At 44.0% G+C, this 72089-nt stretch overlaps 1 protein-coding gene across 2 annotated transcripts; it reads left to right on the top strand.

Moving 5' to 3' along the window:
• The first annotated feature begins 20806 nt into the window (after positions 1-20806).
• On the top strand, positions 20807-57438 carry LOC115463334 (thioredoxin-like). 2 transcript variants are annotated; one of them, XM_030193741.1, is made up of 5 exons: positions 20864-21022; positions 39055-39159; positions 49013-49072; positions 53280-53345; positions 57221-57438. In XM_030193741.1, exons 1-5 carry the CDS (start codon positions 20999-21001, stop codon positions 57284-57286), a joined length of 321 nt encoding a protein of 106 aa, XP_030049601.1. In that variant the 5' UTR covers positions 20864-20998; the 3' UTR covers positions 57287-57438. The 2 variants fall into 2 exon arrangements, with proteins under 2 accessions (XP_030049602.1, XP_030049601.1); XM_030193742.1 differs by lacking the exon at positions 49013-49072 and having other exon boundaries at positions 20807-21022.
• Positions 57439-72089: the final 14651 nt, after the last annotated feature.

Below are 72089 nucleotides of genomic sequence, written 5' to 3'. Positions count from 1 at the left end.
TTATTTCAATAACCACGTTTACTCATTCTCGGAGACTTCAACATACACGTTGATGACCTGTCCAACTCTCACGCTTCTAAGTTCCTCACTCTAACATCCTCCTTCAACCTCCAGCTATGTTCCACCACCCCTACTCACCGTGATGGCCATTGCCTTGACCTCGTCCTCTCCTCTTCCGGCTCACCCTCCAATTTCCACAGCTCAGCTCTTCCTGTCTCTGATCATCACCTGATCACCTTCACACTTCTTCACCCTCCCCCTCAGCCCCGCCCAACATTAACCACTACTTCCAGGAATCTCCAGATTATTGACCCTCCCACCTTATCATCTAGTATTTCTAATCTCCTCCCCTCCATCATGTCCTCCGAGTCTGTTGACGAGGCTGTCTCCGCTTACAATGCCACTCTCTCCTCTGCTCTGGACACCCTTGCACCATCCACCTCCCGTCCCACAAGGCGTACTAATCCCCAGCCCTGGCTGACCCCTTGCATCCGTTACCTTCGCTCCTGCGCCCGATCTGCTGAACGCCTCTGGAGGAAATCTCGCACCCATTCAGATTTCCTTCACTACAAATTCATGCTATCCTCCTTCCAGTCCTCACTATTCCTTGCCAAACAGGACTATTACACCCAATTGACTAATTCTCTCAGCTCTAACCCTCGTCGTCTCTTCGCCACCCTTAACTCCCTCCTCAAAGTGCCCTCCGCTCCCACCCCCCCGTCACTCTCTCCTCAATCACTGGCTGACTACTTCCGCGACAAGGTGCAAAAGATCAACCTTGAGTTCACTACCAAGCCACCTCCTCCTCTTCACCCTTCAACCCTCTCCCTCAACCAACCAACCCAGACCTCCTTCTCCTCCTTTCCTGATATCTCCGAGGAGGAAACCGCCTGCCTTCTTTCCTCCTCAAAATGCACCACTTGTTCCTCTGATCCCATCCCCACCAACTTACTTAACACCATCTCTCCTACTATCACCCCCTCCATCTGTCATATCCTCAACCTCTCTCTCTCCACTGCAACTGTCCCCGACACCTTCAAGCATGCTGTAGTCACGCCACTCCTCAAAAAACCATCACTAGACCCTACCTGTCCCTCCAACTACCGCCCCATCTCCCTCCTACCCTTCCTCTCCAAGACACTTGAGCGCGCAGTCCACAGCCGCTGCCTTGATTTTCTCTCCTCTCATGCCATCCTTGATCCGCTTCAATCCGGTTTTCGCCCTCTTCACTCGACAGAAACAGCACTTTCTAAAGTCTGTAATGACCTGTTCCTTGCCAAATCCAGAGGCCACTACTCCATCCTCATCCTCCTGGATCTATCCGCCGCTTTTGACACTGTCAATCATGACTTACTTCTTGCCATACTGTCCTCATTTGGGTTCCAGGGCTCTGTCCTCTCCTGGTTCTCCTCCTATCTCTCCCACCGCACCTTCAAAGTTCACTCTCATGGATCTTCCTCCACCCCCATCCCCTTATCTGTTGGTGTTCCCCAGGGATCGGTCCTTGGACCCCTTCTCTTCTCAATCTACACCTCTTCCCTGGGCTCCCTGATCTCATCTCATGGTTTCCAGTATCATCTCTATGCTGATGACACCCAACTGTATCTCTCCACACCAGACATCACCGCGGAGACCCAGGCAAAGGTATCGGCCTGCTTATCCGACATTGCTGCCTGGATGTCCAACCGCCACCTGAAACTGAACATGTCCAAGACCGAGCTTATCGTCTTTCCACCAAAACCCACTTCTCCTCTTCCTCCACTTTCTATCTCAGTTGATAACACCCTCATACTCCCCGTCTCATCTGCCCGCAACCTCGGAGTCATCTTTGACTCCTCTCTCTCCTTCTCTGCGCATATCCAGCAGATAGCCAAGACCTGTCGCTTCTTCCTCTTTAACATCAGCAAAATTCGCCCTTTCCTCTCTGAACACACCACCCGAACTCTCGTCCACGCTCTCATTACCTCTCGCCTGGACTACTGCAACTTACTCCTCACCAGCCTCCCACTTAGCCATCTATCCCCCCTTCAGTCTGTTCAGAACTCTGCTGCACGTCTCATATTCCGCCAGAACCGATATACTCATATCACCCCTCTCCTCAGGTCACTTCACTGGCTTCCGATCGGATACCGCATTCAATTCAAGTTTCTCCTTCTTACCTACAAATGCACTCAGTCTGCTGCCCCTCACTACCTCTCTACCCTCATTTCCCCTTACGTTCCCGCCCGTAACCTCCGTTCACAGGATAAATCCCTCCTCTCAGTACCCTTCTCCACCACCGCCAACTCCAGGCTCCGCTCATTCTGCCTCGCCTCACCCTATGCTTGGAACAACCTTCCTGAACCCTTACGCCAAGCCCCCTCCCTGCCCGTCTTCAAGTCTTTGCTTAAAGCCCACCTCTTCAATGCTGCGTTCAGCACCTAACCCTTACCGTTCAGTGAATCCAGACTGCCCCAATTTGACTGCCCCTATCGGACCGACCGTTCACTTGTCTATTAGATTGTAAGCTCTTTGAGCAGGGACTGTCTCTCTTTGTTAAATTGTACAGCGCTGCGTGACCCTAGTAGCGCTCTAGAAATGTTAAGTAGTAGTAGTAGTACTCACAGTTAACTGCAGATCAGAGGTTGTGCCCCACTGGCAACGAGTCTCCATGGTACTAAGATTAGCAGTAGCTCAGAGCTGGCAGAATGGTGTACAATCCCCTCGTTCAGCAACATTCAAGGTAAGAACTAAGTTCTGTAACGTGGCTAACACACGAAAGGGATCTAAAACGGACTTACAAAAATGGCCACTACCTCGTGGACTACTGGAAACAAAACAGGGCACACTCTGACCCAGTAAGCGGAGGGAAAAGCACCATGGGAGAAGAGCCTACCAACATCGTGAGACTGTAACACAAGCTAGTGAAATCACAGAGCCCAATACCCTACACCCACCACAATGCAATGCTGATGTGACCCTGTAGTGCACCCGAGAGCCACATCTGACCCAGGGAAAGGCTGTGAGAGGATCAAACACATTCTGCTGTCATGGAGGTGGGTACGGAATTTGAGGGTGGCATACAGGCTGGGAAATAAGGTTTTTGCAAGTGGGTTTTTTTTGGTGGGAGGGGGTTAGTGACTACTTGGGGAGTCGGGAGGTGATTCCCGATTCCCTCCGGTGGTCATCTGGTCATTTAGGGCACTTTTTTTTGGGACCTGTTCGTGAGAAAAAAGGGTCCAAAAAAAGTATCCTAAATTCTCGCTAAAAACGCCTTTCTTTTTTCCATTATCGGCCGAGCGCGCCCATCTCTGCTTGGCCGATAACCACGCCCCAGTCCCGCCTTCACCACGCCTCCGACACGCCCCAGTCAACTTTATTCGTTCCCACAACGGAATGCAGTTGAAGACAACCAAAATCGGCTTTCGATTATACCGATTTGGCCACACACGGGACACGGACGCCCATCTCCCGAACATGGGCATTTTTCTCCTTTCGAAAATAAGCAGGATAGTAACATAGTAAATGATGGCAGATAAAGACCTGTATGGTCCATCCAGTCTGCCCAACAAGATAAATTCATTACATATGGTATGCGATACTTTATATGTATACCTAAGTTTGATTTGTCCTTGCCATTTTCAGGGCACAGACTGTAGAAGTCTGCCCAGCACTGGTTTTGCTTCCCAATCCTATATAATAAAATACACCTCCAACATTCTGAAGCTGACTGCATGGCTGAGACATTCCTGCTCTCTGTATCCATCTCCTGAATTGACATCACGTACTTCTGGGTTCGTCACAAGTAGAAGTGACCAACCACACGAGGTTTCTCTGCTTCAGAATGTTGGAGGTGCATTCTATTAAATAGGATTGGTCAGTTCCTTGAAGCACAGCCAGAGCTCAACATCCTGCACAGTAACGCTCAGACAGCAGAGAGGGGGGGGGGGGGCTGACACCAGAGAGGGGGGGGGGGGGGGCTGACACCAGAGAGGGGTTGGGGAGGTATCTCTGTCACACACACTCTCTCTCTCACAGTCAATGTCTTTCTCACTCTCACACACTCTATGTCTCACACTGTATCACATTCACTCTCTATGTGTCACACAGTCACTCACACTCTCTTGGTCTCATACACTCAGTCTCACAGAGAGTCTGTGTCTCACACACTGTATCTGTGTGAAACACACTCTCACACTTTGTCTCACATACGCACTTGCACACACTCTCATTCTCACACACACACTCGCACCCAGACTCACTCACTCTCTCACACACACACACTCGCACATTCACTCTCTCTCTCTCACACATAGTCACTCTCACATACACTCTCTCAAACATACACACTCTGAGGAAAACCTTGCTAGCGCCTGTTTCATTTGTGTCAGAAACGGGCCTTTTTTACTAGTAACTAATAAAGATATGAGTCCCAAGCAATAATTCTGTGAATTGTGGAGAGGGAGAGAAAATCCTCCTCTACTAACAAATGCAGTCAGAGATGAAAAAAATGTGCCAGAAGGATATAGAAATATTTCCCATTGTTTTGGGTGCTGCAGATTGCTTAAAAATAATTTCTATGCACACCTGGATAAGTTGCCTGTGCATGTTACTTCTTATGAATGCCAGAGGGAAGCTCTCTTTGGCACAATGGAAGTATTATATGAGCATTGGCAGTACATTAAAAAAACTCTTTTACTAAAGCTTAGCTCGAGTTATCTGCAGCAGGGCCCATACGAATAAAATGGGCCCTGCTGCAGATAACTGGAGCTAAGCTTTAGTAAAAGACACCCTGAGATGATAATCCACATTCCACATGTTCCTGGAAGCTCCTGGCATCTGAATTGTTCTCCTCCCACAAATTGTAAGGGGACAACACTTTAATTCCATCTTCCAGGGACATAGAGAACAAGCATTTGGGAATCTGTGCGATTGTTTGTGCTGAATAGCAAAATGTCACCTCTTTGCCAATGTAGAAGAAAACTTTCATGTGATAAAGAAGCAGGATTTGCTCTGTAAGCAACCACTTTAGCAGGGAAGAATATCCTGGACTAAATAATCCTTGAGTTATATCGTAGCTGGGCTCTGCTGCTCAGGGTCTGCATTCTTCAAGAATTAAGCAAGTCTAACCCTGAGGAGACTCCAGCAGCCATCCTCTCTGCCAAATATATGGTTCACTGCTCTGGCACCCTCATTGTAGACACTTTGGGGGAGGGCGAGAGACCAAGGAGGGTGTGTGCTACCACTAAGATGTGTTATTTTACTGTTAACCTCAGTTATTAGTAATGAGGTCTCATTGCATAAAATGGGACCTGTGCTAAAACAGCATGAGTTAGTGGTAAACTAACATGTTTTAACAGTAGCCTGTGTTAAAAACTTCCCCCTTCTCCATGTATATTCTTACAAGCATTTGCCCAGGTGTGTTGGCTTTACCTAATATCTTTTTTGGTCCCTCCAATGCCTAATAGCCAAGGTTTCAATAAACAGGAAAAACAACTGGAATAGACAAACTACTACTAACAGGGTGAATAAAAATCAGTGTTTGCTTAATGACAGTCTAGCAAAATAATGATCCAGAGACTCATATAATTTTTGGAGTCAGATTTTCAAACACCAACTCGTCCTCTTCTTTGGTGGTCAATGGGAACTGGGGAAGGTCATCCCAGTCCACTGTCTCCATCTGTATTCTTCTTTCGACTGCCACCTTTTCCTGTATGTGGCACTCAAAAGCAGACTGTGTGGGGGGTAATTCTATAACTGTGTGGAAATGTGGCTTTTGTAAAGGAGTACTAGCATAACTGGATATCTATGTGCTTATGCAGTTAGGCATGAGTGCTTATGCACCTAAATGCTGGTGATATACACAGATCTTATAGTATTCTATTAGCTAATGCAAGTGAATATGCTCTCTGGCTATGTCCTGTCCAAAGTCAACCTATATGCACACTAGCCTTTACACTAGGTAAGGTATGCACGTATTTATAGAATCGCACACAGGGCACATATCCAGCATACAACGTACTCTGTGTACATACATGTGGCATGTCAGATAGACTGCAGAGGTGGTTTTTTTCGTCATTCGTTTTTCTACGATTTTCTTAGGGATTTGCTGGACAGTATATCAGTCTTTTTAAAGGCCTTTTGGTAATATATGTAACTGTTTTTGTTTCACTGACTGGACTATTTTGTCCTTCGCTATGTCTCCGTCCCTGCGACAGCAGTTGAGGATGTCCAAAATGAGGATGTTTCTGTGAGAAGGACATCCATGCCTGTGCTATGCCTCTGACACCCTCTTTATTTAGATTTTGGATCACAAGGAGCAGCAGTGGGATTTGAACCGGCCGCCTCTTTGAGCGGGCCGCCTCTGGATTGCAAGACCAGTGCTCTAACCACTAGGCCAATCTTCCACTCCACTCCCTTGAAATTTGGTCATCCCTGTGGTGGGGGGGCAGTATGCAGGTCCCTGGGGGGGGGAGGTATGTGTGTGTCAGCGGAGGCATAACGAAGGCGTGGACGCCCTTCTTTCAAACATTTTGGACGTCCTCAACTGCTCCCCCCCCCCCACAGGGACGGCCAAATTTCAAGGGAGTGGAATAGCGTGGAGGAGTGGCTTAATGGTTAGAGCACTGGTCTTGCAATCTAGAGGTGGCTGGGTGGCCGGTTCAAATCCCATTACTGCTGCTACTTGTGAACCAAAATCCAAATAAATAAATAAAGAGGGTGTCAGAGGCATAGCAAAGGCATGGATGTCCTTCTCACAGAAACATCTACATTTTGGACGTCCTCAACTACCATCGCTTCCCCTGCTTGGGAAGGAAATTGTGTTCAAATGAGCTAACAGCAAGCAGCTCATTTGCATGCAATTTCCTTCATGCATGCTTGTTCCCTTCCGGATTGGTAAGGGAAAGGCTTTTTCCATTCAGTTAGTGGGACCAGTGCACTACGAATGCTGGCTCCTCCCACGACGGCCTTGGATTTGGCCGTTTTTGAGATGGCCAGCCTCGGTTTCCATTATCAGCGAAAACCGGGGCTGCCCATCTCTAAGGCTGGCGATCTCAACATTTAGGTCAACCTAAATGTTGAGATTTGGCCAGCCCCGACCGTATTATCAAAACAAAAGATGGCCATCCATCTTTTTCGATAATACGGGAAGCCCCGCCCCTTCAAGGCACCGTCCTCAGAGATGGCTACCCTTATAGATGGGTGGCCCCGTTCGATTATGCCCCTCCATGTTACTATGTATTGATTACTGTGGAAGAATTCCATACTCTACATATAGGCAGTGGGCATGCGTGGCATTCATTGCCTGCAATAACATGAAGTTCTGTATCAACACACAGAAGACTGCTTAGTAAGTATTATGACAAATTTAGGGGCCCTTTTACAATGGCGCATTAGGGTCTACATTTGTGCAGTGCACGCCAAAACGAGACTACCGCACCCCCTTTGTGGTAATTTCAGATTTGCTGTGCATCCGTAATGCCTGGATGATTTATTTATTTTCTCCTACATGCGGTGTTTTCTGTGGTAATTGGCAGTTGTTGATTTATTGTATGATATTTAACATTATGAACATGTGCTTACCCATTCATTGTTCATTAGTTTTGGCTCTCTTGTATTGTTTATTCCTTTTCTTTCTGATATTTTATGATGTATTTTTACTAATGCTGGCTGTGTCTTTTGTTTTTGTCTTTAAAGTGGTTTCAATGACATCTGCAGGACCATAGAGTATGACCTCAGTGGTGAATAAACTAATGGAAATGCTTCTAAAATGGAGGAGTGAGAGGTTTCTAGAACTGATTGGACTGCAGGACCTGAGGCGGCATGGTTTTCACTACAGGCAGGTTTTGTCAGATTTCTTTGACTGGGTAACCAAATAATTGGATATGGGAGAGGTGTTAGATGTGGTGTATTTGGATTTTAGCAAAGCCTTTGACATGGTTCTGCATAAGTGACTGATAAATAAATTGAGTGCCCTCTGTGTGGTCCTTAAAGAGACTGACTGGGTTAAAAACTGGTTAAGTGAAAGGAGACAGAGTAGTGGTAAATGGAGTTTGCTCCAAGGAAAAGGATGTTATCAGTGGTATACCACAGGGATCAGTCCTTGGGCCGGTTCGTTTTAACATCTTTTGAGTGATGTTGTGGAAGGACTGTCTGATAAGATTTGTCTCTTTGTGGATAATACTAAATTGTAATAGGGTAGATGCCCCAGAGGGTGTTGATAACATAAGGAGGAATCTAGAGAAGCTTGAAGAATGGTCCAGAAATTGGCCACTAATTGTAAACTACATAGTCGCCTCAGGGATCATTTGAGGTATATCAAGTGCTGTAGAGTAAATAAGTAAATAATGCTAAAAAATGCAGAATCATGCACTTGGGTTGCAAATTTCCAAGGGAATAGTGTAATATAGGGGGTAAAGTACAGCAAGAAAGCAGAGCAGACCAACGTAGTAAGGTAAGACAAAAAGTATTCAATACAGATGTATTAAAATATAAATGCTGTATTTTAATATGCCTGCATTGAATACATTTTGTTTTACCTTACTAATGTTGGTCTGCTCTGCATTTTTGTTGTTTTGGATCTTGCAGACTGCCTGTGTGCTTTCTAGGGAGTGAAGTACTTCTAGGTATAAAAGAAGAGCAGGACTTGGGGATGATCATATCTGATGACCTTAAGGTGGCCAAACAAGTAAAAAATGTGACGGTCAAAGCCAGAATTATGCTCAGGTGCTTAGGGAGAGGAATGGCCTGCAGGAAAAAAAGAGGTGATAGTGCCCTTGTATAAATCTCAGGCCCCATTTAGAATACTGTGTGCAATTCTGGAGACCGCACCAGGGCGTAGCCAGACTTCGGCGGGAGGGGGGTCCAGAGCCTGAGGTGAGGGGGCACATTTTAGCCCCCCCCCCTGCACCGCCGACCCCCCCCCCCCCCCCACCGTCACCTCTCCTCATCCCTTTCGACCCCCGCCACTGCTAACCCTCCCCTGCCAGGTACCTTTTGCTGGCAGGGGTCCCCAACCCCCGCTAGCCGAAGTCCCCTTCAGCACCGGTCTCCGAGTCCAGTGCGTTCACTGATCTGGATTCTGTTTCTGTGAGTCCTGACGTCCTGCACGTTTCTACTCACAGAAACAGAATCCAGATCAGCAACGCACCGGAGACCGGATGGCAGCAGCAGGAGGGGGGGGGGTTGAATGTGACTGGGGAGGGTTGGCGCCAGCGGCGGGAGGGGGGGGGTCGAATGTGGCAGTGGAAGGTCGTGGCGGGGTGGGATAAAAGCAGGGGCCAGACTAAATCTGCGGGGGCCCATGCCCCCGTGGCCCCGCCTAGCTACGCCCCTGCTGCACCTACAAAAAGATATAAACAGAATGGAGTCAGTCCAGAGGGCGGCTACAGAGTTGGTCAGTGGTCTGTGTCATAAAGCTTAAGGGGACAGACTTATAGACCTTAATATGTATACTCTAGAAGAAAGGTGGGAGAGAGGGGGGATATGATAGAGACATATAAGTAACTCCGTGGCATTAATGTACAGGAGGTGAGTCTTTTTCAAATCAAGGAAACTCTGGAATGAGAGGGCATTGGATGAAGTTGAGAGGTAATGGAGTAAGGCTCAGGAGTAATCTAAAGAAATACTTTTTAATAGAAAGGGTAGTGGACGCGTGGAATAGCCTCCCAGTGGAGGTCGTTTAGACAAGGACTGTGTCTGAAATTAAGAAAGTGTAGTACAGGCACATTGGATCTCTTAGGGAGCGGAGGGAATAGTGGATGGTGAGGATGGGTAGACTGGATGGGCTATTTGGCCCTTATCTGCCTTCATGTTTCTAAATAGGCTATTATACTGATCACTGTCCACCTTATAGTAATAAAAATGTGCATGCTAGCAGGCCCTCCCATTCCCCCCAATGCAGCAGCAGACCTCCCCCCCCCCCCCGCAGGAACCCCGACCTGACCCCCCAGCAGCATGGGGGCTGGTGGTCCAGTGGACCTCCGGTCCCCCTGACCCCCCTGGCTGGAGCCCTCCCTAGCATCCCCGCAAATGTCACTGGGAGCCCAATGGGCCATGGGTCAATCCCCCCCACCACACCTAGTGGTCTAGCGGCCCTTTCCCCCCCCCCCCCCCCCCCATCTTGGTTGGAGGAGGGAGGTGGCCTCCCTCCTCTTCCATCAGCACCGTCTCGAAAATGGCAGTGCCCAGCCCTGCCCAGTGCATCCTAGGATGCGCTGGACAGGGCTTCACACAATATAAGGGAGGGAATGCTGGGGGAGCTGAAGACCCACTGGATCTCCAGCCCCCTGAACCTGTAGGGGGGTCGGGGGGACTCGAGGTCCAGCGGACCTCCAGTCCCCATTTCGCTTGGCTTGGGGTGGGGGTACTTGGGGTCTGGTGGTCCCATGGACCTCCAACCCCTGTGTTTGACAGGTCTGGGCTTTTGATAGCCCAGACCTGTCAAACAAGTGCGGGAGAATTTTGCCTGAGCTGCGCATGCTGAGGCTCAATCCTCCCGCACCTCTACCCTATGATCGGAGAGAATAGTGTGCTTAAATTTGCATGCTATTATCTCTGATCGTAGGGGCAGTAAAATCCCGCACTGTTCTAGCGCTGTTTTTAAAGCGCTGTTTGGAACAGTGTGGGGCTTTCGATCATCTGCCCATCTGTGCTTCAGGAAGCTGCTGTAGTGTGGGAACCTGCAGGAATCTGAAATTAATGTCTGACTGTAACTGAGGTAACATCCTTTTGAGACAGAGCAGCCTCCCGGGATGCTGCATCTGCTCTTGCCTTTCCCTTAGCTTTTGAGGTATTAGATTTATTATGTCATTTACATTTCATTACAGCAAGCTGGCTAGGTAACTCAACACATTCCAACAATGCATGTACACATTCAACATTTGCTATTGCCTTATCTGCAAATAGCTCCAAAATCACACACAATTTCCAAGATCTGACGAAGAAGGACTACCTTTGAAAGTTAATCAAAAATGTATTAAGTTAGTCCAATAAAAAAGGTATCATCTTATTTTATTTTCCATGTTTTATTTTATTCTATTTCTATTGGTTACCTTTAAAAGTGGACTAACACAGCTACCACATCTCTCTACTCAAAATCGCCCCAAAATCCCATACAATTCCGTACCCATATCTTGAATCAGTATACATGTTTACAGAATGACCTTTGGCTAAAGTACAAGCCCGAATAAGGGCAACAAGTTCAACTACCTGGGCACTTTTAACATGTGGCAAATACTGTGCCTCAATAACATTGTGTACTGTATATATCGCATATCTAGCTACCAATTCCCCATTCTGGTCTCTGAGGCAGGATCCATCTACAAAAAATTCAAAGTCAGCATTATTTAGAGGGACAGCACTTAGGTCTTGCTGTGCCTGGGCTTGAGATTCTGCTGTCAGTACACAGTCGTGTGGCTTCCTGTCATCTAGTGTGGTTAGCCAAGGTGGCAGGGTTTAGGACAGGAAAGGGTCCAGGGAGTAGGGTAGATAAACTCTTCCAAAAAACCAAGGGAGATGTAAGTTCAAATGGTGATCTTTATTGGAACTGTACTGTTTACTCATATGCTGACCTCCGCTCCAGGTTCATGTCTTTGTCAAGATTGTTTTCCGGTGACTACGTTGCATTATATGTCTTCCAGTGATTTTGAACACAGGATCTGCTTTGTCCAAATTTGCATGTTATTTTGGAACTGTTGTCTACCTTTGTGTAACATACATCACAAGACTCCTGAGGCAGGCGTGTTTTATGTCGAAACACAGCAGCTATGTTGAGTCTATTGTGATTGTTCCAATAAAGATCACTGTTTGAATTTACGTGTCCCTTGGTTTTAGAAGAGCTTATCTACCCTACTCCCTGGATCCTCTCTTGCTGACACATGTAGGGAAAGTGTGTTCCTCCACCTTGTAGGGTTTAGAACAGAACACCGCTTGACATGGATGTGACTTTCAGATAACAAGGCCAGTTCATAGCAAGCATTCCTTTGGACTGTGAAATGCTGTGCTGCGGTAGAGTTCATGGGATCGGAGGTAGGGTATTATTATGGATTAAGAACTGATTGAAAGATAGGAAGCAGAGAGTAGGACTGAATGGCCAGTATTCTCAGTGGAGAAGGGTAGTTAGTGGGGTCCCACAGGGGTCTGTGCTGGGACCGCTGCTTTTTAACATATTTATAAATGACCTAGAGATGGGAGTAACTAGTGAGGTAATTAAATTCGCAGATGACACAAAATTATTCAGGATCGTCAAGTCGTAGGAGGAGTGTGAAAGATTACAGGAGGACCTCGCGAGACTAGGAGATTGGGCGTGCAAGTGGCAGATGAAGTTCAATGTTGACAAGTGCAAAGTGATGCATGTGGGTAAATTACAGCTATGTCATGCAAGGTTCCGTGTTAGGAGTCACGGACCTAGAAAGGGATCTGGGAGTCATCGTTGATAAGACGTTAAAAACTTCTGCTCAGTGTTCTGCGGCGGCTAAAATAGTGCACAGAATGTTGAGTATTAGGAAAGGGATGGAAAACAAACACAATGATGTTATAATGCTGTTGTATCACTCCATGGTGCGACCGCACCTAAAATATTGTGTCCAATTCTGGTCGCCGCATCTCAAAAAAGATATAAAGGAATTAGAGAAGGTGCAGAGAAGGGCGATGAAAATGGTAAAGGGAATGGAACGACTTCCCTATGAGGAAAGGCTGAGAAGGTTAGGGCTCTTCAGCTTGGAGAAAAGGTGGCTGAGGGGTGATATGATAGAAGTCTAGACTACTGCAATGCCATTTATGCCGGATGCAAAGAACAAATCATTAAGAAGCTTCAAACCGCTCAAAACACAGCAGCCAGACTCATATTTGGGAAAGCGCCAAACCCCTAAGAGAAACACTACACTGGCTCCCACTAAAAGAACGAATTGCATTCAAAGTTTGTACCCTGGTCCACAAAATCGTCCACTGGGAAGCCCCGACCTATATGTCTGACCTTATAGACTTGCCTACTAGGAACGCAAAAAGATCAGCACGCACATTCCTCAATCTCCACTACCCTAACTGCAAAGGGCTAAAATATAAATCCACATACGCGACCAGTTTCTCATACATTTGTACCCAGCTATGGAATGCACTACCGAAGGCCATAAAAACAACGCAAAACCTAACCATCTTCCGAAGGCTACTGAAAACAGATATGTTCAAAAAGGCATACCATAAACATCCATCTTAAATACTAAATAATAAGACTATACACGACCTAGACACAACTGAAATCGCATCATTTGACTGATTAACCTCTTTACTACTAGTGAGCAAACACTATCACTTCAATCCATATGTCGAACATGGTCTCTCCATAGTTGATAACCTAATGAATGTTATAATCCAATTGTCACTCAGGAACCTTCATGCAATACCATAATGTATTCTTCTCTACCATGTATGTCTGCACATGGTGTATATATATATATATATATATATATTCTTCTCTACCATGTATGTCTGCACATGGTGTATATATATATATATATATATATATATATATATATAATATACCATGAACTGTTCCATGTATGTTATGTTCCATCTATGCAGTGGCGATCCTAGCCGGCGTGACACCCGGGGCGGAGTGACGATGCGCCCCCCCCCGGGAGCAGCGCCCCCCCCCCCCCTGGTGAAATGACACCCTCCCGGGTGCACGCTGCTGGGGAGGGGGGTGCCGCAGCGCGGGCCTGTCAGCTGAGTTCACTGACTTCGCTAACTTCGCTGCAGCTCCCTCTGCCCTGGCCGGAACAGGAAGTAACCTGTTCCGGGGCAGAGGGAGCTGCAGTGAAGTTAGTGAAGTCAGCGAACTCAGCTGACAGGCGTGTGCCGTGGCACCCCCCCCAGCGGCGTGCACCCGGGGCGGACCGCCCCCCCCCCCCTTGGTACGCCACTGCATCTATGTTACCATGTATGTATGCACCTTAACACAACACCATTGTAATTCTGTCACCCGGAAATGGCAACTGCCATTACGGCAAATGTAAGCCACATTGAGCCTGCAAATTGGTGGGAAAATGTGGGATACAAATGCTACAAAAAAAAAATTAATGAGCGGAATAGAGCGGACAGATGTGAAGCATTTGTTTACACTTTCAAACAACAACAAAACCAGGGGACACAAGATGAAGCTAGAATAGAAGAAAGTTTTTCTTTACTCAGCGTGTAGTCAGACTCTGGAACTCGTTGCCGGAAAATGTAGTGACAGCAGCTGGCCTTACGAAATTTAAAGGGGGTTTGGACAGATTCCTGAGGGAAAAGTCCATTGATTATTATTAAGAATTAAGTTTTTTTGGTGGTGGGGGGGGGGGGGGGGGGGTTGCCAGGTTCTTGAAGCCTGGATTGGCCACTGTCGGAGACAGGATGCTGGGCTTGATGGACCCTTGGTCCTTTCCCGGTATGGCAATGCTTATGTTCTAAAAGAATCTCAACAGCATAGAGCACAAATACAGTGAGAATGTGCTGTAATACCAGAGCAGTAAAACGTTTTACCATTGTAGCAGCAGTGGCAGCACTTTTGAGACAAGCAGGCATGGCAGCTGCAGTGGAGTCAAATTTGGAGCTGTAGTAAGCTATGAGACGCTGTTTATCTTCTGGCGGCTGAGTAAGGACCCCTGTGGCCGCTTCTTGATTCTCATGTCAGTAGAGCAGTGGCGTAGCCAAGGGTGGGCCTGGATGGGCCCAGGCCCACCCACTTTGGGCTCAGGCCCACCCAGTAGAAGCACACCTATGATGTGGCTGGCAGGGATCCCTAAGCCTCACCAGCCAAAAACTCCCAACAACTGTCCCTCCTGCATACCTTGTAAATAGCAGATCTTCGCCTGCAGCGAGCAGCGACTGATACATACTATTCGCCCCAGCCCCACAGCCTTCCCTCTGATGTATTCCCACCTATGCGGAAACAGGAAGTTGCATCAGAGGGAAGGCTGTAGGGCCAACATGAGCAGTGTGTATTAGTTGCTGCATGCGAGGGAGGGAGGATGTTTGAGAGACCAAATGGCATGCAGGCGAGAGAGGGAGAAACCAAATCACTTGTGGGACAGGGCAAAGTTATTCTGCCCACCCATCCTGGGCCCAGGCCCACCCAAAATTGGGTGTCTGGCTACGCCCCTGCAGTAGAGGTGAAAAGGCAGCATGTAGTTTGGAAGTCCAAGACCTGGAGCACTAAAAAGAGCTAGTTTAAGGGATATAAAAGCAGTCTCCCCAAGGCAAGGGTTTCTCAGAACCTCCTCCCTCAACAACATTTGCAGAGGCATGCTTATCAGAGTATAATCTAAAATCCATTGTGGGAAGTAATTACAAATTGCCAGGAACTTTCTTAATTGTTTCTTAGTGATAGGGACAGGGATAGGAGAATACTACTTGCTTTCTTTGTGGCAGAAGTTCTCTGGAGCCCTGTATCAATACACAACCCCCCAAATTACCTTTTTCTGATAGAACTGGAGTTTCCTATGGTTCACCTTCAGACCTACAGTAAACAGGAACCTCAACAGTGTGAGGAAACCCTCCAGACCATATCTTTCCCTGTAGAGCACATTAGCAAATCCTCACTCAACATACCGTAAGATGGACAGACAAGGGAAAGAAAATTCTGACAATACGGCACAGGAAAAAAAAAAGATTTAAAATTCTCCCAGGTTTCAAAAAAGATTTTTAAAATTCTCCAAGGTTTCAACCTATTTAAAGTTTAAAACAACTTTTTCAGTTAAAAATAAAAACTGTGAATGTTGAGCTCCTGATTCTCAGAACATGATGTTGGCCCTTTACTAGGTGAAAAAATCTCAGCACTAATACAATGCATGCTAGGGTGTCCTTATGACCAGCCCCTCAAATTGACACACTGATTATGATTTTAAACTGAATACTACTCTAACCTCTGTGTACATTGTACTCTGCATAAGCCGGCGTGTTTCTAACTATAGTTGAGATTAAATAATGACAATGTAGATACAGCAGCTGATTGTTTTGTTCTGACCAATATGACGGCTGCGCGAGGGGTCGGCTTCAGCCTTTTGATGTCATGCTGGCTTCTGTCTTATTAAACCTCCTTGGTCTGCTGCTTGGAGGAGGGGGGATGTTACTCCCTCTGTGGTCACTTCCTCCTATGCAGTTGGGCTTGGGGACTGATGGGAACCTTCCCTTTTCCTGCTTCTTGTGCCTGTGGACTGCTCAATCCTTACTTTCTCTTGATGTGGCCACAGGTGTCTCTCGTTCTTGAACCTTGCAGCCACTTTCTGCTGCAGCCCTGGCCTTTGGCTGTATTCTTCTTGCAGCCAGGCACTATTGCTCCTGGCTGTCCCCCTCTTTCTTACTGCTGGCACAGTGCTGGGGCTCGGGGGGGGGGGGGGGATGCTGTTCTTCACCTCAGGAGTTAAATTTTACTTGTTTACATTAGTTTTACTGGTGAACAGCTAATACATGTTATTCTATTGTGCCAGTTTAGGCTTTTTATGTTTGTTTGATTATTTATTTATTTTTTACATTTTTTTATGATTTAATATTTTGTGCTTTTTGTATTGTATTGAATGGTTTAATATTGTAGCCCACTGAGAACAAGATTTCTGGACTAGTGGAAGTAGATACACTTTGAAATACTGGGTCTCTTTTCTCTGTTTCATTTTTTCTCATATATCTGTCTCTGACATTGATCTTTCCTTTTTTTTTTCCTCCATTTATTTCTTCTTTGACTCTTATCCATTTGCAGATACTTTTTCACTCTCCTTCTTTCCTTCTCTTCCCTTCTTTATATCTCTGTACAAAAAACCTAATCTCCTTAGTTCTTCCTCTATTGGCCTTTTAGGGTTGCCAGCATTTTTGGTCATTACATGCATAGACTTGTACTCTTGATCTTCTTAGAAAATACAATTAGGAAATCAGAATTACAAGTCTTCACATGCATTGGGTAAACCCTGCCTAGTCCCCTTCTCTCTTGTCAGTTACCCACTCTCTGGCCTTTTTTTGCCACTCTCTAACACTCCCACACTGATTTTGCTTCCTCCAACCATTCCTTAGTACTTTAACCCTATCAAAACATTTCATTTCACTCACCCCATCTTGGATTTCCCATTCCCTACAATCATACACCCTCACTCCATCATCTTTTTAAATTCAGCCTCGCACTCAGTCCTCTCCCCTTGCATTAACTCATTCCTTCCAATACCTGCTCTGGGTCTCTTTCATGTACTCTCTTCCATAATCCTTTTGGGCTTTCATACATCCCTGTTATGTGTGTGCCTCTCTAACACTTCTCCCTTCCTCTGTCAGGCAGCCCAACTTTGTACTGCTGACTTTAGGGATTTGGGGGAGGAAATATAATTCACCCTCTATTGTTCCTCAGCTTTCAACTTTTTCTTCACTTCCCCCGACGTTCACTCCTTTCATGCCACTGTCCCAAGTATTCACTTCTCTTCACCTTTCCTAGCATTCACCAAGTTCTCAACATGGACTAAATTAGAAAGCATGATAGCTATTCTTTCTGTGTACCAACTCATCCTCTCCTATCATGACCTTACCTGAAGAGGGGTGTTAGCGCTTGAATGCTAGGCAAGAAATGTATTAACTGTGGTCTCATTAAAAAGTATCTCCTTATTGTTTGTTGTTTTTCTTTGTTAACATGGGCAGGCTGCACTCGCTCACGCCCCCTCCCTCATCTTAACCCGTAGTGCCCACATACCAAGCGTGAAACAGGATTTTCTTTGGGAATAAATGGCCACAGCTTTATTGTACACACATCCAAACACATAACAATCCCTAGGAAGCACCCGAGCCCTGACCCCTGAATTGCCGATGTACCGGCTCTCCGCCATGCCTTCCAGCTAGAGAGCCTGCTTCTCAATCCGGCGCTGCGGCCAACCATGCTCCACCCCCAGCATGGCCGTGCGTCCATCGGATTCGGAACTGCGCTCCTAGACCAGAGCTCCACCTGCCATGCCACCAGCGAGGTGTTTGGTCTGCTAGCGATGAGCGCCCCAGCTCCTCGGCAGAAGTGCCGATCTTCCTTCTGCCTGTCGCTCTAGCACATCCCAGGTTCTCAGGCTCGGGTGCCTCCGCAGCTGTGACAGCGTACAAGAATTGATCTGGACAGTCATAGTGGAATACAACAGCAATACTGGACGGCCCCCCGTTGGACCTCCCGCATTCCCCCAGCCATACTACCATCGCAGACATTAATGATGCATAAAAGTGGCTAATAAACGTATAATGAACGTATAGTTGTATGCTTACAACTTAACATGGTAAAGCTCGCTAACAATGTGCACCTTAGCGAAATAGCATACTGTTATTACCTACAGCCCTATCACAAGCATTAATACATTGGCGAGGCTAATCATCGTACTACTGGATACTTAAAACTTGACTTGGTCAGGCTCGCTAACAGTCCATACCCTGGGGTATAACATAACAAATTAACATTTTAATTCCGTCACAGTTAACTGAACCGGACAGTCACGTTATCCCGTTGACCCCAAGTCCGCTTAGAGAAGATTCTTGGGGGGGGGAGGGTGGGAAACCAGTGCGCTGCCTGTCCGCCGCCGAGAGACTATCTCCATCTCGTCGGCGAACTTTTAAACAGCGCACGGTGCCCGCCCGCAAAGGTCCCGCCCACTTCCGGTCTCCCCGCCAATGATGCTGCGGGTCTTCCCCCGGCGTCACCTGAAGGAGCGGGGAAGCCGGAAGCGGGCAGGATTCAAGCCGGGAGCGAACACGAGGCAGCCGCCATGTTAGGTTCGGCTGCTCGTAACTACATCGCCGGCCTCCTTTAACCGTTATTTCCATCCATTCAAGTGGACTAATGTGGCAGCCACGCTCCTTTATATAGTACAGGAGAAGGGAAATGACAGGAAAGGGGTGGCTGAGGGACTAGAATTATTATTAACATTTGTATAGCGCTACCAGACGCACGCAGCGCTGAACATCCAACATACATAAGTACATAAGTACATAAGTAGTGCCATACTGGGAAAGACCAAAGGTCCATCTAGCCCAGCATCCTGTCACCGACAGTGGCCAATCCAGGTCAAGGGCACCTGGCACGCTCCCCAAACGTAAAAACATTCCAGACAAGTTATACCTAAAAATGCGGAATTTTTCCAAGTCCATTTAATAGCGGTCTATGGACTTGTCCTTTAGGAATCTATCTAACCCCTTTTTAAACTCCGTCAAGCTAACCGCCCGTACCACGTTCTCCGGCAACGAATTCCAGAGTTTAATTACACGTTGGGTGAAGAAAAATTTTCTCCGATTCGTTTTAAATTTACCACACTGTAGCTTCAACTCATGCCCTCTAGTCCTAGTATTTTTGGATAGCGTGAACAGTCGCTTCACATCCACCCGATCCATTCCACTCATTATTTTATACACTTCTATCATATCTCCCCTCAGCCGTCTCTTCTCCAAGCTGAAAAGCCCTAGCCTTCTCAGCCTCTCTTCATAGGAAAGTCGTCCCATCCCCACTATCATTTTCGTTGCCCTTCGCTGTACCTTTAACTCTTCACCTTTGTGCTTTGTCCAATCCAGAATCACCCCTTCCCCTCCTGTACCCTATTGGCTGCCTGGGAGGGTAGGGGTTGGATGGGTAAGTAGAACTGGCTTCCCTTGGATCAGTTTGGCTGATATAATTTTCTCTGGTCTCCATGCACTCATTTTGTCATCATCATTGTCACTTCATCTGGCCCCCACAAGTCAATAGTCTTCCTTCTTCCAGCCCCATTGGTAGGCTCAGGTTGGGATGACTTCACATCATGGAGGGCAGTGCCCCCAATATCAACACACCAAAATATGTAGTAGTCTAATGGGTCCTTCTCCCTTCCCCTACCTTGATCCACCCTCCAAACTGGTGTCTGGTGGCACCCTGATCACTTTTTCAAGTCCCCAGACCCCCTGTTCCTGAAGGCAGGAGTGAGGCTCACTCGTTCCTGCCTCCAGCGCTGTCATCTTCAAAATGGTGTGCGCCTGCCTCATACAATGCATCCTGGGATACACAGGGCAGGGGCCAATTTACCAGATAAGGATGCACTTCGCTCCTGCCATTAGGTACAGAGAGAGGGGGGGTCTGGGGGTGGCTCAAAAAAGGTTTCAGGAACTTAGGGGTGCCACTAGATACCTGAGAGATTTTTTTTTAACAATCTGGGCGAGTGGGTTGGGATGGAGAAAGAGAGGGGGCTCACTAGATTCCCCCAGAGATTTTTGTGTTGATGGGAGGAGGAGGAGGGAGGCTGGCTGGCAGACTTGGGGCCAGTGCAAAAAGCAATCTTGGCAGGATGGTGAGGCTGAAGTAAGAGAGGCAGCACTGCTAGAAACCCAATCCTCTTAATCAACCCTTCTGTGCTGCTGTCCCGGACCTGGTGCAAAGTATCCTGTGCAAGACATGCAGGAAAAACTTTTCTTCCCCCCTCCCCCCGCATGGCTGTGGGATAAGTTAATGACTGTATTAAAACACATTTTAATATTTTAATGCAGTTTCCATGTGAGCTAACACCCACTCTGAAACGCATTCTGCATTGCTATCCTGTGGTAAAACCGTGCTAAACCTGTAATAACTGTGCTGGAAGTGTTCTGCATTAGCCTCTGAGTCCGGAAGCCTTAAACAAAGTCAGTCTACGTCACCCTAGTCACTGAAAACGTTTACGTACCTGCCTGCCAGCCAGCGCCCTTTAGGTTTATTTACATCTGTCTACAGGTAAGGAGGGAAACTCTCAGGAGGAACTCTCTGCATTTCCTACATTTCTTCCTGGAATATAATTGTGGCATGGGTAGTAAAATTCCTTGTCCTTGCTAAGTCATTCCAATTACAGGAAAGAAACTGCTCTCAGAGTGGGAGTAGGAGGGAAGGGTGTGGTGTGTGTTGTTGGTTGTATCAGAGTGGGAGGGGCTGGGTGTGATGAGCCTGATTTTTGCTTATATCAGGGTGACAGAGCTGATTTGGGCATGTATTGCCTCGGTGTGATCCTTGAGAAGTCTTCGCTCTTGCTGACTTAAGGAAACTTTCAAGATGGTGAAGCACATCCAGTCAAAGGTAAGGCTTCTTTCTCTAGAAAGGTTGTTGAGATTCATTTGCCTGAATTCTTCAGCACATTCCTCAGAGTGTGTAAGGATGAAAGAGAATTCAGTCTCCCAATCTAGGTTTGTTAATCTTTGTTTATTTCAAATTGTAATATCACCCTTTATAAATAGATATCAAAGAAGTTTATAATCCAATGAGTGCAAAAAGAAGAACTCCATCAAATTATTTCAGGAGTGCATCTAGTTATTGATTACTAACTACCTTCCCTAAAAAGTAATTTTATGCTTATTATGTGCATCAGCAGCTAGAAAGGGTCAAATCTTTTCAGAACTGGAAACAAACAAAAAAAAAAAAGAACCCTAACATCACAGGGTATGTCTCCCAAAACCTACTTTGCGTGAATGTAACAGTTGAAAAGAAGGCAAGAGTTAAATCCAAAATCCTTTCCTTCCCTCCCCTCTCCAGTACTGGGAAAGAAACATTAGGCGTTAAGGTGTCAATCCAGGTGGCAGTGATGTGAGTTATTACAAAGAATCCCTTTATTAACCTTCTTCTCACTGGGTTTCTGCAATCCTGAAGAATCTAATTCAATTCCATTCTCCAACGTCAAGATTTAAGAAAGAGAAAGATGAGCTAAAAACATTTGGTTACAGAAGAGCCACATTTTGTAAACCAAATATAATAACGTATTCAAATGCTTTTAGACTAAGGCAATATGGCTGCCATGTTAGCTTGAAAGTGCAGAATTGAAGGTCAATACATAATGAAAAAGGATACAGTTTAATAGGAAAAAGGTATACCCTTATATTTTTTTGACACTGAATTTATCAATCATTTCAGAAGAGTCATTCATTTTTTAGGATTGAATGGAATACAAGTATACGTGTGTGCCTATCAGGCTTATTTTCGAAAGAGATCGCCGGCGATCTTCCGACATAAATCGGGAGATGGCCGGCGATCTCGCAAAAGCGGCGAAATCGGTATAATTGAAAGCTGCTTTTTTGACACCATCGCCGCTTTCCCATTTCCAAGCCAGCGAAAGTTCAAGGGGGCGTGTCGGCGGCAAAGCGAAGGCGGGACATGGGCGGGCATGGGCGTGGCTACCAGATGGCTGGCTTTTGCAGATAATGGAAAAAAAAAGCGGTGTTAATCAGTATTTCGCCGCTTTTACTTGGTCCTTTTATTTTCACGACCAAGCCTCAAAAAGGTGCCCAAACTGACCAGATGACCACCGGAGGGAATGGGGATGACCTCCCCGTACTCCCCCAGTGGTCACCAACCCCCTCCCACACTAAAACAATAAAACTAAAAACCTTTTTTGCCAGCCTGTATGCCAGCCTCAAATGTCATACCCAGCTCCCTGACAGCAGTATGCAAGTCCCTGGAACAGTTTATGTTGGTTGCAGTGGACTTCAGGCAGGTGGACCCACACCCATCCCCCCTACCAGTTACACTTGTGGCGGTAAGTGTTGAGCCCTCCAAACCCCCCAAAACCCACTGTACCCACATGTAGGTGCCCCCCTTCACCCATAAGGACTATGGTAGTGGTGTAGAGTTGTGGGGAGTGGGTTTTGGGGGGGATTTGGGGGGGCTCAGCACCCAATGTAAGGGAGCTATGCACCTGGGAGGTATTTGTATATATTTTTTAAAATTTTTAGAAGTGCCCCCTAGGGTGCCCGGTTGGTGTCCTGGCATGTCAGGGGGACCAGTGCACTACAAATGCTGGCTCCTCCCACGACCAAATGCCTTGGATGTCGCTGGGTTGGAGATCGCCAGCAATTTTTTCCATTATCGCTGAAAAACAAAACCGGCCATCTCAAACCCGGCAAACTCTGGCATTTGGCCAGGCTAAACCGTATTATCGAAAAAAAAAGATGGCCGGCCCTCTTTTTCGATAATACAGTTCTGGCCAGCTGTAGTGCCGCCGCCAAAATAGATCGCCGGCGACGTTCGATTATGCCCCTCTATGTGTTCTATCTATTTTTGTATGTGTATGTATGTATCTATCTCTATAAAGAGGGAGATAGATACTGATCCCCCTCCTTCCCCTCTGATATTCAAAACTATTTAACTGGCCAGAAACAGCTCATTTACATGCCTAAATGTGGATTTTCAGTGGAAGATAACCAGTTATCGCCTGCTGAATATCCCAGTTAACAGCTATATCACATGACATAGCCAGTTAGACCTGGATATTCAGCACCAAACCAGCTATGTTGAGTGATCAAAATAGGCCACTTAAATAGCAGGTCTATCTTTGACTGCTAAAACGTTAACTGGTTAGCAGTGAAATCAGTGTAGCAGTCTTTAATATGATAGAGGTCTGCAAAATAATGAGTGGTGTAGAATGGGAAAAAATTCATTGATTTTTTTTGTACTCTCAAAAAGTACAAAGACTAGGGGACACTCAAGGAAGTTACATAGATGGTACTATTTTTAAAACAAACAGAAGGAAATATTTTTTTTATTCAATGAATAATTTAAGCAGTGGAACTTGTTGTCAGAGGATGCATTATCAGCAGTTTGTGTATCTGGGTTTAAGAAAGGTTTGGACAAGTTCCTGGAGGAAAAGTCTATAGTATGCATAAGTACATAAGTACTGCCACACTGGGACAGACGAAAGGTCCATGAAGCCCAGCATCCTGTTTCCAACAGTGGCCAATCTAGGTCACAAATACCTGCCTGGCAAGATCCTGAAATAGTTCAATACATTTTATGCTGCTTATCCCAGAAATAAGCAGAGGATTTTCCCCCAAGTCATTTTAATAATGGTCTATGGACTTTTCCTTCAGGAAGCCGCCAAGACCTTTTTAAAACCCTGCTAAAATAACTGCCTTTACCACGTTCTCTGGCAATGAATTCCAGAGTTTAATTACATGTTGAGTGAAGAAAAGTTTTCTCCAATTCGTTTTAAATTTACTAGTTTGTAGCTTCATTGCATGCCCCTAGTCCTAGTATTTTTGGAAAGCGTAAACAAACAATTCACATCAACCCATTCCACTCCACTCATTATTTTATAGACCTCTATCATATCTCCCTTCAGCCGTCTTTTCTCCAAGCTGAAGAACTCTAGCTGTTTTAGCCTTTCCTCATAGGGAAGTCATCCCATCCCCTTTATCATTTTCTTTGCCCTTCTCTGTACCTTTTCTAATTCCACTGTATCTTTTTTGAGATGCAGCGACCAGAATTGCATACAATATTCGAGGTGAGGTCGCACCATGGAGCGATACAAAGGCATTATATCGTTCTCATTTTTGTTTTCCATTCCTTTCCTATTAATACCTAACATTCTATTTGCTTTCTTAACCGCCGCAGCACACTGAGCAGAAGGTTTCAACATATCGTCAACACCAATGCCGAGATCCCTTTCTTGGCCAGTGACTCCTAATGTGGAACCTTGCATTACATAGCTATAGTTTGGGTTCCTTTTTCCCACATGCATCACTTTGCACTTGCTCACATTAAATATCATCTGCCATTTAGACGCCCAGTCTCATAAGGTCCTCTTGTAATATTTCACAATCCTCTTGAGATTTAACAACTTTGAATACTACTACTACTACTTATCATTACTATAGCGCTACTGTACATACGCAGCGCTGTACACTTGAACATGAAGAGACAGTTCGTGCTCGACAGAGCTTACAATCTAATTAGGTTGTGTCGTCAGCAAATTTAATTAACTCACTAGTTACTCCCGTCTCTAGATCATTTATAAATATGTTAAAAAGCAGCGGTCCCAGCAGAGACCCCTGGGGAACCCCACTATTTACTCTTCTCCATTGAGAATACTGACCATTTAACCCTACTCTCTGTTTTCTCTCATTTAACCAGTTTTTAATCCATAATAAGACACTACCTCCTAACCCATGACTCTCCAATTTCTTTTTTTTTTTAGTTTCAAAGAAGTGTTTATTGAGAAAGCAAAAATTACAGATACACCAACATGCAATGATACATAAAAGCTAGAGTATACAGAACTGGACAATAGTAAAATTCACAGAGAAACATCCCAATTCATCATGAAATCACTTCTGGAGTCTTGCATGAGGTACTTTCAACCATAGGAGCCGACTCTGTGGGTGCTGTGGGTGCTTGAGCACCCCGCAATATAGAGAATATTCATTGAATGTGTCCAGGGAGGGGTTATTTCCACTGGGTTTAGCACCCCCAATAATTTTGAAATGTTGGCTCCTATGCTTTCAACTGCCTTTTAAAAATTCAGATGCACAATATCAACCGGCTCACCATTATCCACATGTTTGTTCACCCCTTCAAAGAAATTTAATAGATTGGTGAGGCAAGATTTCTCTTCACTAAATCCATGTTGGCTTTGTCTCATTAATCCATGCTTTTGAATATGCTCTTTATAATAGTCTCTACCATTTTGCCCGGCACTGATGTCAGGCTCACCAGACTATAATTTCCCATATCCTCTCTGGAACCTTTTTTAAATAGCGGTGTTACCACAACATCACCCTGTATTTGTTCACACCGGAGCCTGCGAAGGCCTCTCCGGTACTATGTAAGCCACATTGAGCCTACAAATAGGTGGGAAAATGTGGGATACAAATGTAACAAATAAATAAATACCCTCCAATCTTCCTGTAACGTGTTCAATTTTAAGGATAAATTATATATTACTAACAATAGTTCCACAAGTTCATTTTTCAATTCTATCAGTACTCTGGGATGAATACCATCTGGTCCAGGAGATTTTCTACTCTTCAATTTGTCAAATCGTCCCATTACATTCTCTAGGTTTATAGAGATTTCATTCAGTTTCTTCGACTCGTCAGGTTTGAATACCATTTCTGGCACCGGTATCTCTCCCAAATCTTCCTCGGTGAAGACCAAAGCAAAGAATTCATTTAATCTCTCCGATATGGCTTTGTCTTTCCTGATTGCCCCTTTTACCCCTCGGTCATCTACCGGTCCAACCAATTCTTTTGCCTGCTTCTTGCTTTTATATACCTAAAAAAAAAAAAAATTACTGTGTGTTTTCACCTCCAACGCAATCTTTTTTTCAAAGTCTCTCTTTGTCTTCCTAATCAGTGCTTTCCATTTGACTTGACATTCCTTTTGCTGTTTCTTATTATTTTCAGTCGGTTCCTTCTTTCATTTTCTGAAGGATTTTCTTTTAGCTGTAATGGCTTCCTTCACCTCACTTTTTAACCATGCCGACTGTTGTTTGGTTTTCCTCCTTCCTTTTTTAATACATGGAATATATTTGGCCTGGGCTTCCAGGATGGTATTTTTGAACAGCATCCACACCTGATTTTAATGTTTGACCCTCACAGCTGCTTCTCTAAGTTTTTTTTTTCACCATTCTTCTCATTTTATCATAGTCGCCTTTTTGAAAGTTAAACACTAACGTATTGGATTTCCTGTGTATACTTACTCCAAAGCTAATATCAAATCTGATCATATTATGATCACTGTTATCAAGCGGCCCCATCACCATTACCTCCCGCACCAGATCATGCGCTCCACTAAGGACTAGGTCTAGAATTTTTCCTTCTCTTGTCAGCTCCATAAAGCAGTCCTTGATTTCGTTGAGGAATTTTACCTCTTTAGCACTCCCTTATGTTAGAGTTACCCAGTCAATATGGGGGTAATTGAAATCACCCATTATTATTGTATTTCCCAGTTTGTTAGCGTCCCCAATTTCCAAAAACATTTCTACATCTGTCTGTTCATCCTGGCCAGCCAGATGGTAGTACACTCCTATCACTATCCTTTTCCCCTTTACACATGGAATTTGAATCCATAGGGATTCCAATTCCAAGATGTGTTTCGTTTCCTGCAGAATTTTCAATCTATTTGATTCAAGGCCCTCCTTAACATACAATGCTACCCCTCCACCAATTCAATCCACCCTATCACTATGATATAATTTGTACCCTGGTATGACTGTGTCCACCTGGTTATTCTCCTTCCGCCAGGTCTCAGAGATGCCTATTATATCTAATTTTTCATTTAGTGCAATTTAGTCTAACTCTCCCATCTTATTTCTTATGCTTCTGGCATTCTTATATAGACATTTCAAACTGTTTGCTGTTCCTATTTACATCGTGCTCAGTACTTGACAGTATCAATTTGTAATCTTTGTCTGATTTTTATTTTTGTTTAAGGTCACTTGCCTGCTTATAATCAAATGAGAAAAACGCCCAAGTTCCGACCTAAATCGGGAGATGGACGTTTATCTCATAAAAACGAATAACACGGTATAATCGAAAGCCGAACTTGGACATTTTCAAATGCACTCCATCGCGGAAGTGTACAAAGTTGACGGGGGCGTGTCGGAGGCGTGGTGAAGGCGGGACTGGGGCATGGTTATCACCCGAACAGAGATGGGCGCCTTTCGCCGATAATGGAAAAAAAGTATGCGTTTGTAGCTAGAATTTAGGGCACTTTTCCTGGACCCTATTTTTTCACGAATAAGGCCCCAAAAAGTGCCCTAAATGACCAGATTACCACCAGAGGGAATCTGGGTCACTAACCCCCTCCCACCACAAAAAATGATGTTTCACAACTTTTTATTTTCACCCTCAAATGTCATACCCACCTCCCTGGCAGCAGTATGCAGGTCCCTGGAGCAGTTGTTAGGGGGTGCAGTGGACTTCAGGCAGGTGGATCCAGGCCCATCCCCCCTACCTGTTACAATTGTGCTGCTTAATGCTTAGTCGTCCAACCCCCCCAAACCCATTGTACCCACATGTAGGTGCCCCCTTCACCCCTTAGGGCTATGTAATGGTGTAGACTTGTGGGCAGTGGGTTTTGAGGGGGATTTGGGGGGCTCAACACACAAGGGAAGGGTGCTATGCACCTGGGAGCTCTTTTACCTTTTTTTCCTGTTTTTGTAAAAGTGCCCCCTAGGGTTCCCGGTTGGTGTCCTGGCATGTGAGGGGGACCAGTGCACTACGAATCCTGGCCCCTCCCACAAACAAATGCCTTGGATTTATTCATTTTTGAGCTGGGCGCTTTCATTTTCCATTATCGCTGAAAAGCAAAAACGCCCAGCTCACAAATTGTCGAATAAAACATGGACGTCTATTTTTTTCGAAAATACGGTTCGGTCCGCCCCTTCACGGACCCGTTCTCGGAGATAAATGCCCATGGAGATAGACGTTTTCGTTCGATTATGCCCCTCTTGATCTACTACGGTCTTTTTGTCAGCCTCACTATTGGGATACCCTATCTTTCCTGTTTTGGTGATATCTTTAAAAGATACCTTATTCTGAATCAAGCGCTTTTGAGCGACTGTCGGCCTTTCCCCCCAGTTTCTAGTTTTAAAGCTGCTCTTTCTCCTTTTTAAATGCCGATGCCAGCAGCCTGGTCCCACCCTGGTTAAGGTGGAGCCCATCCTTTCAGAATAGGCTCCCCCTTCCCTAGAATGTTGCCCAGTTCCTAACAAATCTAAAAACCTCCTCCCTGCACCATAGTCTCATCCATGCATTGAGACTCTGGAGCTTTGCCTGTCTCTTGGGCCCTGCACGTAGAACGGGTAGCACTTCAGAAAATGTAACCCTAAAGGTTCTGGATTTGAACGTTCTACCTATGAGCCTAAATTTGGTTTCTAGAACCTCTCTCCCACATTTTCCTATGTCATTGATACCCACATGTACCAAGACAGCCGGCTCCTTCCCAGCACTCTCTAAAATCCTATCTAGGTGACTCCTGAGGTCTGCCACCTTTGCACCAGGCAGGCAAGTGACCAGGTGATCCTTACATCCACCGGCCACCCAGATACGTACATGCCTAATAATCGAATCACCAAGTACAACAGCCGTCCTAACCCTTCCCACCTGGGCTGTAGCTCCTGGAGACACATCCTCGGTGTGAGAGGATATTGCATTCCCTGGTGTGCTGGTCCTGTCTACAGGATTACTTCCAGCTGCACCAGAGTGATGCTCTCATTTTCGAAGGCTTCCTTCCTTCAAGGCAGCTCAGGCGCTGCCAGATTGGAGGTGGGACTTCTCTACAATGTCCCTGTAGGCCTCCTCTATATACCTCTCTATCTCCCTCAGCTTCTCCAAGTCTGCTACTCTATCTTCAAGAGAGCGGACTCGTTCTCTTAGAGATAGGAGCTCTTTGCATCGAGCATACACATGACATCTCACCAGATGGGAGATAATTATACATGTGGCACTCAATGCAAAAGACTGGCTAGCACCCCTCTCACTGCTGGACTACAGTCTGCATCTTAACATTATAAAGATGTTTAATTAAAACTTGTTAAGGTACTAGGCATATCAAATGAATATAATGATCCTTTTGACCATTGTAATTTGTAATTTATTTAGGGTTTGCTTCTTAGAAACTAATTAAATGTAATTCAGACTGTAATGAAAATTGAAAATTCCCCTCTTGTCATAACTATAAATAAAGAGTTTAGCTAGGGGTGGGTGGGAATGAGGACTGAACTGGGCCCTTCTGTGACTTGTAGAGACTATCTGTTAATGCTGTGGCAGAAACTTCAAGTTTTAAAACAATGGGGAAAAGGTATGGAGACTAGCTAATAAAGGTTGCTTGCTTTTTTTTTTAATTTTTATTCTAACTGTGTTTATCAATACCTTACAATTTCTCTTTTAAACCCTAATCTTGAGATAGACATGGGGAAAGCCACTGCTTGTCCTCAGTAGGATGAATCGTGCTACTATTTGGGATCTGAATTGGCCTCTGTTGGGATGCTGGGTTAGATGGACCATTGGTCTGACCCAGTATGTCTGTTCTTATTTTCTTATGGAAGAGATGTCCATAAGAAATTTTGGAAGAACCATAGCCTATCGCTTAACACCCTATTAGGCCAGCGAATATCACTATCCTTGCAGCAGCCATCTTTTCAACCTGCCTAGTGTTGAGTGTGACCGTGATCCCTCCCTGCCAGTTCCATGGAATAGCAGACTCCAGCTCAAACCAGCTGCAGCCTGGTCTGGGCCACAAAACTGCCATTCACAGCAGTGCCAGCATTGAAGTTATGTACAATGACTTTAGTTAGTAGTAACCAAACATGACAGAACTAGGCACTCAATTCAGTCTGTCCTTGGATTACTTTAAAGCTACTATATTACCAGAAATCCTATTTGAAACAGCTTCTGATGGCTGCTGTAGCTGTGCTACTGCTGGAGGGCAGGGCAGGTCCAGGAAGAGGTGAGAGCCTGCCGGAGGTGAGACAGGGCACTTAAGGAACAGGATCTGCTATGATTTTTGTAGCTGTGTAGCTACATGTCAGAACAGTTTATTTTTTTTTGAAAAGGGGAGAGACAGGGAGAGGGAGCAGGCAGCTAGTACTATGGCTAACAGACGACATACACAGTGCTGTATAGTTACAGATAGGAAAAGGAATGGGACTTGACAAACTACCTTTCTGTGGTTTTTGTCACTACACATTCAAAGCGGTTTACATGGTATATTCAGGTACTTATTTGTACCTGGGGCAATGGAGGGTTAAGTGGCTTGCCCAGAGTCATAAGGAACTGCAGTGGGAATCGAACCTTAGTTCCCCTCAAAGTCCGCTGCACCAACTGCTAGGCTACTCTCTGCAAAGAAGAGATTGCAGGAAATGCATTTATTAGAGGAAGCATGGTTAACACCTGAGGTTGCTATTTAGCCAGCGGCGATGAGTGTTTTCTTAAGCCACCAGAGGCATTATTCCCAGATATTCAGTGCCAGGCTATGTCCGGCGGTGATATCCAGGCTCCTGCATCTGGCTATCTCTTAAGTGGATAAGTGTGATATTCAGTGCTGATCCGCATAAGTGACACTGCATAAAGATAGGTCTAAGTTTTATGTGGTCCGATTTGCACGCTTAACTTATGCGGTTAAGTGCTGAAATCGGCACTTAATTGCATAAGTGTCAACTCCACTTCTGGACCACCCATAAAATAGCCAGCTTTGAGTTTAGCGGTCTGTGGTGATATCCATTGGCACTAACCAGTTAATTAGTTCCCTTATTTCTAAATCCTCTTACTCTCTTACCTATCTATGTGTTCAATCTTTGCTTATACCCTACGCTGTCTATTAAAATGTTCTGTTACGTATTGTGTTGATATTGTAATTTGTATACTATGCCATACTTTCTATTGTTATTTGAATATTTTTACTGCTGTAATTGTCTATTGCTCACGTTTGATTTATTCTTACTGGACACCACCTTGAGTGAATTCCTTCAAAAAGATGGTAAATAAATCCTAATAAATAAAATAAATGTGTCGCTGAATAGCACTGGATAACACCATACAAGCAATTTTTAACTGGCCAGCAGCTGTCTTTGACTGGTTAAATTGTTTTAAATTTTGACCCCAATAATGCTATGATTGGGGAAACCTGGTGTTTAACATTTAAAAGCAGCCTGAGTTAAGTAGGTTTTTAGGAAGGAGTTGAATATGGGCAAAGCAGGGGAGATACAGTGGTAGGATAGGGTGCATTAACTTGAGAAGGCTATTCTACATTTAGCAGAATACTCTCATTGAGTTCCAGTGGATGGGGGAGGCAAAATTCCCCAAGAACCTTACAAAAATGAAACAGAATTAAAGAATTTTAAAAATAAAACCACTATGGAGCAGGGACGTTGCCAGACCTCAGCGGGAGAGGGAGCCAGAGCCTGAGGGGGGCACTGTTTAGCCACCTCCCCCACCACCTCCCCCCCCCCCCTTGCTGCTGCTGACCCCCCCACCACTTTGGACTGCAACCGCAACACCCCCTCGCCAATTTGGACTGCCGCCACAACCGCAAACCCCCTCCCACCGCCTGCCCCGCCGCCGCATCAGGTACCTTGTTTGCTGACAGGGGTCCCCAATCCCCGCCAGCCGAAGAGTTTTTTTCAGCGCCGGTCGACTCCGGCGCCTTCCTTGTGGGATCATCTGTTTCTGACGCCTTACATCCTGCATCATGCATGTAGCCCAGTGCAGGATGTAAGGCGTCAGAAACAGATGATCCCACAAGGAAGGCACCGGAGTCGACCGGCGCTGAAGAAAACTCTTCAGCTGGCGGGGATTGGGGACCCCTGCCAGCAAACAAGTACCTGATGCGGCGGCGGTGCGGGTGGCGATGGCGGGGGGGGGGGTCAAATGTAGAGGGGGCCAGGGCGTAATCTGTGGGGGCCCACGCCCCCGTGGCCCCACGTAGCTACGCCCCTGCTATGGAGTCAATTCTGTAAGTGGGCGCCTCCATTTAGGCTCCCCGAAGCCATACTGTAATGGAATCGGGTGCCTGGTTCTCTTATAAGTACAGGTATCGGTACGTGTAACAATTTTGCCATCTGCAGTAATACCAGCTGGAAGAGGTCCTCTGGTGCATCGGCGTAGCCAGACTTGACATTTTGGGTGGGCCCAGAGGTAATATGAGTGGGGACCATACATATAAGTATGGATAGCGTTTCTCGAGATACTAGAAAATAATGCCTTAGAAGGCACTTGATGATGGATTTCTAATTAGTCTACCCAGCAGCTGCCCTGCATCAACGTAAACCACTGAACTGAAGGCTGATCTCTCAGAGACATAAAGGGGCTCATTTCTATTCTCTCTTTCCTCAGGGGTTTCTGACCCACCTTGTGGGTCACACATGCAATGCCATACTCTGATAACTAAAGTGAGTTCAATTTTTTTTTTTAAGTAGGCAGAGGGTGTAATTATGAATATCTGCCCCTGAGTGAAATCTCCAGAAGTGAAACTAAAACACTGAAAAGGTTCTGTGACCAAAGACTGGACTGTGCCCCAAACAAAAAAAGTGAAAGTGATATGTATAAATCATAACTATACCCAATTTATGGTTTAATGATGTAAACGAAAAGTGAAACATTTTGCTCTGGCAATAACATCACAGTGTCCAACTGTGAAGCGCTGCGTACGACTGGTAGCACTATAGAAATGATTTGTAGTAGTAGTAGTGCATATAAAATACAGAAAAAGGAAAAGCAGCGTTCCCCTGCCTAAAATTAAAACGCACTCACTGACTCCATAGTTACATCCTTAGAAAACCCACTAGATTGTGAAAAGATTAAACAGTGGAAAATTAAAGTTAAAAAACTTCTCATGAAAACACCAATAGATTTGTGGGAAAATCTACTCACTGCTGATTTCTTAAACCACTCTTAGCCAAAGCCGGACCTCGCCGAAGAACAAGTTATAAATGAAAACACAGTCGAGAAAGCTCTTAAAAAAAGAAACACTGAGCACAGTGTGTGTGTGTGTGGGGGGGGGGGGGGGGGGTGCAAGGCAAGATAGGCACCATGAGACCCGGTGAGAGCAGACTTGGAGCACTGCAGCAGCACTGATAAGGTAACTGCCCACACAGCAGCTGAGATTAAAAGTTAAATCGCACTCCTGACTTCCCGACCTAGCACTGCACTAAAAAAATTAAGCAAGAGAAGGAGGAATCGAGTTGCTGTGTTTGCTGCCAGCTGCCTGCATACACATGCTGAGACTCGGCTGAACTGAAAGGCTGTGCAGTGCAGCCTAACCGGCACCTAGAAGTCCGGCTATGATTGAAGGATCAGGACAAATTGGGTGGGCCTGAGCCAAGATTGGGTGGGCCTGGGCATCTCACATTAGACCATTTTTGCTGGGTTAGGTGCCCATTAGTACCTAATGCAGCTTCAGGCACAGGCAGCTCCTTGTGACTCTGGGCAAGTCACTTAACCCTCCATTGCCCCAGGTACAAATAAGTACCTGTATACAATATGTAAGCCGAATTGAGCCTGCTATGAGTGGGAAAGCGCGGGGTACAAATGTAACAAAAATAAATAAATAAAAATAAAATAAATAATAAAATGGCCCCTTTGAGTACTGTGTACAATTCTGGACACTGCACCTTCATAAAGAAATAAACAGGATGGAGGTGGTCTAGATGGTTGGTACTAAATTGGTCAGTGGTTTCATCATAAAGCATATGGGGATAGATTTAAAGATCTCAATATGTATACCTTTGAAGAAAAGCGGGAGGGAAAGAGATAAAGAGATATTTAAATATCTTCATGGCATAAATGCACAGGACATAGGTCTCTTTCAATTGAAAGGAAGCTCTGGAATGAGGGGGCACAGAATGAAGATGAAAGGGGATAAACTCAGGCATAATCTAAAGAAATATGTCTTCACAAAAACGGTGGTGGATGCATGGAACTGCCTTCCAGTGGAGGTGGTAGAGACGAGGGCTGTACCTGAATTCAAGAAAGCATGGGACAAGCACAGAGGATCTCTAAATGAGAGGAAGGGTTGTAGAGATCAGTAGATGGGATGGATAGGCAGACTAATGAGGCCATATGGTCTTTATCTGCCATCATTTTCCATGGCGAGACTCCGACCTACATGGCAGACATAGTAGATCTACCAACCAGAAACTCAAAAAATTCAGCACGCACATACCTAAACCTCCACTACCCAAGCTGCAAAGGACTAAAATACAAATCAACATACTCAACCAGCTTCTCCTATATAAGCACACAACTATGGAATGCATTACCAAACATCTTGAAATCAATGCATGACATAACAACCTTTCAGAAATAATTAAAGACCAATTTATTCAAGAAGGCATACCATAACGATCCAACCTAAATACCCGAATCAAGCAATACAACGAAACTTCTACCAAACTAGGACACTTAATTTCTCCTTTTAATCACTTAATTCATTCTGTAACTCATGTTCTTTAAAACAACTACCTCTGTATTTCTCATACCGGAATTGGCGCTCGCCATCACGGTACTATGTAAGCCACATTGAGCCTGCAAATAGGTGGGAAAATGTGGGATACAAATGCAATAAATAATAATAATGAATCTATATATCTATATAAACATGCCTAACTAATAAATCACACATTACTTGCAGCACTCATTTATGTTCAAGCCTTCGGATGCCAAATTAATCTCTGAAGTCACATATGCCAAGGAAAAGCATTGGTAAGGGGATCTTTCTCAGTCCCCATTACAAGCAAATAGTAGTAAAAAAAAAAAGTGCTACATTTCAGTTCAGTTTCTTTACTACCACAGTAAAAAAAATCATGTCTGCTCTTGATGCAGTAAATTAATGGTATGCACTTGCATCAGAATTTAGGAATTCTAAGTAAAAAGGCATGTTCAGATGGGAGTATATAAGGTGTGGCAAGCTTCTGAACACACCACATTTCCTTATCATGCTTGAATCTCTCGAAGGGCCAGATGCACTAAACCTTAACGACCCTTTACTGACCCTTAACGAAGAAATTTTCAACTGTAGCATGCATCAAAGGCCATTTTCCGATGAAGCTAGCAGCTAACGAAACCGGAATGCAAACGAGAAACTACCATTGAAATGTTGACAATTCGGAATGCACTAACCATACCGACGATAGCAACAAATCACTTACTGTCAGAAATTTAACGTGAGCTCAGACCTGTCATTAAGGCCTGAGCTGTCATCTCCCCGCTGGCCCCTGCACCATAAAAATCATGTTTAAAAAGAAAAATGAGCTCCCCGCTTCCCTCTGCCTAAAATAAAAATTAAACTAACAACAAAAAAGGATCGGGAGGGGGCAAAGGCGCTCATCAGGAGCGTCCTTCATGGACGGCCTTGCCCCCACCCCGCCCAAATTCGCCGCTGCTCCCCGCTTCCCCCCCACGTCAGATGGGGACGGGCCCAGGAGGAGAGAGACGCGAACGAGAAGACTGGGCGAAGGCATCAGCTGAGCTGTTCTTCTTGCCCGTGCAGCGCCTTCACACAGAGGCAGAGGCGCTGCACGGGCCCGGTGGAGGGGGGGAATGGTGGCGACGACCCCAGGAGGGGCCAGAGGGGGCGGGGCACAGGGCGGAGGATATCGGGAGGCGGGGCTGGGAAAGAGAAAGGAAGGGAGAGGGGCTGGGGCAGCCTTAAAAGTTAGTTTGATTTTTATTTTGGTTTTGAAGTGGGCGGGGGGCAAGCGGGGAGTAGCGGCGAATTCGGGCGGGGTGGGGGCAAGGCCGTCCGTGAAGGATGCTCCTGATGAGCGCCTTTGCCCCCTCCCGATCCATGCAACCTGTTTGTTTGGGGTTTTTTTTTGGTAGTTTTGACATTTGTGGCATGCGCAGAGCAGCCAGCATAACGCTTGGCTGCTCTGCGCATGCGTTAGGGGCCGATTACCGACGGGGATTACACAGGTTTGATGCATTGTACTTTGACTTTTTTTTTTTGGTGCATCCTTCGTTTTTTTAAATTCGTTAGGGACTTTAATGTTTTAGATTTTTTATCGTTTGGTTGATGCATCTGGCCCTAAATCTTTTAATACTCTTTGTTGAAAGGTGTGTATCAATGGATCAAAAGGGCTTGGAGGGACCTATCACGAGTTACTTCTGACTATGGAATTATCACAATATTTAGCTGTTCCTTGGAAACACAGTGTTAGATTTGCAGCTTTCTTCCAAATTTAAAAAGGGCAGTTTTTGTCAGTAAGGCATTGTATTTATAGGTCAGAACCAGTGGCTCAGCTAGGACTGAGTGGGCCCTGGGTGAAGACTTTTAAGATGAGCTCTGATAATGCCATATTAGCCAGGATAGTGGGGGCAGGGGTCCCTCTCAGGCTCCAGTTGGAGTAGGAGATGGGGTGTGGGTATGAAAACTGAGGAGTGTCTGCTGCAGGGTATGTGAGTGGATGGTGAATATTGAGGGTAGGGGTGTCTGGAGTAGGAGCATGTATGTGAGGGGCAGCAGTATGGTGTGTAGGGCACAAAGTGTGTGTGGGATGTATAGAGGGTATCTGAGACAGTAAAGGAGGCAATTTTTAGAAGCAATTTATAAAGCTGCCTGTTGCATGTGTATAACCTCTGGATGCAGATATTTCAAGGGGATGTGCCTCAGCAATAGTCATGTACGTACCATTTTTTACAATGGTAAGTGTAACCCCCTGTTATATTGGTGTCCTGTGTGGGAGGAACCCAGAATGAAAATAATCATGAGTCCATCTCACATTGGAGGATGTCCTGATTCGTGGAGTCTGTGTGGGGTGGAGCTGATGAATTACTATTTAAGGAAGGGCAGTGCTGTGAAACCTGTTCTTGGTAGCCTGTGTCTAAGAAGTCTATAACCCCCCACCAAGAGTGTTGCCAGATGGGTGGGTTTCCCACCCAATTGGGCTGGTTTTTAAGCCAGGATGTGGGAAATTTTCGAAGGCTGCAGGAAATTGGGCTTCTTTTTCGTTGCAGCTGTGCGTGGTTTGGGCTCTTTTCCGGGGCTTCTATTGGTCCAATTTGGTCCAATAGAAGCTTTTCCGGGGCGGGGTTGACATCAGGGGCGGGGTTAATGACATCAGAGGTGACGTCGGGGGTGGGGTTAACGACATCAGAGGTGACGTCAGGGGGCGGGGTCGATGATGTTGGAGGCGGGGTTTGACTTTGGGTGGGTTTTGGGCTGGTTTAGGGCCGATTTTGGGTGGGGAAAATTTTTCCATCTGGGCAAAACCTTGAGAGAGGAGCAAGATTGAAGCTATTGCTGTTAATCTCCTGAGCCGAATAGAGAAGCTGACCTGCAGGCTGGGGAGTCTCGTCACAAAGCAGGCTTAAGGGTAGGATGCTGTCTGCCTGTGGCCAGTGATTTCTTTCAGGGTAAACCCCTGAAAGGCTTGGACAGTAAATGCTGGATCCAATTCTCTGTTGATGTTGATGATACATCGGAGAAGGTGATTGTGGAGTGCCAGCTGGTCACAAGTCAGGTGAAAGGGGTTTTGTGTGAGTGCATAACCCAATAAGGAAAGACTAATTGCTCTTGTAACTTCATAAGATTGTGAATGATTACATCATAGCTGTGTGCTGAGGATTTCAATGACTGTTGCTGCAGAGTTCCACTTGTTAAATAAAGTTCCGTTACTTTTCTTGACTCTCCTGGCTATGGTCTGTGCCAGAGCCAGTGGCGGGAGGCGGGGCTGGTGGTTGGGAGGCGGGGATAGTGCTGGGCAGACTTATACGGTCTGTGCCAGAGCCGGTGGTTGGGAGGCAGGGCTGGTGGTTGGGAGGCGGGGATAGTCCTGGGCAGACTTATACAGTCTGTGCCCTGAAAAGGACAGGTACAAATCAAAGTAGGGTATACACAAAAAGTAGCACATATGAGTTATCTTGTTGGGCAGACTGGATGGATCATGCAGGTCTTTTTCTGCCGTCATCTACTATGTTACAATGTGTGTTTCCCGTGTTTGACCTGGAGGGACCCTGAAGTGAGTAGTTCACACCCAGTCTCCTGAACCCCAAGATTAACTGAAGGAGTTCACCTCCTGAGCATGAACTCGCTTCTGGGTGAGAAGAGTGGTTTACATAAGCTGTGTCTATTTATTAAAAAGTCCCTGTTGGCTTTTGCATCTGCCCTGAGGTACTTGCAAGTGCCAGCTTCCAGTTCAGACCTGGGGTCTAAATGAAGGGGCAGGTAAAAAAGTCTGTGGCGCTACCTACCCTAACATCAGCACCCAGCCCCAACCCTCCCCTGATAAGAGCAGTATCACACTCTAGTACTTACCAGGGTTATCCCTGGTTTCTAAGTGTGTGTGTGTGTTGGGGGGGGGGGGGGGGGGTTCAGGAGTAATGCCCAGATGCTCCTGACTGTCAGCACCTGTCTTCAAAATGGCGCCTCTGACTCATCAGCAGTCTCATCGGTTGGGGCGTAGGTGCCAAATAAAGGCACAAATCTGAAGACTGGAGTTGTGCTTTGAATAGCTGCAATTTTACTTATTCCACACACGGCCTGGATGTGGGAACCTCAACCTCCTACTCCCACCACTCATAAATATGCTGAGTTGGTTTCCTTATGCCACATAAATACAGTACAGACTCTCCTGAGTGGTGACAAAAAGGAAGGTGGTATGATATGTATTATCATTTTGGACACTTTCCATCGTGCAAGTGAACACAAGATGGCTCCACATGTCCAGATTTTCACGCAGGCCGCAATGCATTTATTTAATTAACCTTTTACAGTGATTAATCCAAAGTGTGTAAGGACACTAGAGAAAATATTTTGCTGTTCTGAGTAACATCCTGAAGATTATAGGCCAAGAGAAGTACTATGGATGATTGTTCTGAGACTTCTGCACTTCTGTTTTGCAGGTCGAATTTGACCAAATACTAAAGGAACAGGGTGACAAACTAGTAATCGTAGATTTCACAGCTTCATGGTGTGGACCATGCCAAGTGATTGCTCCATATTATAAGGTAAGTTGGAAAAGATTTGGAGAAAAATGTGACAATTGATTCTGAAGCTTTTAGGCCACTTCTTGTAGAAACCACAGAGAAATGAACTATAAACAAGACAAATTTTGTAGTCTTTTTCAAAATCCCCTTTAAATCGGTATCAGGAAAAGGCCAATATTTAAATCAATAGTGGATGTGGTCCCCGGAAGTCCTCATGTTACTGATTAGAAGCTAATGTAAACATTCCACTTAGTTTTGAAATGTGGTTACAACTATTGTATTTAAATAAAATGCATAACTTTTGTGTCATTTGTGAAATAGAGAGAGAGAAATAGTGTGCACACAGAAGTTTGTACTGCTGACTGTATAATCTTGCTATGCTGTGTTATAGATAGCATATGAGAGAGAATTCATAGTAGCTGGCTTATTTTACTGCATAGCATAACAGGTTTGAAGCTTTGCCCATTCCTTCAGAAAAGGCAGAGTTTTTATTACCCCACAAGAAAGACTTGTGGGTAATAAACTCTCTGCCTATTCCTTCAGAATGGGCAAAGCCTCAAACAAATTTGCTGTTCTAAAAAGGCCCCTTTGCTTGGTGATTGGGATGAAATTAAAGAGCCCACTGGCCTGATTTTGGAAGCCTTCCAGATCCCCTCCCCAAGAGAAATTCCCTTCATAGCTGTCTATACAATAATACAATACAATACAGTACAACTGAATTTATATTCCGCTATATACCAGCTAAGGATCAGTGTGGATTAGAATTCAAATAAAAATTAGGCCATCACTAGAAAATAAAAAAATTATATCAATATGGTGCTGGCTGACTTCCCAGCAGTAGACTCATGGTATTACCTCTAGGAGTCAGGTTAAAACTTGGGCAAATCACTTAACCCTCTATTGTCTCAGGTACAAACTAAGATTGTGAGCCCTCCTGGGACAGAGAAATATCCAGAGTACCTGACTGTAACTCACCTTGAGCTACTGAAACAGGTGTGAGCAAGATCTAAATAAATAAATAAAACAGTAAGATTACTTAAAGATTCACCCGGCATCATGTTGATATAGACAGCTGCTGGGACAGGAGTGAATGTGGATTGACCCCTTGGGTTGGATAAAGGTCAGCATACTACTCCGCAGCTTCACTTTGGGAAAGGGTGGGTCACTGGGGAGGGGATGATTAAAATGTTTTAGCCCCTTATCAGGGCAGTGGAGGGGCCATTGAGCCCATTGGGAGGACCCCTGGGTAGGGAATCTTGGGTCTTGCCCAATGGGCAGGTTGACCCTTTAAAGTTTTTTTTTTTTGGGGGGGGGTAAAGGTCTTGGAAAATAACTACAGTTCTTGAGCTGTAGTTTGTTGAAACCCAGAAAGCCTTTCTCAAATGCTCACTTTTGCATTTTTGGGCATTAATGAACTGCTTTGCATGATTTAGCATCGTAGCAGCTCATTTAATGCCAAATTTGCATAAACTTCATGTTAAGCAGACTTGCGCAAACGTTTACTATTGCAAAATGACTTTGCAAAAGTGCATTTCACTCTAAAAAAAAATAAATAACATAAAACATTTGAATGTTAGTATTTTTGTGCATTTCCAGGCATTTTGTGCTATTTTGTTTTGCACAAAGTGCACTTCTGCTAAGTCACTTTTGCACTTAGTACATAGGGCCCTTAATGTTCATTTGATAAGAGCAGATAAATGTTTTCAACTGATACAAGTCGTACCATAGAGAACACTTCAAACTTATGATCAAACAAAATGAGGAAAAGAAAAACAAATGCATTTTTTTTTAATGACCAGACACAGCAGTATAAAGATTATGATCCTTTTTTGCATGCTCTCCTGGGATCCCTAGACAACTTAGTGGGCATGGAGTGGAGTAGCTGACAGTCCACTTCATTACATCAGCAGAATCACTAACTGCGCTCCACTGCCAGAGGTACCACCACAAGGACCATCCTGTATATGGGGTACCTGCACCTTCTCTGAGCAGGGTGGTTGAAGGACTTTCTACCTCTCTCTTTTCCCCAGTTCTATTTGTTAACTAGGAAGCAGGATGGCCATCTGCTCCCTCTCCCTTCTTCCAGCTCCAGACTACTTCTCAAATTTTCTCTGGGTATCTCTCTCCTATCATGAATGGCACCTGGTTGGTATCTTAGTGGGCATGAAATGGAGTTGCTGACAATCCAGTTCACTCTTTCAAATCTCATCAGCAAAATCACTAAGGGCCCTGTTTATTAAGCTGCGCTAAGGGTGTGCTAGCGTTTTTAGCGCATTCTAAACATTAGCATGCACTAAACGCTAAAGACACTCATAGGAATATATGGATGTCTCTAGCATTTAGCATGTGCTAATTTTTAGCACGTGCTAAAAACGCTAGCGTGCCTTAGTAAACAGGGGCCTAACTGCGCTCAACTGCCAGATGCATCACCATGAGGACCATCCTGTGTGTCCACCTGCAACTTCTATGAGCAGAGGGGTGGGAGGACTCCTACCTCTCTCTTTCTCCCAGTTCTGTCTGAAGAATAGGAAGCAGGATGGCACTCTGCCTCTCCCTTCTACCAGCTCCAAGACTACCTCTCAAATCTTCTCTTTTAAAGAGCACTCAGGTCATCCCTATAGTGGAGACAACAATGAAACGGGTCAGTCCACTTAAAGCTCTGAACATTTCACTATGTCTTCCTTACATGTAGAAAGTTCAAATATCCCATATAATTGAGTCTGTGTACATATTCAGACACCAATACTGAATATCGACCATGCCCAGAGAACTTCCAGGAGCCACCAAGACCCAGATACTCGATGCCGATACCCGAATGTAGACCAGCACCAAATATCTGGACCAATTCAGCATGGAGTGGCCCGCAAGAAAAAAACAACACAAAAAACACTGTTCACTATAGGCTGAATATTGCCTGGCTGACTTTCTTTGGTGCCTTTGTAAAGGATTTAGAGCCAGATGCACTAAACCTAACAAGCCGCAGCATGGTTTTTAAACTAGTTCTAGCCAGTTTAGCGAGCAAATAGTAAAATGAGATATGCACAAAAGGGTTCAACGAGCCATTTTCCTGTCACGGTAGCAGCTAATGAAAATGGAATACAAATGAGCTAACAGCTATTATAATGAGCTAATTACTATTATAATCTGCATGCAAGGTTGTGCACAGCTGTTTTCCGACCCCATGCACAAAAAAGTCCCTACCTTTACTGTAGAAAATCTAACGGGAGGTCTGCACCTCTCGCTAATGCCTGGCTGGGGCTGCTGTGAGCTGCAGACCGTCTGTTGCTGGTGCAAGGAAGTTGATCTGCAGGTTCTTGCTCCTCCCAATGGCCAGCAGCTTGAAAGAGCACTTGATTTTTCTTTTAGAGCCATTCCATCTGGTCTCTCTCAGCCAATCACAGCGTGTTTAGCTGACACCAGTGTCAGCTAAATGCACTGTGATTGGCAGGCACTTCTGTGGCAATTGATATTGGAGTCTTCCTGGGAAAGGAGGTGAAGCGTGTCTACAGGAAGCATCTTGCAGAAGCATTTTAAACAGGATCAAGGTAAACAAAAAAAATGCTGTAGATGGCTGTTATACATGCAGCTTGTCTGCGTGTATGAAGCCATCTGTGCCATTCGCAGAGCAGCCACACTTAACACGTGGCTGCTCTGCACATGCTCCGCTGAACGACTGACTTCCTTATTTGCATGCGATTTACTGCCTGCTTTTTTCAAGAATCGCTAAGCAGCAACTGGGTATCAGTAAGGGAAGGGCTTTTACCATGGAGTTAGTGCATCTGGCCCTTAGACAGATTGGAGGTAATACCTAGGTAAATTATGTAAACTGAGAATTGCTGTCCAGTCAGTGGCTAAAAGTGTGCACCTAAGTTTGTTAGGAAAGGTGAAGTACACCGGGATTGTATTCTGAAATCTTTTCTTGTACTGTGCACATCTGTAGGAAAGCAGACCAAGACAGAAAGGAAAATAGACAGAGGAGGATTGTTGAAATGGGATATAACAGATTTGCCTGTCAAACGAGAAAGCATGAACTCAGGTTAATGGCTGCACCTGCTGTGAAAAAGTGATACCCCTGGAAGCAATGTCCTGTGATTCTAGGTGTCCTCAGTGGGAGATTGTTTTGGCTGCTTTAGGGATGTCAACTGATGTCTAACGGATCTGGTTGGCAACATCCTGTATCATCAGCTGAATGTTACTTTAATAAATATGCTGCTGGCAATTTCTATTGTGACAATTGTAGGCTTGAGACTACCTAAAGAGAAACAAGTATACAGACTTTGTGGTTGGTTGTAACCCACGAGATACTTCACTGGTGGAAGAGACTGCAAAACTGCACTTTACACAAAAAAATAATATAAACACCTGAATGTTAGTGTTTTTGTGCATTTCCAGGCATTTTGTACTCTTTGCACAACTCTTAAAGACACCATAGGATGTCATTCAGAGAGTGGCAACATTGAGTGGTTTTGAAAATCTAATCACCTCAAACAGCAGCATCAATATGTTCAATTTAACCTGTACCACAACTGCAAACCAGTGCAGACCATGTAAGGCAGGAGTAATGGTTTCTCTCAACCTCAACTTTATTCCTATAATAAGCCGAGCAGCATCATTTTGAATCATTTGCAAAACTTGTTACATAAGTATTGCCATACTGGGAAAGACCAAAGGTCCTTCAAGCCCAGCATCCTGTTTCAAACAGTGGCCAATCCAGGTCACAAATACCTGACAAGATCCCCAAAAAGTACAAAATATTCTATACTGCTTATCCCAGAAATAGTGGATTTTACCTAAGTCCATTTAATAATGGTCTATGAACTTTTTCTTTAGGAAGCCATCCAAACCTTTTTTAAACTCCGCTAAGCTAACTGCCTTTACCACATTCTCTGGTAATGAATTCCAGAGTTTAATTGCACGTTGAGTGACAAAATATTTTCTCCGATTTGTTTTAAATCTACTATATTGTAGCTTCATTGGCATGCCCCCTAGTCCTAGTATTTTTGGAAAGCGTAAACAGACGCTTCACATCTACCCGTTCAACTCCTCATTATTTTATTTTATAGATCTCTATCATACCTCCCCTCAGCCGCCTTTTCTCTAAGCTGAAGAGCTCTAGCCGCTTTAGCCTTTCCTCATAGGGAAGTCGTCCCATCCCCTTTATCATTTTCGTCGCCCTTCTCTGTAGCTTTTCTAATTCCACTATATATTTTTTGAAATGCGGCGACCAGAATTGAACACAATATTCGAGGTGCGGTTGCACCATGGAGCGATACAAAGGCATTATAACATCCTCTTTTTTGTTTTCCATTCTTTTCCTAATAATAACAAACATTCTATTTGCTTTCTTAGCCGCAGCAGCACACTGAGCAGAAGGTTTCAACGTATCATCAACGATGACACCTAGATCCCTTTCTTGGTCTGTGATTCCTAACGTGGAACCTTGCATGATGTAGCTATAATTTGGGTTCCTGTTTCCCACATGCATCACTTTGCACTTGCTCACATTAAATGTCATCTGCCATTTAGATGCCCAGTCTCCCAATCTCGTAAAGTCCTCTTGTAATTTTTCACAATCCTCCTGCGATTTAACAACTTTGAATAACTGTGTCATCAGCAAATTTAATTACCTCACTAGTTACTCCCATCTCTAGGTCATTTATAAATATGTTAAAAAGCAGCGGTCCCAGCAAAGACTCCTGGGGAACCCCACTAACTACCCTTCTCCATTGAGAATACTGACCATTTAACCCTACTCTCTGTTTTCTATCTTTTAACCAGTTTTTAATTCACAATAGAACACTACCTCCTATCCCATGACTCTCCAATTTCCTCTGGAGTCTTTCATGAGGTACTTTGTCAAACGCCTTCTGAAAATCCAGATACACAATATCAACCGGCTCACCTTTATCCACATGTTTGTTCACCCCTTCAAAGAAATGTAGTAGATTGCTGGGGCAAGATTTCCCTTCACTAAATCCATGTTGACTTTGTCTCATTAATTCATGCTTTTGAATATGCTCTGTAATTTTGTTCTTTATAATAGTCTCTACCATTTTGCCCGGCACCGACGTCAGACTCACCGGTCTATAATTTCCCGGATCTCCTCTGGAACCTTTTTAAAAAATCGGCGTTACATTGGCCACCCTCCAATCTTCCGGTACCACGCTCAATTTTAAGGATAAATTACATATTACTAACAATAGCTCCGCAAGTTCATTTTTCAGTTCTATCAGTACTCTGGGATGAATACCATCTGGTCCAGGAGATTTGCTAATCTTCAGATTGTAGAACTGCCACATTACATCCTCCAGGTTTACAGAGAATTCATTAAGTTTCTCCGACTTGTCAGCTTCGAATACCATTTCTGGCACTGGTATCCCATCCACGTCTTCCTCAGTGAAAACCGAAGCAAAGACTTCATTTAATCTCTCCGCCACGGCTTTGTCTTTCCTGCTTATCCCTTTTACTCCTCGGTCATCTACCGGTCCAATCAATTCTTTTGCCGGCTTTTTGCTTTTAATATACCTAAAAAACATTTTAGTATGTGTTTTGGCCTCCAACGACGTCCCTCTTAGCTTTCCTTATCAGCGCTTTCCATTTGACTTGACATTCCTTATGCTGTTTCTTATTATTTTCAGTCGGTTCCTGCTTCTATTTTCTGAAGGATTCTCTTTTAGCTCTAATAGCTTCCTTCACCTCAATTTTTAACCATGCTGGCTGTCATTTGGTCTTCCGTCCTCCTTTTTTTAATACGCGGAATATATTTGGCCTGGGCTTCCAGGATGGTGTTTTTGAACAGCATCCATGCTTGATGTAAATTTTTGACCCTCGTAGCCGCTCCTCTAAGGGACAGGGAGATACAGAGGCATATTTTCAAAGCACTTTGGGAGGCTAAGTTCCATATGTTTCTATGGAACTTTGGGAGGCTAAGTGCTTTGAAAATAAGCCTCTTTAAGTGCTTTGAAAATATGCCTCACAGTGTACCTGAATGTATTTCACCTTCGGCTACTACTGAGAAAGGTGTGAGCAAAATCCAAATAAATGAGCACATTTTTAAAGAAAAGCAGTGCTTACATGTTTTTTAAAATTGTCCACCAGATCTGAGAGTAAAACATTACCTGTGGTAATTGCACTGGGGAGGAGGGGGGGTTTCTGAAAATTGCACCTTTATTATGGATCCATTCATTTTCACTCAGGCAATGTGCTGGCCTTCAGCAATTCATGCCTTCTCTTTAGGCTTCAGAAGAATATGACAGATTTGAGACCACAGGTTCAGGGCTTGATTAACCAAGCTTTCCCCCCCCCCCCCCTCCCAACGGACACCATTCAGGGGACTAAATGATTGTGTGGACTGAGGTCTGCAGAGCCTTTTATATCCTACTCAAAATGCAAATCAGATTTATGTCAGCAGTGAGAGAGAGTCACTGTATGAGCAGCTACAGAAAATCAGCTAGTGGTCTCAGTCCAGACCTCAATGTCCAGATTACCAAGAGGCATCATAACTACTGACACAAATTGTCACTTTTCTGGGCAATCTCATCAAGGGAGTCCAGCAACTGAAAATGCATGATGCTCAACATACCTTGATACCCTGATTGTCCCTCCGGTGCAGGGGCAGAGGCGAGTAGGGACATATCCATGGTGGGCCTCAGGCCCATAGTAAATGTTGACAGAGAAAGCCCTGTACTTTCCATCCACTCTGTTCAAGTAGGTGGCCAGAGTTGTATCTGGCATTCTGAGCAGGCTTCTTCATGATTAAACTCTGGTATCATAAACAGGGCAGTCAACAATTTCCCTCATCAACTTCATATAGGCAGGTATATAATGTAATCTTTGAACATAATACCACAATACCATTGCTTTCCACCCAAAGAAGGTCTTCCTTTTCCCCCACCAGTAACTGGCATTATTTATTCACTAATATCAACTATATGATTCTAATCCTTCCCCCATAGAGATACACAGCACCTGCAATCATAACATATGCTTTGAATGTGATGTTATATGTAGATATGTAATCTCTAGTGCTCTATGCCAATTTTGGGGTACAGATTGTAGACGTCTGCCTGGCACTGGTCCTACTTCCCAACTGAATTTGCCACCCAAGCCCACTCCAGCCTTGATCCTGAGCTGTCTTTGCCATTTATGGGACCCAAACCATAGTGTGTAGCTGGTGGGGATCCTCAAGCCCTTCCAGCTGAAGTAATGCAGAACTGAACCATCTTCAATATGTAAAGCTTAGCATCGGTGGCTCAAGGTGCTGAAATTAAGTGTCAAGCTTTACAAGCTGGAGGCAGGATCTGTATTTCTTCTGTTGGCAGGCATGGCTGCCGAGAGGAGGGGCAGGGGGGACAAAATTCTCCGGGCCGGTGCCACAGTTCCCTCCACCCGCCCCCCTCCATCCACCACTGGGCTGGGCCCCCCTGAATTCAAATCATAGTGCCTCACCTTGGCCTCGTTCCATGTGAAAGAAGCACAGCAGTGGCAGTCTGCACATCACCTCCCTTTGGGCCTTTTCTCCCTGTGTCCCGTTCTCATCTGACGTAACTTGCACGAGGGTGTCCTCGTCTGACATAACGTGCACGAGGGCAGGACACAGGGAGGGAAGGCCTGAAGGGAGGCGATCTGCAGACTGCTGCTGCTGCGCTTCTTTCACACAGAGCGAGGTCGAGGTGAGGTGCTATGATTTGAAATCAGGGGGGGGGGCCCAGCCCGGTGGTGGATGGAGGGGGGGCGGGTGGAGGGGATTGTGGCGCTGGGCCCGGGGAATTTTGTCCCCCCTGTCCCTCCTCTCGGCAGCCATGCCTGCCAACAGAAGAAATACAGATCCAGCCTGGTGGTGGACGGAGGGGGGCAGCAACAACGACCTTGGGGGCGGCCTTGCCCCGGGCTCGGCCCACTCTCTTGGCAGCCCTGTTGGCAAGTTTGGGGATGCCTGTCAGCTAAGGTAATTTTAATGTTAATGGGGGAGCAGAGGGAGGCAGAGAAAATTGGGAGCCTAGTGTTCACCCTTGCTAACCACCTCACTCAAGAAAACCTCATGTCTGGCTGTGTTACTGATGGTCACTGTCCATTTGCATATATTTGTTTATTACCAATTCTTGATATATTGCATAGTCTGACTTTCACGTCAATGTGGTTTACATAAATTTGAAAAAAAAAAACAATAAGAAAAAGGAAAGGAATGCCAAATTTAAAAGGAAAGAAATCAAAACATTCATAGGACAGTTATATCCGAGATAAAAGGGTACCGGGAGGGCGAAAAAAAAAGAGTAACTAAAGTTACAAAGGAAAAGGGAAGGTATAACAGAAGGAGTGTTGCACATGAGTGAAGAATCTCACAGCATATGCTCAAAATTGGCCTAAAATTTTTTTTAATGGTTTTGAACTTAATGAAGGACTGCTGTAAACATAATATGGGGGGGGGGGGGGGGGGGGGCAAGGAAAAAAGGCTGAGTGCCTAGTGGATTCAAGACCTGCAGAAGGAGGGGAAGTGAGGAATCAAGAGGACACATTTGTGTCTTGTCTGTGCATAAAAAGTTTCTCTTCTTGCTGCTGTTAATGTTGCACTCAGCAGGAGCTCTAAATTCATCAGATCATTTTTGGAGGGTAGAAAGAGTAAGGATGCTGTCCCTGCATGAAAGGGAAGACTCCTGCTGTTGCTTTGTCTGTTTCTTGGTTTCACTTTTTCATCTATAACCCAGAGATGGTCAGACTCCAAGCTTTCTCTTTGATGGCAAAAAGGAACCAGAAATGAAGCTAAAATGCCTTCTGAGCCATTACTACTGTGTGATGACCTATTTCAGCGGTATTATACTGTTCCAGACAAACTTAGCATCTCAAAATTGATTAATTTCTTTTCGTTTTCTTTTAGGAACTGAGTGAGAAGTATAAAGACATTTTGTTCTTGAAAGTTGATGTGGATGATGTGCAGGTAAGTGATAATTTTATGACCTGATGCCTAGGCTGGGGCGCACATTGCAGCTAATTTGCTTGTCTCTTTTATAAATCACATTTACAGCTACTCCAAGACAGTTGGAAATATGCAGGTATTTGCTCTGGTAAAAATAGACAGACATGCACATATGTATATACTATATTTATCTAAATGCCAGTCCTGTCTCTGCTCTGCTGTTCTCCTCTCCCAGAAAGGCCTTTGTGTATGCCACTATGAGAGTAATTTTGGAAAGGATTTTTCATGAACGCAGGCCTACATTTGTGCACAACAGGCCTTTTATAAAATTCCTGCACACGTGAAAGTGTGTGTGCGATGCAAAGAGTGCATGCTTTCACATGACCCAGTTGCCAGGTTCGTTTTGGGGGTATAGATTGAGTTGAGCATGGGTGGAGACACAAAGTACACACGTAAGTTATAGAATGCCAGTTGCAAGTGTGGTTCAGCTGCACACATTCCTACCAGCCCCTGAGCATTTTAGCTGTGTTTTTTGGAAATTTTGTGAAAAACCAATAGGTGGCTTCTTGCTTAGGTGATCTGTTATAAAATTATCCTCTGCTTGTCTGTGTGCCTACATTTTATACCTGTATTCCCCAAGCAATTATGCACATGTGGAGGGTCCTCCTTTTATGACAGGGTGCCAGGAGTAGGTACCTACACAGTTGCTATTTAAATAGACAAATAGGTGCCTTTCAGGCTCATTTTTAAAGCACTTAGCCTCCCAAAGTTCCATAGAAACCTATGGAACTTAGCCTCCCAAAGTGCTTTGAAAATATGCCTCTATATATCTTTGTATAAAATAATGTTATATGGGGCAGAGAATGCACCGAGAGCTGGTGTATGTGTATAAAGTGCACACCTTCATTTACAAGTGTAAATTAAAGGATTTTATAATCTGTATGTATGCATGGTAAGTCCACTCATGCTCCATTCAAATTCTGCCCCATGCATGCCCACTGGTGGCCATTATACCATGGTGTGCCTTTTTCTTTACAAACATTAGTATTTTATGAAAGGCCGTTTAAGTGCGTATATGGCAGTGTGAGAAGATATGGGGATGGATAGAAAAGGGAACTAAGAACCTATTGTAACATCATATCTTTAAATATATGACCATTGTATACTCATTGTAAAAACATTTCAGTGAAAATTGATGACATTTGCTTAACTTTTTGTTTTCTTAATAATAAAAAGATTTAAACATAAGTGCATATGTGGCTATATACTTAGGGGAATGACGGTATAGAATTACCTTTATAATGCTTTTCTATATGTTAACGTCACTTATAAAATTACTGCCTAAACTGTTATACCACAGTGTTTGATGAGAATGTTGCTGTTATGTTGCTGGAAGCCTCTCTATGTAATGGAGGGTAGAAGGCCTGCTATGTTTGTAGAAGGCACATAACAAGGGAGAAGAAATAATACCCCACAACTTGCACAGGAAAACATCAAATGCAGTAAGGAAGACCAAGCAAATGATGAAGAAGGGAACCTGATTCCCAAAAAGTGTCCTATGTTGCGATGAGAGCATATAAATCTTGGTCCATCAAGTACATAAGGATTCGACGTGGGTCATATTTCAACACCACTGTCATAAGTTCTGAAATGAAGCAATGAGTTGAATTAACAAAAATATTGCAATATTCCAGTTGATAATATCTCCTAATTATAAATGCTATGGTGCGGACCAGTAACAGAGAGTTTCAAGTCGCTAGTGTAAGCTGTCAAGCTTGATGGCTCATGTTACTGGTTTCAGAACTTAGAGATGCCTGATGCAGGCAGTAGTACCAAAACACTTCCAGTGTTGAGTCCTTACGTACTTGATGAACTGAGATTTATGTGCTCTCATTCAGTGACGATCCTAGGTCGGCTGCCACCCAGGGCGGACTGCCCCCACCACCCCACCCTTGGTACGCCGCTGTTCTCATCTCAATAAAGGACACATTTTGTGATCTAGGTTCCCTACCTAATCATTTGCTTTGTCATCCCCACTGTGTTTGTTGTTTCCAATATTTGTGGAAGAGAAATGTTAATACAGTTTGGGTACTTAGTCTACCTTTACAAACAGAGAATAATTTTATAACAGGGCTCCTACTTAGGCATACTCGTGTAAAGACATATAGACTCAATTGCGTCTTTCTAAAGTATTAGCATAACTGGAAGAAATTGCGCCTTGAATTCAGGCATGGACATGTTCATATGCTCACGAATAAGCGGAAATGTTCATGCATAAAGTTCACAAGCACATACGTTGAATATATTTTATAATCGACATATGTACTTGCAAACTCCACCCGGACTGTGCCCCAGCTACACCTCCCGGCAGCTTGACATGAGGCAAAGGAACAAAAAGGGGCTTCTGAAAGGTTGGAAGAATTTGGGATTTGAACCTTTGTTTCCATAGTTCTTAATCCTGTGTTCTCACCACCGGACCACTCTTCCTCCTGAAAGCATTGCAGTATTTCTGTATTGGGAGGGGTTGGAGATGGAAGAGGTTCCATAACTCCTATGTGGGAAGGAGAAAAGTCATGACTCCTTCACTGGCATTGCTTTCCCTTCACACTGCTCTATATCCACTGTGTTATCCCATCTGATTACACATTTGGCTATTCCTGCTTACTTAGTTCCCAAGGATTAGTTATATTGCTTGAAAATGCTGAAAAAGTTTATCTAAGCATATGAGAAGCAGAGGCATTTTAGGGTGAGATCATAAATCACTATCCATATAACTTTCTATTTTAGGTGAACAGCATAAATAAGTTATGCACTTAAAATTAGCACTGCTATCTGTTTAAACAGGCTGACCTCGTCTGCTTAAAACTACAGTATCTGGATAACTTGAGGGACATCTTTAAGTGGCAGCCACCCCACTGAATATTGACCCCATATAGAGTGAAATACAATTTGCCTCTTATATAATAAATTGCACTTCAGTATGTTTACCATTAGGGGCCAGGGGAGGGAAGCTACGGACATATTTAATACCTTAGCTCTTTTTTATACCACCACAAGATGCCCAATTTCTCTCATGGAGGTTCCTTCAAGCAAATCAACATTCACGTTTACATTTATTTCATATACCACAGTACAAGCCATCTGGGTGGTTCACAAATTTACAATAATTATTGACTGAGGAAAAGAACTACAAATGCAATAGGAAAAAGGAATCAGAGAGGAGGGGGATCAGGCAGGGTAAACAGGAAAAATAACAAAGGTGCAGAAGGGAATGACTGTATAGGCTCCAGCTCAGCCAGTGTCAGGATAAACATCATGGAAAAAGTATATCTTTAGGCTGGATTTAAATTCGTCAAGACACCACTCCAGTTGTAGGTAAGGTGGCAAGGCGTTCCAAAGTTTAGGTCCACTTACACTGATTAGCTTCACGTGGATGGTGTAAAAATAGACCTGTTTAAATGGGGGAATGGAGAGCAAATTTTGGTTTGAGAAACAGACTTCTGGTTGGGGCAGTGGCATAGGAAGGGGGGGGGGTGGTGGGGCGGTCCGCCCCGGGTGCACGCGCTGGGGGGGGCGGTGTCGGCTCGCTGGTTCTCTGCTCTTTCTGCCCAAGAACAGGTTACTTCCTGTTCCGGGGCAGAGAAAGCAGGGAAGCAGCAGAGCCGACGCAGCTCCCAGTGACGTGCACCCGGGGCGGACAGCCCCACCGCCCCCCCCCCCCTTCCTACACCACTGCCCCAACCAGAAGTCTTTGTTCCTCAAACCAAAATTTGCTCTCCATTCCCCCATTTAAACAGGTCTATTTTTACACCATCCACGTGACACTAATCACGCCTGCCCCCCCACTGCAAGGTAGGGTGCGTTTCGGGGGGGGGTGCGCTCCAGGGGGGGGCGCCGTGCCCTGCACCCGGGGGGGGGGGGTGCGCAGCTGCGACCCGCCCTGGGTGTCAGGCACCCTCGCTACGGCACTGGGTTGGGGTATAGGGTACTACCACCTTCAATAGGTAAAGTGGTTGGCCTGATTACAGTACCTTAAAAACAAGGAGAATAAGCTTGTAAGTAGTACAATGAGTAATTGGTAACCAATATTGATTGTTAAGGTGGGGTGCAATATGGTCACATTTGCTCCCAGCATCCCTAAAGAGCTGTAGCAGAGCATGATGGCTTTAGGAAGAGCATTCATATCATTGGATTGCTTTCTCTCTCTTATTTGTGTGTCTCATTGTAGGACTTGACTGAATCCTGTGGAATCCGATCTATGCCAACATTCATTTTCTACAAGGCAGGCAAGAAGGTATGAGCACAAATAACTGACTAATAATGAGAAATATAAAATTACTCTTCATATGTCTTGTATTTATTTAACCAGGTGCCTTTACGTAGGCTGCTTCTAGGTGCACAGGTGACATCAATTTTGTAAGGTGTAACTTGTGTGCCTATTGGCAGCATAACTGTTGGTACAGAGCTGTGCCTACTCTGTCGCAGGTGTAACTTGTGCCCAAATTTATTTTATAAGATATGCACATAAGTGCTGAATCTGCAATCACCCACCCCCAGGAACATTTACTCCAGTTCTGCATAAGAGTACATACGAAGGGAATGCTATAAAGGTGGGCTATTTGGAGCCTATTCTGTAAAGAAAAGATGTCTACTTTTCTTATTGAATGCTAATGTAAGAGATCAAGACACACTTATGTTCTAGAAATGAGCAGTTATGCACCTTTAAGTATACCAGCACACCCCTAATTCTATTTCATTAAAAATTGCATGTGCAAATTTGGGCATGTGCCCAATTTGCGCACACAAGTTAATTGAATAATGAGCTAATTATCACCAATAATTGGCCTTTTAACAAGCAATTGGTGCTATTTAGATTTGGCATTGACACACAATGTGAAAAAGGGGGTGTGGAAATGGGAGGTCATGGCCATAACAAGGGGTGTTTCTAAAATTAACACGCATTGTTATAGAATAATGAGATACGAGCCTAATGTAGGTGTGTACATTTGCACCAGGCCTAAAGTTAAGTGCTATTCTATAAACCATGCCTAACGTTAAGCGCAACTTATAGAATAGCGCATTTTTTGGCACCGTATATAGCTTCTAGCCTTATATGGGTACCTTGATTATAAAATACTATTTGGTTTTCTTTAACAATCTATTCGTGTAAATGTGTGTCTCAACCATGTGAACACCCACCTGCAAAATACACACAATCAAATATTGGCACATACTTACACAATACTGCGGAGCCGGAAAATGATGATTTACATGTGTAAATATCCACATACCTGCGTGAGTAGAATATTGTCATTTAAGTGTATTCTTGCCACCTGAATCTAGGCAGCTTCCAATAGAAGTATATGTAAATGTCAGTAATCGAGTCATTTAAGTGCGTAGATGACCACTTATACAATATCGATAAGTGGAAAAGTATGTCTCATGTTTTGATGGTATGTACTTTTCTGATGGGTATATGCATGGGCTGAGTTTGGACAGAGCAGGAGCGGACTACACAAATAAGTGCACAATTTTTATCTATCTCTATCGGAGGAGTGGCCTAGTGGTTAGAGCACTGGTCTTGCCATCCAGAGGTGGCCAGTTCAAATCCCAATGTTGTTCCTTGTGATCTTGGGCAAGTCACTTAACCCTCCATTGTCTCAGGTACAAAATTAGATTGTGAGCCCTCCAGGGACAGAGAAATACCCAGTGTACCTGAATGGAACTCACGTTGAGCTACTGAAAAAAGGTGTGAGAAAATCTAAATAAATAAATATCTATATTTGTCATTGTGCAGTAACTGGGATTCCCACCCATTCAAGGCTGTGAATGCAAAAGTGCGGCCTAGGAATTGAATCTGTAGCTTCTGCGTGGCGATGCACATCTCTTTCCCCCTTAAGCTGCACTGCCAGCACTGGCCAAATTAAGTTTGTGGTAAATTTTGATATTCTTATACGTTTTGTCTCTGAGACAAGCTGGGAAATATTAGGAAATCAAAATAGAAAAGCACACAGCAACAGCGCCAAGAAAAAAACTGGGTGGGACCTACTGTTCCCAGGTGGAATAACATTAATAATTGTTGCTCTTATTAACACTGGTTAGCTGACCTAAATAAAGAAATGGGCTTTTTGTGACTTTTGCACAACAGGATGTCAGCTGACATCAACACACAAGCCAGACACTGAGCTTCTGAAATGTACTACTAGTAAGCATTTCGATAGTGCTATTAGACATTCGATGCACAATACACATTATTTGCAGGTACTTTCTCTGTCCATAATGGGCTCACAATCTAAGTTTTTGTACCTGGAATAATGGAAGGTTAAATGACTTGCCCAGGGTCACAAGGAGCTGCAGTGTGAATTGAACCCAGCTCCCCAAAATATTAGTCTGCTGCACTAATCATTAGACTACTCCTTCACTCCAAATCACACAGGCGCCATCAGATTTGAAAGGGAAGACCCTTCTGGTCATTTAAGCTTATGCACACCATCATTGTGGGATTATTCCTAAGTTGATCCAATGAAAGCCATCATAAAATGATATTGGGAAGTTACAATAAATATATTGTAACATAATAGCTTCACTCATATCACCACCCTGGGTTCTTTATGGGTGGGAAGAATTAAATATAGAGGTTTTTCTGAGTTAAAATCTTGTAGTTATTGAAAGTGATTTCTCCGGGTAGGAAATGTTCCTGTATGCTTAAATTGCACTGACTGGACCATACCCAAATTTTCAGCAGCACAACCAGATAATGCTGCTGAAAATCAGGGAGACCGGGTAGTGTTGGGGTGGTCTGGAGGCAGAATCGGAAGTGCCAGGATTTACCCAGTGAATGGAGATATTAATTCCACTGACTGGGTAAAAATGCTGCCCAACTTTATCTAGGCAGTTATACAGGTACTGGTTTGAATATCAGAGAAAAACCACACGGAGTGTGGAGGTGCACTTGATCCCCACAGGACAAAAAAGCAAAAACAAAAAAAGGGGTGGGGAAAATAGGCTCTATTCAAACAATGGGGCAGACGTATAAATTAGTTAAAACAATTATTTTTATTGTGAATAAGTGACTCAACACAGCCGTGTTTCGGCGCCGTAGCGCCTTCCTCAGGAGTCTTCCGGAAGTGTTTCAATCTTTGGGGTGATTGGCACACTGGGGAAAAAACACTAAGGGATACACAATCCTTTCTTCTCGGATGTGCAAATATTCTTGAGATTTTTGCATCGCCACTCGCTCGCTCTTAAGGAGGAACTGTGCATTTCTTTATGCCATTATCTTCCTGAGTGTTACCCATCTAGCCATTGAATACTCCTTTGGAAGAAAGGATTGTGTATCCCTTAGTGTTTATACGTCTGCCCCATTGTTTGAATAGAGCCTATTTTCCCCACCCCTTTTTTTGTTTTCACTGGTTTGAATATCACCAGTGCCTGAATAACTTCTGGTGCTCGGCCAGTACTCAGATATTCAATGTTGGTGCCTGGATTAGGCCTCTCATAATATATATGGGTCAAATTCAGCTAATTGTGATCAGTGCCTTTTAAAAACGCTTACCACCACCAGCTAAATATTGGGGGAGTTTCACTTCTGCATTGACACCTACTTTGAACCATTCTTCAGTTGACCAGATCAGTGTTCAGGAGCGGGGAGAGGTGGTGAATCTTCATGCAGAAAAATCTTGATTCTTCTGTCATCTTCATGATGACACATCGATTAAGCTTGCTCTCTCCTACTTTTCTTAGATGCCTTGAGCATTCAGTTAAGAGTACTTGGCATTCACAGATTGGATCTTGTATTTTCAAACTCCCCAGGTGGATTTTATATACCGTGTCTCATAGACTCATGATGTGCTATACTGACCGTGTCTAGTCATATCTGCAGATATTACCAAGCAACAGATGGTAGGCTGTATCCTGTTATCCAAATTCTTGCTATTTTTCAGCATTTGTATTGTCCAGGCTCAGTCTTTATTTTTTCTATTATTTAGTGTCATACAGTAGGTAAAATAGAGGAACCTAAATAATTATCTCCCCATCACTCCACAACACCCTATAGAGAATCCAGTTTCCTGCAGAACTGAATAGCTACTTGAATCCTGCCATATGTGAACAGGTGTATAAACTGAAATCTGGTTTATGGTCACTTCTTTCTTTCTTTCTTGTTTTTAGGTAGCTGAAATTAAGGGGGCTCACAAATCACAGCTGAAGGCCAAGATTGAGGAGCTGAAATCTTGAAGTGACTGGATTTCATGGAACAATGTTAATAATGTATCTATTTACTGATCGCTTATAATTAAATTTTAAATAGGATTCCAGATTGTGTTTAGCTTATGGACTTTTGGAACTTGGTGTGCACAGATACAATAAAGTTATGTGTGCACAAAATGTAGCCCTTTTGGTTTATAGGGTGCTTTTTCTATGTGTTTTACGGAAGGTCAACTTTATGAAATAAAGGCCTTGCAAACATGCGCAAGTGATAGCTAAAATGGAATTGGATGAGGAAACAAATTGACAAACTCTGGTAGAAATTAAAAGTTTCTACCCTGCAAGTTTTCCAGATCAGTGGTTACTGGTGTTTAGTTTCTAAGCCCCCTCTCCTCCCCTCTTTGTGTTAACAGAAAAATTATTTTGCTCCCGCTCTCACAACATATTTTGGAGCCCTTCTACAAAAGTACAGTAACCACTTAATATGCAGTTAATATGCGGAAATAGGCTACTTCATGGGTTTTTCAGTTGTTTGCTTGTTTCTGCATTATCTCATTTAACTGATTTTTTTTTCTGTCAGGGGGTGTGGCATGGGCAGAGTGGGAGTGGAAACATTAGCCAGTTGGTGCGTTACACTTACCACATGCTAAGCAGAGTTAATGCGGGACCAATTACCCCCTCTTGAATTGCTTCTATATTAACCAGGAGCAGGTACCATGTTAATGCATGACCTAAAATAAATAAAAAAAAATAGTTGGAACGTCCTTTTTTGATGCAGCATTAGTTTTGGGTTTGCCACATATTAAAATCTAGCATTGTAGCACGTTAAGCTCAAAAGTTGATGCTTTTCAGTGGAAAGGCCCCTTTGTTTTCTATACGTAAGTTAGTTAAAAATGAAGCAAACATTAAGAGCTCTAAGGTTGCGCATTGTGGGTCCCTTTTACAAAGGCGCGTAGGCGCCTGCTGTCACGATTGTGACTTTTTCTTGGTTTGTGCTCCTCTCGCCCTCTGGTGGCCAGAACCGGTGGTTGCCATAGACTTTCCAGACTCTCTTTTCAGTTCGGTCCAGATATTTTAGCCCTCCAGTCTTGCTTGGAAGTTTGGCAGTTAGCCTCACCCGTAGCTACCTCGAGATTGCTGCAGCTGAGCTCAGCTGCTGATGGGCTTATTAGCCACCTGGAAACTTTCTAGTTGGCTTTTGCGAACGCCAAAGGTCGCGGTCTGTGTTTGTGCTATTAGGAGCACTTCTGCTTTGTTGAACTCCCCTGCTTTCCCCTTTTGGTGCTTAGGAACACTTCGGTCTTGTTGGTGTGCTGTATGGTGCACTTCTGTTTTGTTGGTGCTGTTAGGAGCACTTCTGCCTTGTTTTGGTTCATGTCTGTATGCCTTGTCTTGTTCCCTCTAGTGTTTGTCTGCCTTGTCTGTCTTGGGCTGCTTGGCAGCATTCAGTCCTGACTCTTACCTGTCTGTGTTTCTTTCTTAGTGACTGTGCTGTAGCTTTCAGTCCTTGCCCTTTAGTCTGTCTGTGTATCTTGCCTAGTGGCTGCTTGGCAGCTTTCAGTCTTTGTTCTTGAGCCTGTCTGCTTTCTACCTAGTGTGGTATTGTTTGCCAGAGAGTCCTAGTCTAGTATTCTGCCTAGCCTCCCTTGTGTTTTCTAGACCCTGTGTGTATCCTGTTGGTATCCAGTTCCTGCCCTGTCCGGTAAGTCCTGCCGGCCGCCTGCACCCAGGGGCTCAACCCCTGTGGAACGGTGGTCAAGCGCAGGTGAAGTCTAGCTGCTCCTGCTCTGCCTGTTCCAGCTTTGCCTCGGCTGCAACTCCAGACCAGGGTTCCAGTCCTGTTCTGCCTTGTCTCCGGTTTGGGGTTGGTTTTGCCTGCCACTGCCACTCCTCGGCAGAGGTCCAAGGGCTCACAAATCCAGTTCTGCCTTGAAAGCCTGACACCTACATGCGTCCAACGTGCATCAATTTGGAACTACAGCCCAACTACTGCGTGCCCCAGGCGGTAATTCCATTTTTTACGCATGTCCAATATGCGCGTCAGAAAATATTTTTTATTTTCTGCCGCACGGCGCTAACTGGGTGGTAATCGGCAATGTATGCACATTAACACCGCCTGGTTAGCGTTTGAGAGCTTACCGCCAAGTCAATGGGTAGTAGTAAGGTTTCAGGCCCCAATTTTTATTTTGCCGCGTGTCCATTTTCGGCTCCCAAAAAAGGCTTTTTTACAGGCAGGCTGGAAAATGGACCCGCGAGCGTCGCACATGCCTACACTAGCGCAGGCCATTTTTCGGCATACCTTAGTAAAAGGACCCCTGTGAAATCAACAGAGACCTCTACTGTACTTTAACTTGTAAATGCCCCCACTGTTTCCAGAACAAGGGGAGAACTCTCCTGACCAGTGAAATAATGGTGAAAGCAAGGAGACCCCTTTGGGATGGAGACTAATCTAAAACCCCAGCCATTTGAGAATTCTCTCTCTTTGGCTCCTGCTTCCTGTCATTGTAACAGAGCAAGGGGAGCAAAGTCTTTGGCTAACACATCCATTGTACCAGGAGAAGAAAAGGAGTGGATCACAGTGACAGTGAGGCATCTGTATTTGCCTGAAGGTTTAAGCTTGAATGGGGAACCAGTCCACTATCATCGCTAACGAGGTGGAAAAAGTAGTGAAACAATTTAGAGAAGTAATAGAAACAACTGAAAATTAATGCTGGACTCCTAACTTCTCTTCCCTGCCCTAAATCTGCCCCTGTTGCTATCCACTTGTTATACTCCCAAATTTTTTTAGTGAAGTTTTGAGAAACTTTTATGCACTCAGCCCTAGTACATTTTTAAAGAGGCCAATTTATGAGCATAATTCTTAGCGTTAAAAGCATAAATTGTTTGAATTTTGGGCTTAATATCTATAGTTGTCATTGTTGGCCTTCTTGGTAATGAAATATATGACGCAAACCCAACAGCCAACCTGAGAGGCAGGAGTTGACGTTCCTGGGATCTACAAAGATAAAGAGATGAACAGTTGTGCTTCCGTCTAAGGAAAACCAACTCAAGAGTGTACTGTAGAAAGTATACAAAGAGCAGTCTCAGAAGAGCTGAGATTCCTGAAGAGACCAATAAGAGACTGTGCTTGATACGATTATTGCTTTCTGTCTTTGCCTGTCATTGAATATTTGTCCCTTTTGTTGATGACTTAATTTTGAGTATACTCTTTTGGTTCAGAATCCCAGTTCTGGCCTGGACTGTTATTCTGCACCACTAGAGGGTGTAAATTATTTTTGCCAGTGCCCCTCTCGTATTTGGTCATGCCAATAAAGCAAGTATATTATATGTAATTAACCACCAAACACAGACAGGAAGGGGTTACACATTCATAACTCTGTTTTATTAATTTTTTTAATTATATATTGGACAGATCCCCTAGAAGGATTTCATTAGTCCTTTAGGTGGTCTTTGACCTTTAGCTGAGATCCCCTGCTCTAGATGGTTCCATTTTTTTCCTGCACATCCTTTTGCATTGCCAGAAAATTTAAGTCTCAGCCAAAACTCGCCCATGATCTCCCATGTATATACCCCCCTTGGAGGTATATACATGGGAGGTTTGACTTGGTTGAAAAATCGCTGCCAAAGCTAAGTACTACTAAGACGCATCTCAAAAGTTAAAGCTATACGCTATTTAAAGTATGATTTGTGAAAAAAACGGAACTTTAAAAAAATATATATAAAAAAAAGTCAGGTAGATCAATGAAGATGTGCACAGTGCCATAATTATATAGGATGCTGTTGCCAAATGCCATATGCTGTCAATTACTCTGATGATCCCCGCTAAAAATATTTATTCAATTTGAAGAAATGAAGATTATGTGAATCTAGACTGTGCATATTGAAAAGTTTGTGAGTGTTTGGGACAATATTGATTGGTAGTTAAAGTGAGTCCCCACACCAATACTGTAAGGTTCTTTCAAATTGTGCGACCAACTGATGGCAGATAGGCTTGCAAATGTTGGGCATGTAATTTGGGGCATGGATCCCAGATCTGTATGCAAACTAATGAGCATATTAGGCAATAGCAATCAATTATTGGCATCAAGTTGATGTTAACAAACACTTAATAGGCAGTAATTAGGAGTTACTTGCAGATCTGCCCTATGCTCTATAACATGCATGCCTAAAGTTCAAAGTGGAGCAACTCCAAAGGGGGTGTGGCCATAAGAGAGGCATTGGCAGGTCAGTGATGTTATAGAATGCCTTCATTTGCAAGCCTATCTGCCATCAGTTGGTCGCACAATTTGAAATAACCTTACAGTACTGGTGTGGGGACTCACTTTAACTACCAATCAATATTGTCCCAAACACTCACAAACGTTTCAATATGCACAGTCTAGATTCAGTTGGTCACAAGCATTTATACCAGCCTTTGGCGGGCAAAACCGTTCACGCCCAAAGTTAGGCACAAAATGTTTGTTAAGCTAGTATTCTGTAAAGGTCATTAGAATCTGGTGGCCTGGGCCAAGACTGATGTGCAAATTCCCACCTACCTTATCTTCAGGGATGTAGGTATTGGCTAGCCAAATATTTCCTCAAGGATAAGAGCAAGACTCAAAGAATTATTTGTATGATAATATGTAAAATCTTTCTTTCAATCAGTATATAGTGGAAATTCCTAGTGAAAGAAAAAGGAATAATTACCTAAATTTTATTTTTCTGTACTAAGCAAGAATCGCTACAATTATAATTATATAATAAGGATTAGTCTGAATTGACTCATGTGGCTTCCAGATTTGTTTTTGTTCATGTTATTTCTATAGTTGCTCTTTTCTAACAATACTACTTAAACTTATTACAAATCTTTCTTCCTGTTTGTTTTGCTATTGTTACTCTTCATGACGCTAATTCTTCTCATAAAACAGATAATGCACTTAATACCATGCTAATTCCTAATTCACATATCTCAGTCCTAACCAGATCGCCAATGGGAGGAAGGATTGTTCCTTTAGGACCTAAGGCACTAGGCTTAAGTTTACTGTTTCTCAATTTCTTTAAGTCAAGTACCCCCTAAGTCAGTCAAATTTCAACCGAGTACCCTGTGCTCCAATCGGCAGAGATTTTGAAATGGACATTCTGAAAAAGATATATTCTAATAATGAAGTAGAAAATAAAATTACTTTTTCTACCTTTGTTGTCTGGTTATTTTATTTTTCTAATTGTGCAGTCTGGTTTCTGCTTTCCTCCCATCTTCTCTTAACTCCATTTTCTGTCATTTTTCTCTCTACTTTTCCTTTCTTCAATTTAATTTTATGAGTAGCATTCTCTGTCCATTTCACATGGGTGGTGACTGTGAGTAATCATCAAAAGGCACAAGTTGTGCTTACCTAGGTAATAATGAACATTGTAGTCTTCATTCCAGAAAATGCACCACTTTGTACTCAGAAGTCCTGAATTAATCAACCATTCCAAAATAAATGACTCAAGGGGGCCTTCTCTATCCCATGCTTAAGACATTTTCCATCTGTTGAGATACTAATTTTTTTTTACCATTTTAGGAGAAATTCAGGTCATCAGCAAGAACTTAGGGCCCCTTTTACAAAGGCGCACTGAAAAATGGCCTATGGTACTGTAGACATGTGCTATGGGCATGCACAGAATCATTTTTCAGCACACCTGTAAAAAAAATACCTTTTTAACATTTTTGCTGAAAATGGACTTACAGCAAAATGAAAATTGCTGCACGTCCATTTTGGGTCTGAGACCTTACCGCCAGCCATTGACCTAGTTGTAAGGTCTCATGCGGTAACCGGGCGGTAATAGTTTACGCACATAAAATGCCGATTACTGGCGAGTCCTTTGATTAGCGCTGGCGAAGGAGCGTCAACGCTCTTGGACCTGGAAAGAACAACTGCCATCGCTCCCGAGTTATTCAACCACCATGTCCAAAGGAGTGGAGGAGTGAGTTAGAGGCATATGCTGAAACGGAGGACGTTTACAGCAGAACCCGAATCGGCGGAACCACTCCTAAACACCTAAGAGAAATCAGCTTGGAGTTTTTGGCTCCCGTGGAGGTTACATTGAATATCATCTGGAAGGCGCTTCGGGACCTAACGGTGGCAGTAAATAATTTTGTTTCAGATATAATCTTATTAGAGGAGTTACATGGACAATTTAACTGAACCCTTTGAGAGTGAAAAATTGATATAACCAATGAAGTTCTACATGAGCAAGAAGTGGTTATGATCTTGAAAATGATAATAGACCAGAAACTTTGAATAATAAAATGAATATTATTATAGATGATTAATATCGAGATTATTGTTTTTCCCAGAGTTCCGGGTATGACTCCTAAAGTTTTCCTCAGAAATATTTCCACAATTATTGCTTTGAAGGGAGTGAAGCCTGTGAAAAATGGGATTACTTTAATCAGTTGGATCTGAGTTAGACACTTAAGTATATGTATTGTTAAATAACTTCTGGTTTTTAAAAGAGAGAGAATATAATCAGATATATTATTTCTAATTAATATTGGATAATAAGTATGTTTTCAATGAAATGAATTGACTATACACTGTATTGGGCTTGAAGAAGCCAACCAGATGATCAATGTGGAATAATGAATTAGATGAGTAATATCTGGGGATAAACAGGTTAATACCACGGTTTTTTTTTTGTTTATTGTTTAATTGATCTCCTTCTCTTGTTTCACTCTCCCTATTTGGTGGTCTAAGGAAGAGAATAGAATTACCAGATTGAAATAATTCCTATATATTACCTTCTCTGTATTTCTGGCAAGTTGTTTTATTGCTTGTAAAGATTTAAATGGTTATAAATAAAAAAATTTTTAAAAATGCCAATTACTGCCTGATTACTGCCCGCATGTCAGAAAATAAAAATGTTTTCCGGTGCGCATAGCAGACACGCATTAAAAATGAAATTACCACAACAGCCATGTGGTAGCCAGGCAGTAACTCAAAATTGATGCACGTTGGGTGTGCATAGGCGCCTACGAGGCTTAGTAAACGGGCCCCTTATATTGTTGCACCTGAAGCCCTATATTATTAGATATCCTTGAAACCTGTTATAAAAAAGTTCTGTCGAGATAGGGATACCCAGATCCAACTGCTATTGGGCTGCCCATTTACTCCTATCTGGTGGCCCGTGCTATTGATCTAAGCATGTAATGCAGTGCCCTTGCGTTAACTATCTGCTCTGTGTAGTAAATGCAGGGCATGTCTCCATGCATTCATTTTTGCTGTTAACATACAGTAAGTGCAAAACCCAATACATTTTAGTAAAAGAGCCAGTTATCTGGTCTTCAATTACCGTGGAAGAAACGCTAGTGCTGTTTATAGGAAAAGAGCAAATGTGTTGTTCTGTATTTATGATAGCATAAATTCATATACTGTGTCATAGAAGCTAGTTTGGTAAGTGTTAAGATTAATTTAAATTTTAATATCTATTTAATATTCTTTGCCACTGTTTGCTCTTAGCAATTTTTGAAGGGTTTTAAAGGATAGTGGAGTGATAAGATTTTAATGATGCTGCAACATTATAAATTAATCGGCATTGTTGCAGTTACTATGGGTAGTAGTAATTTAACATAATACTTATGAATTTAATTGATGTAAAATATATACAGTGATACCTCAGTTTTCGTCGATAATCCGTCCGAAAACAATCGGCGAAATCCGAAACTGACGAAAACCGAGGCAATTATTTCCATATGAATAAAAAAAGCACAAAAACACTGGAAAGCAATGGAATTGTTTGGCTAGATGCGAGAAACAATGCCACACTGAGCAGGAGAATGCGCGTTTTCACAAACTTAGCAGCAAGGTCACGTGGGCACGCCGACAAAATCCAAGGCAACTGACAAAATCCAAGACAAATTTTTCATGCAAAAATCAACGAAAACTGAGGTATTACTGTACTTCATAAAGAATAACTTTGGCCCCCTTTTATCAAGCCACACTGGCGGCTGCCAGTGTGGTAATGCCAATGGAGCCTATTTACTTTCAATGGGCTCCATCAGCATTGCTGCACAGCAGCCACTAGTGTGGCTTGATAAAAGGGGGCCAAAGTTTATTCTTTTTCATTTTTATTTTTGTTCATTTTATTTCTTGTATTCTATTGATTACTGTGGGAGAATTCCATACTCTACATATAGGCAGTGGGCATGCGTGGCATTCATTGCCTGCAATAACATGAAGTTCTGTATTAACACACAGAAGACTGCTTGGCAAATCATATGACAAATTTACCCCCCTGTTTACTAAGCTGCACTGGCGGCTGGTGGTATGCTAATGCCAACACAGCCCATTCACTTTGAATGGGCTGTGTCAGCACGGCTGCACGGCAGCCACGAGCATGGCTTAGTCAACAGGGGGTTATTATCTATTACTTTTGATCTTTATGTATGCTACAATTGAATGGTTTTGAAAGAGAGTACAGTGGCTTAATCTGGATGACTATGGGGCTCATTTTCAAAAGAGAAAAACATCCAAAAAGTGGCATAAATCTGTATTTGGACATTTTTCTCACAAACACGTCCAAATTGGTATTTTCAAAACCAATTTTTTAGACGTTTTTCTATGAAGTCCATCAGAAGTGTGTTCAAATCACAAGGGTGTGTGTCAGGGGTGTGTTAAGGGCGTTCCTAACAAGTACATGTTTTTCAGCCATAATGGAACAAAACAAAATTGTCCAGGACTAAGACGTTTTGAGCTAGACCTGTTTTTATAACGAATAAGGCACAAAAAGGTGCCCTAAATGACCAGATGCCGACTAAAGGGAATCGGGGATGACCTGCCCTTACTCCCCCAGTGGTCACTAACCCTCTCCCACTTCCCAAAAAAGTGGTTAAAAACATTACTTGCCAGCCTCAGATGTTATATTCAGGTCCATTAGAACAGCATGTAGGTCCCTGGAGTAGTCTAGCTGTGGGAGCAGTGCAGACAGGTGGGCCCAGGCTCATACTCCTCCCCCCACCTGTTACACTTGTGGAGGAAACTGTGAACCCTCTAAAACTCACCAGAAACCCACTATACCCACACATAGGTGCCCCTTTCACCCATTAGGGCTATGGCAGTGGTGTACAGTTGGGGGGTAGTGGGTTTTGCGGGGCTCATCAGACAAGGTAAGGGAGCAATGGTAAGATGTGTATCTGGGAACATTTTATGAAGTCCACTGCAGTTCCCCCTAGGGTGCTCTATTGCTTTCCTGGGATGTCAGGGAGACCAGTCAACTAAAAATGCTGGCTCCTTCTACATCCCAATGGCTTGATTTTGTGCGTTTTGCACTTGGACTTTTTTTTTTTTTTTTTTTAAATGGACCAAAAAAACAAAATGTCCAAATCACAACACCTTATTCAAAACAGTATTTTCGAAAAAAAAACCAAACAACAACAGATTGACATTTTTATTTTTTGAAAATGACCTTCTTTTCTATTCAAATTTTGGACATTTTTTGCAAAACGTCCAAAGTCGGACTTAGACGTCATATTGAAGATGCCCCTCCATGAGAATTAAGTGGTGTTAATACATATTTTTCACTTTGATAATGTTTGTACTCAGTTTTTATGGTCCTATTTAAATAGACTCACAGTTTGTCCTTCAGCGTATTATAAAAATGTGCTTGAGAATTATTTTGAGAGCTGGAATCTGATTTTTATTGGTGGTATAGGAATCTTTGTAGGATGTTGTTTTATGGTATGATATTCGACATTATGAACATGCACTTATCCATTCATTGTTCATTAGTTTTGGCTCTCTTGTATTATTTATTCCCTCTTTTCTTCTTTTTTTATAATGTACTTTTACTAATGGTGGCTATATCCTTTGTTTTTGTCTTTAAAGCGGTTGGGTTTCAATGACATCCGCAAGATCATAGAGTATGACCTCAGTGGTGAATAAACTAATGGAAATGCTGCTAAAGCGGAGGATTGAGAGGTTTCTAGATCTGAATGCACTGCAGGACCTGAGGCAGCATGGTTTTCACTAGAGGCAGGTCTTGTCAGATTTCTTTGACTGGATGACCAAACATTTGGATATGGGATGTGGTATACTTGGATTTTAGCAAAGCATTTGACACAGCTCTGCATAAGAAGCTGATAAATAAATTGAATGCCCTAAAGTGACTGACTGGGTTAAAAACTGGTTAAGTGGAAAGACACAGAGGGCAGTGGTACATGGAGATTGCTTCGAGGAAAAGATGTACTACAGGCATTAGTCCTTGGACCAGCTTTTTTTAACATTTTAGTGAGTGATATTGTGGAAGGACTGCCTGGTAAGGTTTGTTTCTTTGTGGATGATACTAAACTCTGTAACAGGCTAGACATCCCGGAAGGTTGTAGAAAGCACAAGCAGGGATCTAGTGAAAAAGGAAAAATGGTCCAGAAATTGGCCAATAAGTATATGGACAAGATTAATTAGGTGGAATTGTTAACATCGGTGGGTTAATTGTCTATTAGATTTCACTGTTTTAAAATTTGGTATTTGTATTAATATGAAGTATTATAAAGTATATTAGGTGTGATATTTATTTATATTGTTGACACTAAAATTCAGTGTTAAAAATTGCAGGGTCATGCACTTGGGTTGCAAAAATCCAAGGGAAATGTATAGTGTAAACGGGCCCGCTGCTTCAGTATGGGGGAGGAAGCTGCCTCCCATGAATAGCCAGAACTTCACAAAACTGCCACCAGGAAATACTTCAAAAACATTCCTTTATTTTCCAGATTCATAAACAAAACTTCACTCCAGAGTAGAGACTTGCTTCTCAGGCAGGGCTATTCTGCCTTGCTTAGTACATCAGCCAATTACACAAAGAATTTGCCCCCTTCCCTGAGGGGAATGCAAGAGCCCTTTGGAAATCCCTGCTTTTTTGTCCCAGCCAGTAACAAACAAATAGTACTTGTCCCACAAGCAGGATTTCCCCTCAAGACAGTTAATCACCAAGCAGCCTTTACTTCCAGGAGGTGCAATACTTTTGGGACTTCCTCAACCCAAGGTATTTCAGTCTGCACTGCTCCTCTCCTCCTGAACTGAACCCCTCTTCCCAACAGTCAGACCTCCTTCATAAACAAGCCTTCCAACTTCAGAGGTTCTCAAAATAATCAGGTTTCCAAACAGGGTAGTAATTCCCCCACCACTCAGGGTTTCCCCAAAAGAAAACCAGGCTTCTCTACTTAAGCAGGGTTTAAACCAAAATAAATTCCCAAAACCATGTAGGTTCCAAACCTTCAGGGGCTGCCTTCCTCAGCTCTCAAGCTCCCATTCCGTTCTGCTTTCTTCCCCTGCTCAGGCTGATTAATTCCCTCTTCCATCCAATCCTCCTCCTGCTTCTCAGCCCACCCCTCCCTATTACAGGTGGGCAGCATGATATACAGATTGCTGGTCCCGGGAACTGGCTCCTTCATTCACCCTCCCTCTTGTGGTCAGAGACGGTATATGACCAGCTTGCCTATCCCCTGGGATCTCACTGCTAGGACTGGAAATGCATTCTGGGATATGTAGTTCATGGTTCTGCTGCTTCACTCTATACATCGGGGATGTAGCCTTGTCACACTAGTATAGAAGTGAAGTACTTCTGTGTAAGAAAGAAGAGTGGGACATGGGAGTGTTCGTATCTGATGATCTTAAGGTGGCCAAACAGGTAGAAAAAGCAACATTCAAAGGCAGAAGGATGCTCAGGTGCATAGGGAGAGGAATGGCCTGCAGGAAAAAAGAGGTGATAGTGCCCTTGTATAAGTTTCTGGTGAGGCCCCATTTAGAATACTATGTGTAATTCTGGAGACCTCACCTTCAAAAAGATATAAACAGAATGGAGTCAGTCTAGAGGGCATCTACAGAATTGGTCAGTGGTTTGTGTCATAAAGCTTAAGGGGACAGACTTGTAGACCTCACTATGTATATTCTGGAGAAAAAGTGGGAGAGAGGGGATGTGATAGAGACATTTAAGTATCTCTGTGGCATTAATGTACAGGAAGTGAGCCTTTTTCAAATGAAGGAAAACTCTGGAACGAGAGGGAATAGGAAAGAGGTTATAGGCTCAGGAGTAATCTAAAGAAATACTTTTTTATGGAAAGGGTGGTGAACGCATGGAATAGTCTCCTGATGGAAATGATGGAAACAAGGACCATGTCTGAATTTAAGAATGCGTGGGACAGACACGTGGGATCTCTTAGGCAGAGGAGGAGATAGTGGATGCTGAGGATGGGCAGACTGGATGGGCCATTTGGCCCTTATCTGATGTCATGTTTCTACTACTACAACTACTACTAATAGCATTTATATAGCGCTACCAGATGCACGCAGCGCTGTACATTTGACATAGAGAGACAGTCCCTGCTCAAAGAGCTTACAATCTAGGTAAAACAGACAGACAAGACATTACGGGCAAGGAGAGGAGGAGGGCAAATGAGTACCGGTTAGGAGCCAAAGGCAGTAGTGAAAAGGTGAAAAGGCTATTATACAGATCACTCTCCACCATATGGTAATAAAAATTTTGTTCTTTCTATGCATGGATATTTTTAGTACTTATGATTATTGACACATCATGAAGAAATGTTCATGGATCGAATCAAGCACTATTCTTTTATATTTGCATGTACAGTATTATCTAATATAATAATTCGCACCTCCAATGTTCTGAAGCTGACTCCGTGGCAGCGTGGCAGTGAAACCGTGTAGGGTTCGCAATCGCACTCCCGATCACTGACCCGCCCTCGAGGGAACTCTGTATAGTTGCCAGGGAAAGAAACGTGACGTCAGAAGGAGAAGGGACCAATCACAGGCAGTCGCACTCACTCTCAGTGCCCCGCCCTCCGAGGGCAGGGAAAGCTGCATGGTACCGCGACGTCAGAAGGACCCCTCCATTCACCCATTCCCAGTGACTCTCCTCTCTCCCCTGCCTCCCCCTCCAGCCACCCATGTCCAGTGACCCTCCTCTCTCCCCTGCCCACCTCTCTCCCTCCCTCCCTCCCTCCAGCCGCCCATGTCCAGCGACTGTCCTCTCTCCCCTGCCCCCCTCCAGCCACCCATGTCCAGTGACTCTCCTCTCTCCCCTGCCCCCCCTCCAGCCACCCATGTCCAGCCACTCTCCTCTCTCCCCTGCCCCCCCTCCAGCCACCCAGGTTGTCCAGCGAATTCTTCAGGGCAGCCAGGAAAGATCCCCAGTCTTGCCTGCCCGCTGCCAGCGCTGACCCTCCCCTGCTGCCGGATCGCTCTTCAAAATGGCCACTGAGGCTTACAAGAGCAGCCTCCAAGACTTCAGCAGGAGTCTCGGCAGCCATTTTGAAGAGCGATCCGGCAGCGGGCAGGCAAGACTGGGGATCTTTCCTGCCTGCCCCGAAGAATTCGCTGGACAACCTGGGTGGCTGGAGGGGGGGCAGGGGAGAGAGGAGAGTCACTGGATATGGGTGGCTGGAGAGGGGGCAGGGGGAGAGGAGGGTCGCTGGACATGGGTAGCTGGAGTAATTGAGTGAACAACAGGATGTGTGTGTGTGTCTGTCTGGCTTTTTTTAATGGGATGGGAAAAAGGCCTGCAGTAAAAATAAAACCGGCATGTGCCCAAAACTGGCCTGAGCCCTTAACACCACCCATTGACTTAGCGGTAAAGGCTCATGCGCGGTGACTGGTCAGCATGTGCCAAGTGCCGATTACTGCCAGAACTAGCGTGCAAAGAGGAAATAAATAAATAAATAATCCATGCATTATGAGCGAGCGCCAAATCTGAAATTACTGCCTGGAGGGCAAGCTGGCCTGGCGGCAGTCTCATTTGGGCGTGCGCTGTACGATCTTAGAACCTACTGCGGCTTAGTAAAAGGACCTCTTAATTTGGTAGTTTGCATATGTGACAATAGATAAAAAGTACTGACATGCTCATATGCATTTTTGTAGGGCTTTATATTCAAAGTGATTTAAGCAGACAAGAACGGCTGACCCATATCAGTGAGACCCGCCAGGGGTTAATAGGCACCATTTTGCACTCAGATCCAGATGAGGCAGGAGTGGAGGAAACTGCTCCTGTGTCATCTTGCTAGAGCACCTTGGATGGCCCATGGGTAAGTCCTGGAATGCTCATGGGAGGGGGGTTGGGCTAGTGGGAGGTATCGGGAGGTTCTCTATGTGGAGGGGATGGATTGGAAAGGAGAGCTTTGAATGGGGGGGGGGGGTTGAATTGGAAAGGAGCTTTGAATGGTGAGGGTAGTCAGATCGGAAAGGGAGACTGTGAGTGGGAGGTGGGGGTTAGGTCAGAAAGTAGTGTTAGATCAGAAAGGGAGGCTATGAGTGGGAGGGGGTCAAATCGAAAAGGAGAGGGGAATTTGAGGTCTTGACAAATCCCCTTAGCATGTCCAGGCCAATATTCAGCTGCATAACCCCATGCAGAAGAAGGAAAAAATATTCTGATTTACTGCTGTGCCAGGAAAATTTCTGATTATAAAATGGTTGTCTGGTAAAATGTGTAGAATGATGTTCCAGATGATGGTCCAATAGTGTTCTCCTTGCATTTATATCTAAACACACTTTAAGTTGAAATAAATATATACAACAGAGCTGGCACATTTAGACTGACTCTGTACTATTGCATGAAGGTAATGCTTCCCTCATTATTCAATACCTCTCTTTTAAATTGTTATAATAAAAAAATATAAAGTTCTTTTTTAATGATATACCACTGCATCCCCAAAATAAAAGGAACATGCTCCCACATACCATCTTTTTCTTTAGATCTCGGCACACACAAAAAAAGATTTGAAATGCTCTCTGGTTTCAAACTAATTAAGAGTTAACACAACCTCTGTAGTTTTTAAATAAAAACTGTGCATGTTGAGCATCTGATTCTC

This window comes from Microcaecilia unicolor, chromosome 2 (assembly GCF_901765095.1).
Source record: "Microcaecilia unicolor chromosome 2, aMicUni1.1, whole genome shotgun sequence".
Taxonomy (NCBI): domain Eukaryota; kingdom Metazoa; phylum Chordata; class Amphibia; order Gymnophiona; family Siphonopidae; genus Microcaecilia; species Microcaecilia unicolor.
This window is presented reverse-complemented; position numbering and strand designations above follow the sequence as displayed.

Bases quoted from the DNA above. Each gene is read 5' to 3' on its own strand.
- LOC115463334 (XM_030193741.1), top strand. From the start codon at position 20,999: ATGGTGAAGCACATCCAGTCAAAG. The intron at 21,023-39,054 runs GTAAGGCTTCTT...TCTGTTTTGCAG, and splicing joins TGAAGCACATCCAGTCAAAG to GTCGAATTTGACCAAATACT. The intron at 39,160-49,012 runs GTAAGTTGGAAA...GTTTTCTTTTAG, and splicing joins TGATTGCTCCATATTATAAG to GAACTGAGTGAGAAGTATAA.